General features: G+C 37.3%; 1 long non-coding RNA gene across 1 annotated transcript; it reads right to left on the reverse strand.

Annotated features, from left to right (window-relative positions):
• Nucleotides 1-17641: 17641 nt before the first annotated feature.
• On the reverse strand, nucleotides 17642-35290 carry LOC140712223 (uncharacterized). The gene is made up of 2 exons (XR_012093722.1): nucleotides 34088-35290; nucleotides 17642-17953 (listed from the first exon to the last, which is right to left on the reverse strand). It is a non-coding gene; the product is annotated as an uncharacterized lncRNA (long non-coding RNA).
• Between the last annotated feature and the right edge of the window lie 36799 nt (nucleotides 35291-72089).

Raw genomic sequence — 72089 nt, forward strand, 5'->3', positions numbered from 1 at the left:
TCTCTCCCAATCTGTTTTCTACTTATCTTCCTGGCAAGGTCCTGTTAAGATGTCAAGAGTCACAGGGCCACACCGTTGGCAGGGAATGCAGAGCTTGGAGAGCAGACACTTCATCTCCAGGTTCCAATGTGCACTGAGATTGTCCTTAGGATGGTTCCTCTTCATTCCACTGACCACATTCTCTGAATTTGTTCCTTTACCATGGTCTACCCTATCCAACCCACTAAGAATGCTAATAATGCAGATGCAAAATGCCATAGATACTATGATATATTTTTGTTTCCAATGGTTTTTTAATCTGCCTTCTGTCTGTACTAATACTGGAGATGGTCCTCTCCATTAAGGAGATCTTGATCTAATAAATGTTCAGATAGGAAAATAGGCAACCAGCACATAATCCAAGCACACACAGCTGATGACCCAGATGTCTATCTTTATGACGGTCTTGCATTTTTGTACTTACTCAACAAATACAAATTGAACCCAAACTCTGTGCATAGAGTTATTTATCTAAATGAGAGGTAGACAAAGAAAGTACTCAACTGTGACTTTTGTCAAAATAGTGTCTGATTTTAATTGGAACAAAGAGATACCAGTGAACTGTCAGTTGACAGTCTCAGGCAAATCTCACCATGGTTAATTGAAAGCAGAGAAACAAATTTCAGTCTCTGCCAAAAAGCCTTAGTGGTGTTTAAATAAGTTAACATGTGTAAAACGATCTAATGTTGAAAATATTCTGCTTCTGCTTCATAATCAAAGAAAATGAAAAAAACCCTCAGAGGAAATGGAAAATTATGAGCTTGTCTGCCAGCTTCACTAAGGCATAAATCTCTTAGTTTCCAACTAGACAATTGGCTATTTCATGTTATTACATAGCAACATGACTGTTCTCAACAGTGAATGACTAATCAGCAAGGGATAGGGAATAATGTCATTTGTTTTCAGGAAATCTCAGGAAAGTAAAGAAAATATGCTGTATCTAAGCTGCAATTAGCATGTATACTATGCTAAACTTTCTTCTCTCTCTTGTGTGATTCTCCCCTTGATGGAGAGTAATGTTTTATAAGGTGAAGGAAAGAAAATTAAGCCTCTGCAGCAGAGGTACCGTTTATTGAGAATCTGTTATTTCCATGTATTATCACAATAAATTCTCACAAGAACCCTGCAAGATAAATATTTTCATTTTACAAATGAGAACCCAGCTTCAAAGAGGTTACATAACATACCCAACACAGCTAGTAAGTAGTTGAGTAAGAATTTAGACTCAAGTCTTACTGCATTAAGTTATAGTCTGTGGTGCAATACAAGGTTTTTAGTTCCTCATATATAGACTCGGGCTTGTTTAGACTTTTCAAAAGGCCACTCTTGGGCTTAGAAACGATGTGAACAGAGTTGGCCACCACAGGTACCTGGCTGACTGTGATCACCATGGGGCATAGAGTATGCACTCTACACAGAGTTGGCCTCTATAATACTTCTGTTGGAAAGCAATGTCTAGAAGGGATGGCCTTGGAGATGTTAGTTGATTGCTTTGCACAATACGGGTGAATTTGGGAAGACTGGGCCTTTTTCCTTCTACATCTCAGATATCAACTAAAGAACTAACTCTTCGCCTAAAGTCATCACATAAATATGCCTAATACCATGCAAGAAATCTGCCTAGATAGATAAAATCCATTCAGTCCTTCATAGCATTAAAGGCATGTCCTTCCACGTTTCAATGTTTAGCTCTCTTTTGATCACAGGATAAATCCAAACTCTCAAGAATAGCAATTCTTTAAATAACTACTCCTTACCCTAACCCAGGTATCCTCTAACACATGTATCCTCTAACAACAATTCAATATTTTCCAACCTTCTTTGCACTTTCACATTTCTCTATGCCTTGGCTCACTTTATTCTATCTCCTGGAAATGCCTCCTGCACCTGCCTCTCTGGTAAAACTCTTTTGGTTCTCCAATATGTAGCTCAGTTAGTGTATTTCTGAAGAATCTCTTGACCCTTTCAAGCAAAATTAAGTTTTACAGCCTCTGAGCTCCTGAAATAATTTGTGTAGACCTTTATGAGGGCATTAATAATATTATAGCATGATTATATAACTGTCTACCTGTCTTAGTCTTCCACTGGATTACATTATTTCCTATTTCCTATTCATATCTCTAATTAGGTTCAATAAATAAATGGGTAATGTCCTCATTTATCAGGCTTCATTCTTTCTTCTATTTTATTTAAGTTAAAGTCTTATACTATATTTGTCTTCTTTTCTTTTTTGGTAGTATGAACTCAGAGCCTTTGATTCGAGGGAAATGTATAATTATATTCCAGAAGCCAAAAGAGAAGGAAGAAGGAACAGAAGTAGAAGGGGTGGTTATAGAACTAGTAAAAGGAGGCAGAGCTTGGGACATTTTTTACCAGGCTTTCTGCAATGAGAATAATCTGTTTTTGAACGAGCGCTTTTTTTCTTAGCCTCTCTGTTAGAATGCAGTTAGACATGTCACATTTGAAATGTTCCTAGGAGAGGATGAATACAAAGCATGACTAAAAGGTCTTTTTCTAAACTGTCCAATATTCTTTAGAGATACCTTAGTTCAACTGAGGTCATGGGTAAAGAGAGATTGATGTATTGCTCATTGAACTGAGTACAGCATGGTACAATTGAAAAAACATGCAGATTGCAGTTAGAAGTCCTGAGGATGCTCACCAGCTTTGCCATTTATTCAGTGTGTCCTTGGACAGGTTATATAACTTCTCCATGCCTCACCCCACTAGCCCCCAACATTAGAATTACAAAAGCTCCAAATAGCATAAAATATCTCAATGTCTGGTCCAGAGTAAGTGCTCATTAATGCTATTTCTCTTCCCTTGACAAAAGGCATATTTTTACAGTAAGAATTAAGTATGTTTAGCAATTTCCTAAAAATTACAATGGATATAATTGGAAATTTTTCTAATTCCTCCAGTCCTTAGTTTGAGAAATACTATAGAATGCTGGTTGTAACATAAGTGAGACAGAATTAGTTATCCCAGATGGGAAAGTAAGGACAGTACTGAGCTGGAATTCCTTTTAATGAACTCCCCTGCTCCAGAGAATGAAAAGGAAGTTCTATTTCTTGGATCTTGGAAAGAAACGTTTTTAGAGAGAAAATCATACTATTATTCATGCTGACAATATGGATATGCTCAACCTATGAACCCAAACAGTCTTAGTTAATGACAAGCTGTAATGTGCATTTTTGCTAAAATGTACCTAATTGGAAGCTTTCATAAATTGTGTGGTTTTCCCTTTTTCCTTTCAAAATAAATAAATACATACATAAATAAAATTGAGGTGTTTGTGGTAAAATGCCCCAGATTGTTAGTGAACAGGTTTATCCTGAACTTTTCTATTTCCATATAGTAAACATCACTGCTGAGTATCAATAATGTTAGAATTTACTTCGGAAAAATGCTACTAATGGTATAATTTGAGCACCATCTATATGTATATAGTATTTTATTCAGGTAACATGAGCACAGTATGACATTACTTGTGCAATTTTGAAAGGTTAATTGAATTGTTGAACAATATTTTAATTTATTCTAATTTGCTTCATTGGAATTCTTCCAATCGTTTTGAATATCTTTGCATGCATTAAAGTCTATTAAATTCTTCTCTTTTTTTTAACCCAAATATACATTTGTGGCCACATCTTAAATTTGAACCCCATTGTTAGCTAAATGTCAAACCCTTTAAAAATCTTTTCATTAAAGCTCCTTTTTTTTCCGTGAGAACCGAAGTCATCTTATTCACATTATTTCCTGAAAAAGAAAGGGCTTGGTTATCCAAAAGTCTTATTTCTATCTTTTAAATAGGGTATCGATAAAGATTATAGTGCTCTTATAAGTGTGGCAATGTTGCCAAATAAATTTCTAGAATTTCATTTTTATAAGTACAAGTCAGAATATTTGATGAATTGCAAGTGTGGAATCAGAGACCTGCATGTTAAAATAGATTGTTACTATACAAGCAAATGGCACACTGCTACCACCATAAGACATTTTCATTATTTCCCATTCACAACAGACACCACGATTTTCCCACCAGTCATAAAGATCATTTTAAGTAAAGAGATGGAGCAACATTTTCAGAATGAGCTGTTTTAAGAATATTTTATGAACTTATTCCAAAAATCAATGAATAAAAGTAGAGAAAATCAATTCACTCATGAGTCCTAGAGTCAAATCCACACCAACAGTCAGAGGGTGTCCTTTTTCTGTCTTTTAGAATTACAGATGTGAGAAAACTGCCACCAAAATATATTTTCAAAGTGTTAAAGTATACGTATCGGAAGATAAAAATCATGACTCTAAAAAACTTTATTTAACTCTTCAATTTATGAGGGAACCAGTAAGTGTTATGACTGGCTCAAAAATATTTAAAATGCTAGGATATTTATAGGAGATTTAGCAAATAAATGTTAGGATAAGATTGCTGATTTTGATTAAAAAGAAAAACAAAAGGGACGGGGCTTGGTGGCTCACTCCTGTAATCCCAGCACTTTGGGAGGCCAAGGTAGGTGGGTTGCAAGGTCAGGAGTTCGAGACCAGTCTGGCCAACGTGGTGAAACCCTGTCTCTACTAAAAATACAAAAATTAGCCAGGTGTGGTGGTGTGCACCTGTAATCCCAGCTACTCGAGAGGCTGAGGCAGGAGAATTGCTTGAAAGCAGGAGGTGGAGGTTGCAGTGAACTGAGATCATGCCACTGCACTCCAGTCTGGGCAAAAGAGCGAGACTCTGTCTCAGAAAAAAAAAAGGAAAAAAAGGCTCCATTATAGTCCAACAGATCATATGTCTTTGGCACCATTTATTTCACTACATGAAAATTATTTTCATTGTTACTAGACAAAAATCTATCAGTAAGGTAACTTCATTAAGTCTGGGACCTCTTGTCAATAACCAACAATAAGATGAACTGAGAACATTCTTCTAGCCAGTCCTTGGGTGGCCTTTCCCCCAATATTGTATGAAAAAAGCACACCACAATTTTCTGCCTTTTTTCAAGTTCTGATAATTTTACTGACAAAATAGTAAATTGTGCAGGCGATGCTTCTCAAAAGTTTTAAAGTACCACCAGTAAACATTTATATTTCACCAAAACATTGTTATGGGTATTGACTCTTTGGTTTGTTTTCTTGTATGTAAAGAATTGTAGAAAGCTCACTCAACACTATATTAGCAGATATGAAAATTGAGTTGCAAATGTATAGTGAGTATTAAGGTTACACTTGAAAGACACATTACACTGTTTCATATTTTAAAGCCATTACCTTTTTCTCATGACACATGAATTTCTATAGCTTTCAAAAGCAGAGTACACAGATACTCTCTATCATGGTTATCAGATAAAATGACCTTGCTTTGACCAATGCGGACCTACCAAGAATTACATTTCCACAAGGTCGATGAATTGTTTTTGTAACGTCCACGTCTATATGCCTCTGCATAAATGCCAAGGTCTTTCATGTTTCTCCCCAAATATTTCTCTGCAATTTCCCAACATGCAGGTTTGATTTGGGCACATATCAAGGTCACCTAGAGTCTACTTCATGAAGACAAAGGCCTTGAAGTCAGATTCATTGCTTTGAGTCCAGATTAAGAGGTTCCAGGCAAGTTGCTCAACCCCTCTAAGAACCTCTCCTCATTTTTAAAATGGGCCAAAAACATTACCCTCTATAGAGAGCTCCTGTGAAGATTAATGAATAAATTTTAGTCACTTAGGGCACTGATTGTGGCAGAGTGAGTGCACAATAATTGCATAATAAATACGTATGCTTTATGTAGATAAATATCATTGTATTTATAATAATAATAAAGTGTCAGCTTTTTTTGGTAACTTCAGCCTTCTCATTCTCTATTCTGTGTTTCTTTGTTTTTTTCTTTTCACTTTTGTCTCCCCTCCCACCTGGAAAATGCTCTCAATCTGTGCCATCTTTCCATGCTGTACCACAATCTCCAGTTTCTCTAACTCTTAATGATCTTTTCTTCTAAACAGCCATTGCATTTAATTATATATTACAACATTTGCTGCTATTTCATGTATGCAGCTATTTCTGCTGTTAAACATAAGCATCTTGAGGACAGTGTGACTTCAAGTGTGTACTAATTTTTATACGGGATCCTTCTATCTAGGAAAACAAGCTCCAGCCTAAATGTTCCAAGCTTAAAAGAAATTAGAGTAAGGATAATAAAAAGCAGGTACAGTTTGGCCATTAAGCCAAACCTCTCCTCCTACCTACTCTGCACCCACCAATCTGTGGGTGTGATGTCAGGTGGCTTCCACGGGAATCTATGCTTATGGGGCTGCTGTCTGCATTTGATTTTGCTGCTCTAGTGTCCTGGAGAGCAGTTTAAGAAAACACAGATGTATAGAAGCCTGGGAAGACATCATGAAACAGTTCCTATGTTGTTTCCATCTTCAGGAAAATCTTTGGACTGTCTGTTGTGTACCAAACTATACTGAGTACCAGTGGTCTACAAGACATTGTTCTTTCTCTCAAACTGCTTTTATTAATTTATATTTTTGTAGATCCATAATAATTTTAATAATCTGTATCAATTTTAAATATGAGACCAGAAAGATGTACAATCAGTCTCATATATGGATAATTTATTTGGTTTTCCACCTCTCCACCTATTTCTGCTCCGTAGATCTTTCTGTAGCATGGTAGAGCTCTAAGGTGAAAGAGAAGAGTTCACAAAAACTTTTTGCAGCCACTTTCAGCACAGCTCACACCGTCAACTACTTGAGCTCAAGCAGCACTTGTTCTGTGTACTGTGGCTCATCCCCAGATCAGTTCCATTGCTGCTGCTGCTGCTGCTGCTGCTGCTATCACAACTGAAGCTGTGTCTACCCCCTGCATTTTTGACATGATCCTCTGTGAAAAGTGTCATTGTGTGTAGGCTCACCAGCTGTCCTGGTTGCCTGTGACTGTCTGGGTTTGAAGCACTGAAAGTCCAGTGTCTCAGAAAATCCTGAACACCCAAACAAACTGGAATAGTTGGTCACTGGGACATTTATGTACAGCTGAACCTTCTTCCAGAAAGTGCGTTAGAGACTCTGCATCCCCCAACTCCTACGCCAGGCACTAAGTCTACTCCCTGATTCTTTCTTTAAAGCATTTTAGGTCAATTTCTCCTGCTAGAATTCTGTACCACTCAACACCACTCTGCTGAAGGGATGAAACAGGTTACCAACAAGCATCATGCAGTGTTTTTCTGTTCCTCCCCTCTATGACAGCATTGGATTCTATTATCCTTCCTCCCTCCTATTGCCCTCAGCAGCTTTAGCCCCTCTTTCCTTCTCCTCTCCCTCCCTCTACCCAATCCTCAGAGGTTCTGCCTTTTGAGAAGAATCAACCATTAGCTCTCCAAAAGGTTGCATATTTGTTTAATTACTTTTTGAGACAGAGTCTTGCTCTATCACCCAGGCTGGAGTACAGTGTCAAGATCGTGGCTTACTGCAACTTCGACCTCCCAGGCTTAAGTGATTCTCCTGCCCCAGCCACCCTAGGAACTGGGACTACAGGCATGCACCACCGTATCTGGGCTATTACTTTATTTTTTAATTTTTTGTGGAAACGGGGTCTCGCCATGTTGCCCAGCTGGTCTCAAACTCCTGGGCTCAAGCGATCCTTCCACCTTGGTCTCCCAAAATGCTGGGATTACAGGCATGAGCCACTGTGCCTAGCCAAGTTGCATATTTAAACATAACTCTTTAGTATTTCCTTATAATCTCTGAGCCAAGATTCTTACCTCAATGTCTACTTCTGTCTACAGAAGAAAAATACATCCACCAACGATGATTTATTTAAATATCTGAGACTGGAATCAAGGCCAATTTTCCTTTGGCCAGAGTATGTGTTCTGCATTTGCTTTTACCAAATGCTAAGTCCAAATGTAAAAAAAAAAAAAAAAAAAAAAAAAAAAAAACAACCACTTTAAGAGTCTTAGGAATAAAATGGTAAAAGAAGTTGAAGAGCATCTCTAGCTAAATAAGGGTTGTCATTTGATTAATGCAAGAAAAATCAAATAGTCACAAAGCTCTCCAAACATCTTTCTTTCAGAAATAGTGCCATAATATACATTTGATTCCCCAAAACACATTTCTGAAAGTTCTAAGCTAGTGAACATATGAATTGGTAATGAACCCTGCAGGATTCATAATTATAACTTTGCAATCATGACACAACAATATGCTCAAAAGCAATGTTTGGGTACTTTTTGAACGTAATTGATAGCTAAGCATATGCGTTTTATTGGTAGGTGATGAGAATCACACGTAAAAGTTTTTATCTTGGTATAGCCGGAGGGGGCTATGTGAAGAGGTAAAATGATTATTTTACAGGAGAAAGAAGATGTCCTTATCCTGTGTGCCATAGATCTGTCACATTCTCTCACAGGATTCTACTGAAATCCTTCAGGAATTTCCTAGTGCTCTGCCTATAAAGGCCCCCGATCTGTACATAGTCTAAAGAGTTCTACATGATCAAAAACAGTGACTCTTAACTGGGGGCGATGATTTCACCCTCACCCCCACCAGTGAACATTTGGCAATATCTGGAAATATTTTCAGTTGTTATAACTGAAGGGAAGGGATATGATTGGCATCTAGTGTGTAGAGGCCAGAGGTACTGCTAAAATTGTGCAAAGGGCTGCTCCCCACAACAGAGAATCATCCAGCCCCAAATGTTAATCAACAGTGCCAAGGTAGAAAACCTTGATATTAAGCCCTTTGTTTCTCTGGTTTCTTCTCATACCCCTCACTCCCTGTACTGTGTTCCTATTTTATTTTCCTTTCCATTCTTTGAATGGGCCCCTATCCTTCCCACAAATTGGACTTTGCCATTCTATTCCTGCTGCCAGAGGCTCCTCCTCCAGAATCCTCTCCCTTTCCTGATTAACTATTCTTTCTCCAGCTCTCAGCAATTAAAGCAATTTTTTTCAGAGCGTCTCACCCCATTAGACCAGATATCTCTGTTGCACAGTCTCCTGACACGTTGCAGTTTTCCTTCATAGCCTGTATCACAGTTTATAATTATGGGAATGCTCAATTACAGACATACCTCAGAGATATTGGAGGCTTAGTTCCAGATCACTGCAATAAATTGAATATCACAATAAAATACATGATATGAATTTTTTAGTTTCTCACTGCATATAAAAGTTGTGTTCACCCTATGCCATAGTCTATTGAGTATGTAATAGCATAACGTTTAAAACAGCAGTGTAAAAGCCTTAATTTAAAAATACATTAGAGCTGAAAAATACTAACAACCATTCAAGCCTTCATCGAGACCTAATCTTTCTCCTGGTGGGGGGATCTCCTCGATGTTGATGGCTCCTGGCTGATGGGGCAGCAGCTGCTGAAGGTTAAGGTGCTTTTGGCAATTTCTTAAAATAAGAAACCATGAAGTTTATCCCATCAATTGATTCTTTCTTTTATGAAATATTTCTCTGCACCATGTGATGCTCTTTGACATCATTTTACCCACTTTCAAAACTGGAGTCAGTCCTCTCAAACTCTGCCACTGCTTTGCCAACTAAGTTGATGTAATCTTCTGAATCCTTTGTTGCCATTTCAGCGATGTTCACCCCATCTTCACCAGAAGTAGAATCCATCTCAAAAACAAACAAACAAACAAAAAAAACCACTTTCTTTACTCATCCGTAAGCAGCAGCAACTCCTCATCCATTATAATTTAATTATGAGATTGAAGCAATTCAGTCATGTCTTCAGGCTCCACATCTAATTCTAATTATTTTGCTATTTCTACCATCTCTGCAGTAACTCCTCTACTGAAGTCTTAAACTCCTCAAAGTCATTCATGAGAACTAGAATCAATGTCTTCCAACCCCAATTAATGTGAATATTTTTACCTTTTCCCATAAATCACAAATGTTCACAAAGTCATCTAGATGGTGAATTCCTTCCAGAAGGCTTTCAATTTACTTTACCCAGATCCTTCAGAAAAATCGCTATCGATGGCAGCTATAGCCATATAAAAGGTAATTTTGAATAATAAGACATGCAGTCCAGATTACTCCTTGATTCATGGGCTGCAGAATAGATTTTGTGTTAGCAGACACGAAAACAATGTTAATCTCCTCGCACGTCTCTATCAGAGCTCTTGGGTGACCAGGTGCATTATCAATGAGCAGTAATATTTTTGAAAGGAATCTGTTTTTCTGAGCAGTAGGTACCACTAATGGGCTTAAAAATATTCACTAAACCATACTATAAACAGATGTACTGTCACTTATGCTTTGTTCCATTTATAGAGCACAGATTAGATTAAGCATAATTCTTAAGTACTCTAGGGATTTCGGAATGGGAAATTAACAATGGATGCAACTTAAAGTCACCAGCTGCATTAGTCTCTAATAAGAGAGTCAGCCTGTTCTTCAAAAGCTTTGAAGCCAGGCACTGACTTCTCCTCTTTAGCTATAAGAGTTCTAGATGGCATCTTCTTCCAATATAATATAAGGCTATTTTACCTGCTTTGAAAATCTGTTGTATCGTGCAGCCACCTTCATGAATCATCTTAGCCAGATCTTCCGGATAATTTGCTGCAACCTCTACATCAGCAATTGCTGCTTCACCTTGCACTTTTAGTTAAAGGAGAAAGATTCATACGATCTGAAGAGAAACCACCAGAGTATCATCTTGCACTTTTATATTATGGACATGACTTCTTAAATCTCATGAACCAACCTCTGCTAGTTTCAAACTTTTCTTCTGCAGCTTCCTCACTTCTCTCAGCCTTCATAGAATTGAAGAGAGTTAGGACATTGCTCTGGATTAGGCTTTGGCTTAAGATAATGTTGTAACTGGTTTTTCCTCTACTGAGACCAAAAACACTTTCTCCATATCAGTAATAAGGCTGTTTTGCTTTCTTATCATTTGTGTGTTCATTAGAGTAGAACTTCCAATTTCCTTCAAGAACCTTTCCTTTGCATTCACAACTTAACCAACTGTTTGATGCAAGATGCCTAGCTTTCATCCTATCTCAGCTTTCAACATGTCTTCTTCTTACTCAGCATAATCATTTCTAGCTTTTGATTAAAGGGAGAGATGTATGAAATTTCCTTTCACTTGAACACTTAGATGACATTTTAAGGTTATTTTTTTCTAATTTAACAGTGTTTACTTCAAAAAAGGGTAATTCAAGATTGGGCTGTCTCCCAGGCCAGAATGCTTTCAGAGACATTATGGCACTTCCATGTGGTTAGAGAAGATTTATGGGCAGAACAAGGAAAGTGGGTGCAAAAACAGAAGTGAGGTACAGAAACAGCTGGACTGGTTACAGCTTGGGGTGTTTGCCTTATTTGAACAGCTGGCTGACTGTGATTGACTGAAACTCCATGACTGGCATAAGAGTAGGTTACACTCTGTTTAGACATCCAGTTAGAATACAGTTTACTATGTATGAGAAACTTTTAGGCCAAAATTACATGGAGGCAGCTTTAGGCTAAACTTAATGTAACAACCATTGCAGGGTTATTAATTGGCCTGATTTCAATGTTGTTATTTCTCAGGGAACAGGGAGGCTTCAGGAGAGGGAGCAAGATGAGGGAAGGGCCAATAGGTGGAAGGGCCAGAACACAAACATTTAAGGATTAAGTTCCCCATCTTACGTGAGCATCGTTTTTGGTGTCCCAAAACAATTAAAAAACTAACAACTAAGTTCACTGATCACAGATTACAATAACAGATATAATCATAAGGAAATGTTTGAAATATTGTGAGAATTACCAAAATGTGACACAGAGACATGAAGTGAGCACATAGAGTTGGAAAAATGGCACGGGTAGACTTTGGATAGACTTGCTCGATGCAGGGTTCTGCAAACTTTCCACTTTTTTCTTTTCTTTTCTTTTTTTTTTTTTTTTTTTTTTTAACCAAAAGGCAGTATGTATGAACCGCAATAAAATGATATATGCCTGTAAATCACTGTCCTTCAGTTGAAATAATGAATGGTGCTCAGGGGACCTAAAAATAGTTTCTGGGCAAGAAATTTGGCTGAGATAGTAAGGAAAACCTGAAATAATATTTTAGAGTAAAGCAAGATCAATAAACAGAGTTAGAATTCAAATCTGGCACAATTCGATTTGGAACCAGGTCCTCCTTAGGGCACCCAGCCATCCCTCTTTCATGGTGCCTGTTTCAGCATGAGACACAATACGGATGTTCACTAAGGAAGGGACTACGACGTAGGCTCCTTATGTTTCCATTATATGAAGCAGTAACACGCAGAGTTGCTGGTACATTCTGTAGCTCTTTGCACTGAAAATTTTCACTACCCTTAAGATTTAAAATAGACCACTAGCAGAAGGTTTTCACCTGGACATAGTAACTCCTAATAATTACCCTGACAAATTTCAAAAGAAGATCATTCTCTAACATATAGGAGAGAAGAAAAGCTTGCATCAACCTGGGAAGTGTAGCAACCTCTTTCTTTACTTCTTCATTCCTTCAATGTGTATTTACCGAGCATCTATTATATACCTAATACTTTGGTAAACTGTAGGAATAAACCAGTAAATAAGTCAGATGTATTTCAACACATGAGGCTTACATCTGATAAAGAAGACAAAAACCAGTAGCAATATTGAAAGGAATATTAATAACTGATCCAACGGATCTATTCAAAAATGGCTGTGGGTTTTTCTAGAGTGTTTGTCCTCTGTAATAGGAAGACACAGCGACACAGCCACTCATTCTTTTAACAAAATTTATTCAGCATCTGCTGAGCACCAGGCAATGTTTTTTCCCAGATATTTGGACATCAGTGAAATGCAGTAGCCCTGCCTTTTCAAAAGTAAACAAAATGAATGCTAATCCTCCCTGAATTAGCCACGTGTTGTGTAACTGAAGACTATGTTGTCCTTCGATTTCAATAACAGCTGCAATGGGTCATTGCAGAGCATGACATTTCTCCCTATGAGATATTATCATAAAAACCATGATAGGAACATGAAATGCCAGTGGCCTTAATTTCTCTTGTGCACACTATATTCACACATAAACGCTTTGGGTAGAAGTCATACAGATGTGAACCCACAGAGATGATTTTGAAGTTTTCTGTGCAATGAAAAGAAAGGGAGATAATTGTTTTCCCATTTATGGGCAGTCCGTCTTTGGGTGGCCTCAAACCCAGCCTCTGAGCTACAGCTGGGCAGGGCAGGGCCACCCAATGTCCACTGCAGGAACAAAGCCCATTGTGTTGGCCTTCATGCATCCTTCATAATAAGGCTGGAAGTAGAAAAAATTTAGACACGGATACCCTGCAATCCAGAGAAACGATTTCTTTTGAAAGTGCCTTAGTCTAGTTCAAGCAGACAATGCAGGAATTGATTTTCCTGTCTCTCCAGTCCCTCTTGTCCTTCTGTTAGCTCCTGCTGAGCTAATGGCTCCTCTTCTGTGGTGCCTGTGAGCATCTTTCGTATTATGTTGACAGTTTCCGTTCAAGTGTTAGTCTCATGCACAAAACTGTAATATCCAAAATCTATATAATAGGTACCACCTGCCAGGCACTTTTGTAAGTGCTTTATGTCCTTTAATCTGACAAAAACTCTATGAGAAAAATATAATTTCTATCTTGATTTTATAGGTGTGGAAACTGAGGCATAAAGAGGTTAAATAGCTTGCCCAAGTGGCACATCTAGTAACAGAGCTAGGATTTGAAACCAGATGCGACTCCACAGCCTCTTAGTAGCATATAGAAGCCACACAATAAATATTTATTAGCACTCATTTGGTCACTTGACTCCTCCACTAGTTCCTGCAGGTTTTTACTCTCCAAGGGGTGATCTCAATAAGTAGTTTCCTTACGTGACCGTGTATCACAATGACCAGAGGAGACTTTTAAAACTATAGTTCTCTGAGAGTGGTGTTTGACATTTTATGTTTTTCTAATGTGTCTCAGAAGATGATGATTTGGCCACATGGGAAACAATGGTACTAGACAGTGATGTGAAAACAGTGGAGTTGGCACTGGCCCTCTCTACCTTCGCTTTCCAAATCTCTCTTATATTGACAATGCCCCTGTCCACTCCTAAATATCCCTGCTCAGGCTCACTCTCCTAGAACCTTAATCTTAGCCCAAATAATCTTTCCTAAAGTGTTGGAAGGTAAGCAACATACTTCCTAGGACTCCAGTCTAGGAATCAAGATGTTATCTTTCATTACTAGCCACACAATTTTAATGTATTTCAGAGCATTTCAGAGTTTGTCTCTTCATTTGTAAAATACAGTGAGATAAGACAATGATTTATATTGTCTAATATGATAGCTACTAGCCATGCGTGGCTATTTACATTTATATTTAAATTAATTAAAAATTAAATAAAATTTAAAATGTAATTCCTCTATTAAACTAGCCACATTTCAAGAACTTGATGGCTACATGAGGCTATAGGCTAACATACTGGATAGACATAGAACATTTTCATCAGGACACCAAGTTCTATTGAACAGCATGAATCCTATGCTCAAATGAGATCAGATATCTGAAGACCTTTTCATTTTCGCCACCCTCAGATGAAGGCGTGCAAGATATGTAGCCATCTTTATTTTTCTATTATTTAACTTAATTTTTCCTTTGTGCCATCATCAGCCTTTTGGCTGAAAATATAAACAGTTAATTTCGGCAAATAAAACCCTTTAAAGTTGGAACACAGGCACTTTGGAATTGTCCCCTTGAAATGCTTCTCCTTCAGATAGCACATAAGTTTTAGGCATCATAACAATTTGGGCTTGCACCCAGGCCTCAACACCTTCTAGGCTGGAGTCCCTCCAAGAACCAATCTGTGTTAGTGGTACCCTTTAGTTAAAGCTTGTGTATGTATTTATGTGCGTACATGCTTATGGGTTAATGGGATGGAATGAGAGAAAAGAGAGAGGGTATAAGAATCTGGAGAGAATTGTTTAATCTGCTTTGTACTTTTTGAATGGTACTCCATAGTCACCTACAAAGCATCAGGGAACGTGTATCTGGGTTCTATGGAAGTGAGTTCTCAAAGTCATAAAAAATGTCTCCCACCTATCAGTTTTCATTAATCAAAATGTCAGTGACCCTGAATAATTTTCATAAACCATTCATTCAAGGTATTTATTAGCAAGAAACAAATTACTGTCTTTTTATTTTTTGTAATCATTTATTCACATTGCTAGCCTTTGGTCAGACAATGGCTTCTTTTAAAACACAAATAATCAACATGTTCTGAATCCTGGACATATCATTCTGTTTAGGGAGTTGCTTCTTATGATTGGCACTATCACAGCCTTGCTTCAGTTTATTACACTGTTGGTAAGTGGAATCGCTAAAGCTGTCACATCAAAAGCCTTCTGGATTTTCAGAATCCTTCACTAGCATTCTTCTCTGGCAAGAAATGAATTGTTCTTTTGTTGTTGCATAATCTGATTGACAAGACTAACATGAATAGGGTCTATTGCATGGAGGAAATTAGGAACCATTTCTCTTGTCAAAATTTCTGTCTTTGCTTTTGTCTTTCCTGTCTAAGCACAGATATGGTCACAATAAGGAGTGGGCAGCCTAAGAAGGCAGTGGTGCAGCTTAAAGAGCACACGTCATCACCTTGTTTTCTTGGGGAACCATAACCTGCAAAAGAAGGGCAGGGTCCATGCTATAATTCTGAAGCTGCCAGGGACCCTTCGAGATAGCAATTTCTGTTTCTACCCTTCTTTTCTCACTTTCTATCATTTCATGTTAAATAACAAAGGAGTTTTTGTGGAGTGTTACATAAAATTCTGCATGTTAAAGATACAGATTATAAGCCTTTCATATTTTTCTCTCACCACTATTAGCAATAAGTTAGACATTTCTAGGAAATAGATTTAGGAATTGTACGTCACTAAGAAACAGTAACCCACACTATGGGCAAATCATGTAACCTCTTCAGGCAACAGTGTTTTCACTGGCAAAGGAGTTTAGAAACAGCTATCTTGCAGAGGTCTTATGAGTAATAAATGATAAAAATGGGAGTGAGGATTGCATAGTGGGAAGAGCTCAGAATCTGGATTCAAAGAGCACTGGATTTGAGTGCTAGCTGTACTGCTTACTAGTTTCATGATCTTGGAAAAATTACATGAACTCTGAGAATTTAATGAGGAAATGCCTACAAAGTATGAAGCACAGTGCCTGGAAAAAAACAAATTCCGTGTTTGGTAGCTGTTTGTTACAATTATTATTACAAAAAGTATGTGAAAATATCTGACACAACATATGTTACAAAAAAACACAAAAATAGTGTTTTCTTCCTTTTCTATTTTCCCCCCTTTTTTCCTAATATATATTAAGGTTTTGACATTGGAAAATGTGTCATGGCAAATGTTCTAACTAGTACCCTGAGTGTCTCCTGGTGCAGGAAGTAAAAATCAGATTATCAGTTATATTAGGACAAGGACAATATACTATTTTCTCATTAAAATCTTATAAGAACAGATAGACCAGCAAAATGTGTATTTCAAGTAATATTAGTTTGTTAATTCTTTCTCATTGGCTGGTCCTGGTTTTATTAACAAAATATATTTTCTATTTTTTTAATGGAAATATTTCAGGCCTTTTCAAATTGAGGATTTTTTCTCTGAAAATGGTTAATAAAAATAAATCAGTGAGGAGAGAAAATATTAACAGGACCTACTCAAAATATATGAAAACATATGTCTGCAAACAACCAACCAACAAACAAAAACTTGAAGAATAATAATCTTCGAAACATTCTTCTTCATAGTGGCCCCAAAATGGAAAAAATCCAAATGGCCATCAAAAGAAAAATGAGTAAGAAATTGTACTGTATTCATACAATGGACTACTACTCGGCACACAAAGGGAAATGAACTACTGATAAAGGCATTAACGTGGATGGACCTCAATATATTTATGTTGAGTAAAAAAAAAAAAACAACAGGAAGAAGGAAGTGCATATTATATGGTTCCATTTACAGAAAGTTCTAGAACAGGCAAAACCATCCATGGTGATAGAAATCAGGATGAGATTGCCTCTGGGAAGGGAGAGGGAAATAATTGACTTGAAAGGTCATAACCCAGAGAGTAACACAATAAAATATAACACAATAAAATATAAGTGCTCTCATAGGAGACACTGTGATATTTTAAATGATTGCTGAAAGAACTAATATTCTTAAGAATAAAATACTATGAAATCCAGGGTCCTCTGGGCTTTTAATGATGAAAAAATATTCTGTCATCTGGGGAAGCCAAAAACTAACTTTAGTCTACTAAGTGTCAACAAAGTTGTAAATATCAATTAATGAACTGTCAATCTTGACTCATAGCCTCAATATTCTTTTAGTTGTTCTTTGGGACAAGCATGGATCAAATGAAGAAGCAATTTCCCAATTCCTTCTCTTGAACTTTTATTCTCTCTGGTTTATTTTGTAATTGACTTTTATTTTATACACGTTAAACCACTCTTTTCCTTATAACTTAAAGACAAGAATATAAATTTGAATTATAATTTACTTTTTCTTGAGATGTTGGTTAGATAGACAGCTTTAATTTTTCTTTCATTAGTGAATACTTAAATTTAGTTTATACCTTTTACACAAAGACACAGGTATAATTTAGGAATGGATTTTATTCTACTTTCAAATATATTGACTTTGTCATTCTAATTCTGTATTTGTAAGCTTAGAAGCAGTTATATGACTTTTGAGTCACCTGGTACCACTGCTTTAGTTTGGGAGGAGTTGCAGAAATAGGATTCAGCATTTTCAGACCAATCATTCCTGATTCTGACTTTTAGTTCAATCTTAGACATCTGTCCTGTGAGTTTATAGTGAGAAGATGGCCATCTATGAACCAGGAAGTAGGGCCTCTCCAGACACCAAATCTGCTGGCACCTTGATCTTGGACTCCCCAGCCTCCAGAACTGTGAGAAATAAATTTATGTTGTTTATATACTCAGTTTATAGTATTTTGTTAGAGCAACCCAAATAGACAAAGACAGACATTCGTGTATAATTTCTGACATATTAAAATGGATGTAATATCAAAGACTAAATTTATTTACTCTAGAAGTAAGCCAGCTATGTATCCAAAAATTGCATGTGTTTCATCAAATGCTGAGTTTTAGAAGGAGCTATGGACCAAAAGCAAGACTTGTAACACAAGTCTGAATTTCACCCCTTGTTGGCTGTGTGAACTTACTTACACACTTCCTATAAATTCTCTAGACCAAGTTTCACAATCTTTCCTTCTCCCCAGTAAGTTAGGGTTGAGGCTGAAAATTTGGACATTAGGTCAGGTAGTCTGATTACGGGTAAGTTATGAAAGCTTAATAAGTGATAGTGGTGACACAATGTATTATGAAACACTTAGCATAGTGGTCAATAAAAAAGTGGCAGCTATAATTATAGTTCATAGCCATTTAATTATTATTCGTAACAAAACAATATAGAATTCCATAATTGGTACTTTATCATTATTGCAGAAATGTGTTGACCAGAATAATAAAATCACTAACAGCATGGATGTAAAGCTTGGCCAGACACCAGGCCTACAGTGACAACTAAAGAGAACTTGTCAAAAAGATACTCAAGAGGCTGCTATTCAGGGAACCCATAGCGGCACAGCAGGATTCGCTGTTGCAAGGATACCGCATTAAGTACAGGCAGGTATTATTTGCCAGCCCAATTTGCAGCAATCAGGACTCAGCGGTGGTCTCCTAGGGCCAGTCATCACTGAGATGTCTAGGCCCTGAGGCACTTGGTGCTGTTGCTACCACATGTAACAAGAAATAAAGATAACTGGTGGAGATTTTGCAACATATTGTACCAATATTTTAAATCTTTTATTTTGCAACATAAAATATATCACATTTTACCTATCTATATCAATAGAGAATGTTATTTGCTGTATCGTATATCACAGCCACCAACATTGGATGATGATCTAGAGCCAAGAATTCCTACCCAGGGTGGGAAATTGAACCAGCTGGAATGTAAAGATTTCCTCAGACTCAATATTCTGTGATTATATAATCATTGAAAGTTCAAAATTATTTTCATCTAAAGCAGTTAACATGAAACATGTCTCTAATTACTAAGTTCTACAGTCACTACATATATATATATGCATATATACTAATTAATTAAATATGTATATTTAATTCTGGAAAGAAAAAGGATGTGGCCAACTCTAATTGTGGCTGCTTGGATGGGAGTCACACATGAGTCAATAAACATGCATGGTTTGAAAAAGCAGATTAAGCTCTGTTAGAATTAAATGATTATTTTCTTGGAAAATATGTTAGTGACAGGTAAATCAAAATTAGACTGCTGAGTAAGGCCCCAGACTACATTAAAGGGCTTTGACAACACTAATCAATATTTATTATACTATATTGACTTTAAAACATTAATTTTTTTAAAAAGTTAACCACAAAGAAGTTAGGATACGTCTTAAAAGCAATGACAACTCAAAATTACCATCAGTCATGAGATAGATATGATACAGTGTGTGAAAACCTTTTGATAAGATAAAGAAAACTCCAGCATCAATATGTATTAAATTTGATGAAATACAGGTCAGTGCCCAGGGGTATAATGTGGCAGTAATGTGAGCACTATGCAGAATGTTCCAGTCAGCTTGTTCTTTCTTGAACTGGATTGGCTTTTTGGGCAGTAAAAGAGGTCATGAAAAGTTTGATGTAGACAAAAAAACACAGTCGAGCACAGGGGTAAAGTTGTGGACTTTGGATATAGACAGCTGGCTCCAAGTGCCTCTCCTGCCATTCACCAGCACTGTGTATTTGCCATGCTCTTTAATCTCTGCACATCAGTTTTTTTTTTTTAAAGTGGAAATGCTAAAAATAGTACTTAACTCATTGATATGTAAGAATTAAATAAGATTATTCATTTGAGAGTTTAGCTTAGTGGCACACAGTAAGAATTCAATAAATATAAGCTCATTGAGCTTTCTAATACCTTTGTGCAAAAGCCATATTTAGGAAACAAGTCTCAAGGATTGCATCAGCTCCTGCCTAGAGAGTTGACATTTGTTGACTCTGGACACAAGAATGGAAATGTGAAAGTACACTTTACGCAAAGATCTGATTGAGTTTGTGGGCCAGCAACCCATGACATAATTTTGATAGCTGATTATTGCTCAGTAAGTGATTTGACTCTTGAAAAAGAATGGTTTTATTAATCCACTGTTAAATTGCAATTATTAGCTAGTATTGAAATTTATATTCTTCCTGTTAAGTAACCCCAAAACCTAAAAATTTAAACCAGAACCAAATATTTCAATTTTTACAGCACACCGGTGTCATACTTTGTCTCATCTAGCTTTAGGTCAGAATAGCTACATATTGCTAAGGCAATGAATGATTGTTACCAAGTGTTTATAAAGTTCTTGTACAAGTTTAAAATCAAAAAACTTTGAATGCACACAATGGAGACAACTGTAAGCACCATATGGAAGTGTATGATTAACATGCTAATATTGTGAATGCTCATTTTAATGTTTTATTTTATTCACAAATCATACACAATGGCTGTGAATACTTTTTTGAGAGCACACCAGTTGGTGAATATTCTTTCATAATGTTGCAGTATTTCTTTATTATGAACCATGAAAATGGGCCCTTTCCAACAGCAACTTCCTCAAGCAGCAATGTGCTTACTTACAGGATGCTTCAAATATGCCGCAAAAGAATTTTAACGACTTTTTAAGAGGAGCGAATTTGTAGGAGGACAGAATTTCTTATCCATATAGTTTCACCCAAGCTTTCCCATTTGGATAATTTCTATTTCAAGGAGTTATCTTGACCCTATGAAATGCATCATAGGCATTAAAAAAAATCAAATGCTTATGATCAGTAACTCAAATTTAATTCAGAACATAGCATCAACTGGAGAGTACTTGAGCAAGTTGGAAAATCAGAATTCAAGGTATTTGATTACAGATCTCAGTTTTGCAGCTCTCGCTAGTTATTTACCTCCAGAAGGAAGTCCATCCTCTAGGAGGCTCTTCTAAACATGCACAGGCATAGTGTGGAAACCATCACACTCTAATACCAGACTATATATTTGAGGCTTTGATCAGATTTAAATAAAGGCAGTATTATAGAAAGAAAACCTTACTAGATTTTATTGTTTGTTACCCATCAGAAAGCAGAGCAATTATACACAAAGGTGCATATTTGAGCCATGGTCTTAAAAAAAATCTGTAAATTATATGTTCATATGAAATTCACAACTTTTTTTTATCAGGAGTACATAGGTGCTTCTGAAACTTGATTTCACATATTCAGTGCCCTACAACCCTGAAAGGACACAGATTTTTCTGCTTGAACATAGCAATGAAATTTCTTAGCTGAATCTTTTAGGCGCATGTTTTCCTTCTAATTATAGGTATTCTAACATGTACATTGTTATTTTGCTGCTAAAAAATTATTATTTGTTGAGTTATTACTATGGGTCAAATGCTGAGTTAAGTGCTTAATGCATATATTTGCTCAAATAATATCCACAATGTCTCTATGAGGTGGTTATTTCTTTTATCAGATGAAGAAGAGTAAAGACTGTTTAAGCAGTCTGTTAAAGGCCAGCCATGAGGCTATAGTTGACAGAATGGAGAGTAAAACCCAAGACTGAGATGGCCATGTATACTGTGAAAAGGAATCTGGATTTTTAAAAAATGCCGTGAATATTAAGCAGGTCACTGAAGGTGTTTGGCAAGGGAGAAAGAGAGGGGCTATATCTTGAATATACCCAAAACCCCATCTGCAGGAATGATAAACTCCTTGGGCAAGAAAAAACATGAAGCTCATCAGCATAAAATGTCACGATGTTCATCTTTCCAAGTCCCATGTCATTCTCTGCTACAGAATACTAGCAATATGTACTCCTTGCTTTCCTAGAAGAACATGATGATCAGATTTTTCTGCCTTCCTTTGCAGCATTGTCTGCAGCCACTCATCACTCCACTAGCTGCTCTCCAGCCAACTGAGTAGCTTTCTGTTCCACACACTTGCCAGTATCTTGTGTACGTATTGCAGGATCTGCATACACAGTTCCCTGTGCCTAGACTTCTTGGCCCCTCTTCATCCTTCAGATCTGGGTTGTCCTTCCCCAACATTCTATTCCGTCTCACAGGGTCTTAGTTTGAGTTCCCCTGAGTTCCTCACTAACCTATGAACCCTGAAACAATGAGAACTCAGATTTTTGTGTATCATTGTTTCCTTAGCAGCCTAAGCATGTTTCCTGGCCTGTAATCAGAACACAATAAATGTTCCTGACTGAAAAAATGTAATTGATTTAAGCTTCCCTACAAATCTTTCCTTTTATGTTAATTGTGAGAAGAAGCTCAGCATCTTCTCAAGGGCTTTTTCTCATTCCCACAGTGGAAGCCTCTTTAAGCAAGTCTCTCTTCTCTGCATATACAGGCTTTAGCTCTGGTGAACCTCAGCCTTCTCTGTCTTTAAGTTAGGGTGATCAACCCCATATAAGTACCTTGTGTTTTCTGTGAGAATCACATTCCTTTTCTGCTGGGATTCTCTTTACCAGCAGAGTTGTATTCACTCCCCAGTTATTGAGAATCACTTGTGCAGGAATCAGAATTGTCATTCTCAAAGTGGCATCTTTGATCATTCAATAGGTTACTCTTGGACCCATCATACAAAATTAGAAGGAAACAAATTCAAAAATCGTCATAGTTTACACTGTCTTCGAAGTTTCAAGCACAATAATTAGGCATGGGAAACTCGTGTGTTCATCAAATCTCACTAGACATTAGGCTCTTGGAATGCTAGGATGACTTGTCATTCTCGTCCTCCTCCTCATCTTCATCACTATCATCACCAAAAATAACGGTTATCATTTTTGTGCACCTACTATGTACAAAGGACTGTACTAGAGCCTTGTTCATTTCATCCTTACGACAGCTTTATAGAATGAGCATCAGTCCTCTTTGAAAATGAAGACATTTCTACTGAGAATGAATTATCTAGCCCAGGCCACTGAGCTAGTACATGAAAGGGCTGTACTGCCTTTCATCTTTGAATACCCAGCAGCTAGCACAATGCCTGGCATGTAGCAGGCGCTCACCGAGTAGAAACTGAGTACCAGGGTTTCACCACATGCTGGGATACAGTGAAACTCAAAGCAAATAACCCCAACCTCCACCTGTCATGGGCTACTTTACCTGTCACAGCCACCCTATGCTATGCTAGACCTTGTTAACCAGATAGAGAGATAACTTATAACCTATATGACGGCCACCATGGACATAGAGCCTATGACATTGGTGGAATAACACAGCCAGAAAGTATCAGAGGAAAGAAGAGATGCACAGAAAGAAATGATTGGAGACAGAGACACTTAACCTCTGTTCTCTCATGACTCTCCAGAAAGGCCTCCACACACTCACAGCACACAGGGAATACAGATCATTCACCTCCAATGTTACCAGAACCTTATGTCCCCCGAAACAGGGTTCAAGACTGAAGAGAACATATACAAAACAAGATGAAAAGCATAATGGAAGGCAATGGGAAATAGAGTTAGAAAAAGTCAGCCTTGCTTAGCACATTCTTTTGAAAGAAAGTTAAAAAGTGCAGAATGGGGCAATAGTACGCTTGATCATGTCCATTGTTGTTTTTAATTGGGTTTTTTGAAAACAAGTTCTAATTTCATAGAAATTTCTGACTGTTCTTGTGAGCTCTTCAATCTTTTCTCTTGGTCACTTCTTTTATGTGGTTTTTCAGATGATGTAGTTTTATGAAACAACTAGCTTCACAGTAGAGTTACGTCTTTTTTTTCTTTAAGAAATTGCCTTTGATCTTGATTTCATAATAGTTAGGTGAAGTGCTAAAAGAAGTTTAAAAGCTCATACAAATTGGAAATGAAAAAAATAATCAGAAGTTATAATCATTTTCTTCACCTTTGGAAAGACCCCAGAGAGCTCCCAGTATAAACTTAACTGGAGGCTATTATTATGAGCACTCTAGGAGAACGAGTTTTCACCCAAGTCTATCATTTTTCTGGCAGGTACTTTTTTTCCAAAGCCCTCCACAAAATGAAGTGGGTATTTTAAAGATAATCCTCAGTTCTATGAGTGTAGATAATAAATACTTGTTGAATGAATGGATCAATTATTAATATAAAGGGTAGAAGACAAGACAATAAAAAGAGGATAATTGAAAAAGCTTTATATTTGTTATTTCCTCATCCTTTAATTTTTACAACAGAGTTGTGTGCATCACCTTCTGTGAGTCAGACACTGGAAGTACTGCAGCCAGAATGACAGCTCACACTAATATAAGTATGAAGCATGTTCTGAGCATTTACATATGTTAATTTACTTGATCCTCACAATGCTATAAGGTAAATACTCTTATTATTCTCATTTTATCTATGAGGACACTGGGGCACAGAAGGGTTAGATAACTTTCACTGAGTCACACAGCTAAGAAGTGGTAGCACTGATATTTGAACCCAAGCACTCTGGCCGCAGTGTCTGTGCACATAGCTACTGGTCAGAACTGCCTCCAATAAAACCACATAGCTACTGGTCAGTACTGCCTCCAATAAAACCTAACAAGCTAGTCATGAAAACAGAAACTATATTATCCCTGCCCTTGAGGAAATTATATTTTATTAAAAGAGTAATACAAAATGTATAATGACAATAAAGCATGGTAGGTAGTATGAGTGTAGTGCACAGAGGATCTTACATAAATATCAAGGAGGATGTCAGATTCCATCATGAGAAGGGGGTGAACAGTGAGCAGGAGTTAAGTATGCAGAGAGGGGAGAAGAGTTGGGGTTTCAAGTGTGGGAGAAGCATTTGCAAAGGCATTGAAGTAATAAAGCTAGAAGACTAAGGTAAGAAAAATAATTCAGAAAAGCTTCAGTGAAGAGTCTGACAGTGCTGAGAGGTGGGAATGCAGAATTAAGCAGGTTCCACATCAGGAAAAGCCTTATAAACCGTGCTGTTAGGCAGGCTGCTGCTACCAGCACCAGCCTTTGAAGGATTTTATGCAAGGATGTATGATTCAGTCAGATTTTCATGGAGACTTTGTGAGATTCATCTAGAAAAGTGTGGAGAACAGGTTGGAACAGGGCTGGATGGGGAAATGTAGCAAGATATTAAGAGGATTTTGCAACAATTATCTGGAAAATGATGAGGGCATTTTATATGGTTTGGCTGTGTCCCCACCCAAATCTCATCTTTAATTGTAGTTCCCGTAATTCCCATGTGTTGTAGGAGGGGCCTAGTGGGAGATAATTTAATCATCAGGGCAGTTTCTGCCATACTGTTCTTGTGGTAGTGAAGACCAGATAGTTTTATAAGGGACAACCCCTTTCACTTGGTTCTCATTCTCTCTTGCCTGCTGCCATATAAGACGTGCCTTTCGCCTTCTGTCAATGATTATGAGGCCTCCCCATCCACATGGAACTGTGCGTCCATTAAACCGCTTTTCCTTTATAAATTACCCAGTCTCCAGTATGTCTTTGTCAGCGTGTAGTAAAAGCAGGCTAATATAACATTAAATCTTAAAAGTCCTATATACTTTTCAGTGAGGCTGTACACTGTAGAGAAGTGACCCCTTCATGGTAAAAGTCCATATTTCCCATGTATTCTTTCAATTACTTTTGATAAGAATTTTCTTAATAATGACATTTATTACACATCAGAGTTTTCTTACAAATAAGTCCGTGCTTATGCATAGATGGTAATATGAATACCCAAATATCTAGACTTTATTTGTATACTATAATACCACACTTTCCTTTAAATAAGGGGAAGCCTTCTTGGAGGTCTTTTGTCAAACTAGTATTTTAAAATTGTAATGGGAATTCAAAAGTAAAATGAAAGATATAAGGGCTGATAATATTAAGAAACAATGATCAAATTCCCAACTTTTGGAGATTGAAATGGAAAAAAAAAAAATCATGTTTGAGGGAAAGTGGATTATGTTAATACAATTTTAGGTTAATTTATCCATCCTTTCCTTTTGATTGCTCTGGGTTTATAATGTGCTTCCATCACTTTATACTTGTATCAAGGGCAGGAACCCACCCCTTTCTTGGCTACATTTAGCACATCCCAGGCAAGCAGTATGCATTATACCCCTCCTGCTGTGCTGCTCTCTGAGAAGTGGGAGAACAGTTATGACTATTACATGCAGAGAAAAATGTTTTAAACTTTCCAAAAAAGCAGTGTAAAAATGTGGAAATAGTTAACAGGAAAGAAAAAAGTTGTATTCTGACAGTAAGTGTAATTTGGAAAGAGGTATTTAAGTAATATCATCTATTTTTATAACAGAAATAAAATAACGATGGCTGTTTGCTGAAAGAGATACCGTGTCTTCAAGACAACAAATATATAACCCAAGCATACCTGGGTAGAATCTGTCTAGTTTTTGCTACTCTCCCTGTAACCTAGCCAATTAAGTCCTTGTTGCCATAGTGAGTATAGTCATTTGTTTTTCATAGTTATTCCGAAACAGTAGTATCTAAATTTTTCAATAGATATTACTAAAGGCCGTTTACCTAAAATAAACTTGTACTCTGAAATTATTTATAGCCCCAGATTGTAAATAAATAGATAGATGGATAGATATAAATATAGGTATATAGATATAGATATTGTCTGATATATATCCACTTTAAATACTTTCATTAATGGAAAATAAATTACCTAGGGAAAACTCCATGTGATGCTTTTTCTGTGTTAAGTCATTTGTTATCTGCTCCAATTTGATATTTCTAGTGTCATTAACATACCCATTTTAAAGGATGACTGGCTTTGACTTTTTTGGTGAAGTGTTTCATAATAGAGATTTCAGCCTTGCCCATCATCAGTACTAATTTAAGAGTTCTGATTCAGAGAAATATGTGTTCATTACAAATCTAGGCTAGAAATGCTTTCACTTCAGTTTTGTCATCACAGGAAACAAAGCGATGGTTTTCATCAACTTGTTTTCAATATATTTGAATACTTTCCTAATTTTCTAAGAAGACATATTCAAATAACTTGGCATTTGTGAATGAGACCCTTCACTACGTGTTCTAAATATACCATCGTTCCTTTTGTTCCAATCTTTTGGATCTTTTATGTTACTACAGAGCTGGCTATAAACACAAAACAAGGTCATTTCTTACAAAATCTGAGTTCAGTGGCCAGCCTGCCTATTAAGAAATCAGGTGAAGGTGATGGAGATTCTGATTGTTAGCATGTAAATAACAACTAAACCACCACAGAGAAATATTGGTACATTTCTTACAAAGAGTATCATGTAGGCCACTGAGAGGTGTAAGCTAAGCTCATATTCATCAGTGAGAGCACTGAGCTATCTCTATACTGATTAATACATTAAATTGAGTCATAATCGGAGGGTTTCATAAGACTTTCTCCTTGAAATCCTGAAAGAAATGCTGCTAGGACCCACATCGTGAACTTCTCCTTGTGTAAAAGAGCCAGAAGGTCGGTAATTAGTCAGACATGATACCTGCTTTTTACAAAACATGCATTTCCATTGACGTCAAACCAAGTGAGATTGCACAAGGGGCTTTCACCTCCTGTGCTTGTGAGCATGGGTTTCGGCGTGTGCTAACCACAGCTCCTAAGTACATGGCCCACACTGAGTTTCATCTGTGTCTAGACTCGAGTAGATTTTAGCAAGGGGGCAATTTGAGTCATCAATTAGCAAATCCATCCCATTCAAATCGCAGTGCCCATTGCTTCCACATATGTCCAGGGATCTCAGTGGGCAGTCAACTGTGCGTCTATGCTAGGGCTGTGGCACCTGATGCAGTCACACCTCAAAATGATTTCTCCCTGACACTTCACTGTGGCACCTTTCCAGAGTAATCTGAGACATGCTAAGGAAGGCACTGACCTCCTTTTGGAATCCCATAAAGGGCTAATTCACTTTTTTTTTCTCTCTCTCTCAGACCAATTTCTGAGCAGAAAGTATTCAGTGTAAACGGAGGTCTAGAAACAAAGCCCAATCCTAATTCTTTATGCTTAAAAATTCACTCACTCACTAATTTTTGCTGCTTCTTACCTTCAAAATATCTAGTCAAATTTTCAAGTTTTAGAGACAAACTCCAACTTTATATCATTTAAAAAAATTTAGTATAGCCTAGTTTTTTATCTTAATTAGGTTACCAGATCTCTACTCTTTGCTACATAAATCCCACCTCATATATTTAACAGTACTTTAAGCATAGTAACAATACCTTATATTTGTGCAACGTCTGATTTTTTTAAAAGTATCTTTATATACATTGCTTCAAATAATCCTTACTCCTTACCTCTCAAAACCAAAACATTAAGCATTAATTTAACTAATGAGACAACCCCTTTCACTTTGCAGACATGTATACAGACATGTAGAGAGGTACATGACATGCTACATAGCTGTAAATGGCAGAGCCAGGTGCAGATTTTAGTCACACATACTCTTCCCACTAATTTAAACATTGTACGTTTCAACATTTTCATCTTTGATGTGTTCTTAAATATGAATTGGGTGCAGAGATAGACCTATTTGTTGTAGCAGCATCTTTCTTCTGTTAAAAGATAAATTCTAGCAATGTTATTATTTATTTTGTTAGTGTCTTAAATCTGCAAACTTCTTGAGACATTTATGTGGAAATTCTGAGTACATGTTTAGATTTTCTTTTTATTTTCTATTGAAATTTCCTTAGTTTGCTATAAAGATCTCAGTACTTTTGATAAAATGTATTGGTGATTCAAGCCATAAAAACGAAGATAGAGTCATATAAGTTTCTTTTTATTTGTTTTTGTTTTTGAGACAAAGTCTCAATCTGTCACGCAGGCTGGAGTACAGTGGCGTGAGCCAAGATCATGCCAACAACCTCCAACTCCCCAGCTGAAGCAATCCTCCTGCCTCAATCTCCTGAGAAACTGAGACTACAAGTGCATGCCACCATGCCCCGCTAATTTTTTTTTTTTCTGTATTTTTTTGTAAAGATGGGCTTTCGCCATGTTGCCCAGGCTGCTCTCGAACTCCTGAACTCAAACAATCCACCCGTTTTGACCTCCCAAAGTGTTGGAATTACAGGTGTAAGCTACCGCATCTTGTCATGCTATGCTACTTGTACCAAGAGGTATTGGGACTACTAATCTTTGTTTAGAAATGTATGCTGGCTATTTAGTATCTAATGGCTATCACTCAGTTTCTATTTATTACATTTCTAAACTGAGTTTCCTTTCTTTGTTGCAATGGTTGACATGTCAAAGGCTCAAATTCTTCCTCTTTACCATTCTAAGGTATTTTCTTTAAGCATTTAAGCTGTTCCTATATTTGACCAGCTACTAACTTTGTACTTGTATTTACCTTTTTAATATTTGATAAGATACATTTTAATAGCATTAACTCAAGTTACCATAGGTTGCAGTATTCTTATCTATTCTGCTTAATGCATTTTTTATTGATAAAGTAAGATTTTTAACAGCTTGGCATGAGCTACAGAGCATGACTTTTAAGTCAACTTAACGGTTTAAGAAAAGTATGAAAAAAGAGGCTTAGAAATAAAGGTTAGTTTTGTTTTAAGCCAGAATTTTTCACCAATTTAATAGTAATGCAGTCTCATCCCAGTGGAAAGGGAGATTAGGAATCTAGTAGAAAGAAACGTAAATATACCATTTGGATTTTATAATGTTAATGTCATATTTAAAGGATCGCTATTCCAAAATGTTACATACCCTTATTCAAATATAGGAATAAATCTTCCTAAAAATAAAATAGTAACAACAGTATTCAGAAATTGGCAATAACTTTTGATAGCTTTACCTGTGATCCTTCCAATTGATGAATAACTTGACTCAGGTTTTTTATAATCTCTGCTGTCAATTTATCATAGTAACTTTTTTTTACTTTTTCCTAAAGCTGTAATAATTATTCTTTTTGAAGTTTCATTTATATTTACATGTATGTTTATGCATTACATTTAAAATTCAGAATTAGAATATTCTTGACATAAGTTATTTTATACATGGTGAAACTCTTTAAAAATAATTCTCAAGCCTTAGTATTTCATATTTTAATAGGGTTTTATATGGCCTGCAATTGAATGCTCATCTTTCAATTATTTGCTTATGAACTATGAACCTGATTTTTAATTCTCTACATCCAAGGGCTTGTTTATGTAGGAATGGCTATTTCAACTCAATACCACCTCTTTATTTTGAAACAAACATTAACCAATGCACAGTAAATTAGGAAATAAATATGATGGTAAAGCAATCATATGATGAAAGTCACATGGGATTCTCCAAACCATTTTTATTCCTCCTTTAGCTTAGAAGCCTTGAAGAAGGTTGATGATTCTTCTTAGAATGAAACTATCCTCTGATGGTTACATTTCTAGGATTCAATTTCTGCTCTTGTGAAAATAATGCATTCTTGAGTATGATGAACTGCATAAACTGACAGTGTCTTATCTACTTGTATTTATTAGTTTTTAATATGCAAGAGCTTTGCTGTGGTTTATTGTTATATGATCGGTTTTGTCATTTATATATCACCAAATACCTTTCCATTCAGAGACAACATGGAGAACAGTGGTGGGGAAGCCATATTTTATGATACCTTTATTCTTCTACAGTCTATATTAGTAATAGACTGCTTCTGCACTCAAATTAACAAAAAGTCCTTGCTCAAGCAAATTTTTAATTATCACTAAACTTATTAGTTTGTACTTTTCCTGAGGAAGACAGACCACTGTTCTGACTTACAGACCATAATGTCCTAGGTCTTGCAAACTAAATAAGGATTCTAATTTTATCATAAAATATTGACTCAAACTGACTGGGAGATATTATATATCACTTATAGAAACCTATGAATTCGCGATTTCAATTTAACAAAAATATTTCTTATCAATTAATGATAAAAAATCAATATAACTGTGGCAATATTTTTTAGATCCCAGTTCTCTTATTTTCTCATTGAGCAGAGATCCTCAGAGGCTATTTTTCTAAGACAGAGACCTGTGAGTGTGGAGGCCTACAACACCACAGGGATGATGCAGTGCTCAGGAGAGCACGATACACAGAGGAAAGACAGTATGTGTTGCTTTAGGTCATAATTTGAGTAAAGAGGTTCAATCATCGCTGTCTTTGGCCAGGAGAGCATATGCGTTTCTACTCACTCCATAAGGAAAGATCAAAGTCAAGGACAAGGACATTTTATTTAACTCCAGCTTTGGGAATAGTGCTTTCATTCTGATGAGCAAGTCAATCAGTTAGGTTCAGAGTGCATGTAGGGTATCTTGTGCTCTCTTTCTTTAGATTTTCTCTTTTATATGTAGCTGGAGTGGTGACAAGGTGCAGTGCTCTTCACACTTGTTTGCAAAAGGAGTGAACCAAAAGCTTTTATTCCCAGGATGTGTGTATGGTGCTTCTGTGCACATGCTCACACGTGTGCACATACACACACACACACACACACACATATCAAATGTAGGTGCAGGGAGTAGAGATTTGGGGAGCAAGTGAGAAAAGGAAAAGAGAGCTCTGCTCCTCCTTTGTTTTAGGTTCCTTAAATAGAACTCTAGTCTATGCACAAAAAGCCCTTTTCAAGGTCCAGCATGGTTGTAAATCTCCCCTCTCCTTGCTGTGCTCTCTTTTCACATCTCCTGGGACCCAGAGAAGCTTACATATCCTGAGGCTGACAAAACATCAGTTTCACCTCTCTGGAATCTTGTGTTCCACACTTCCTGTGATTCACTTTATTCTACAACGATGTAGTCAAGTTTACAGTGCTATATACAACACAGTGGAAACTCCTTGGTTAACAGCTCTCTTCCCTGTGACACTGTAAGTGCCATAAATGAGGAGCCATGTCTGTTTTGGCCTATGAGGGACCTTCCTGCACACAACACAGTGACTTACAGGTAGCAGATACCCAATGTAATATTCATTGAATTAATAAGAGGTTAAATAAAAGATGCAGGATTTAAACTCCACACTTCTCATTCTTTCACTTCCAACAGTCTGCCTATAGCATATAAACCCTTTGGATCCCTCTGAAATGTCACTTCTTCACATGGACTTTACCTGACCTCCTTATCTACAGTAGCCGTCTCTCCCACCTTCCACTGCCACTCATCATTCTGTACCTCAGCATCCTGTCTTCTTTCCTTCATGACACTTATCAACTTGTTTTCTCATCCACCCTTCCTCCCTTCCTTCCTTCCTTCCTCCCTCCCTCCCTCTCTTCCTTCCTCCCTCCCTTCCTTCCTTCTTTCCTTCCTTCCTTGTCTCTTTCTCCTTCCTTCCTTCCTTCCTTCCTTCCTTCCTTCCTTCCTTCCTTCCTTCCTTCCTTCCTTCCTTCCTCCCTCCCTCCCTCCCTCCCTCCCTCTCTACCTTCCTCCCTCCCTCCCTCTCTTCCTTCCTTCTTTCCTTCCTTCCTTGTCTCTTTCTCTTTCCTTTTGCGATTTATCTCATCCACTCCTGCTGTGGAAGCACCATCAGCATGAGGGCAGTGGCTTATTCCCTCCTGTTCATGATAGTGCACCCATCATCTAACTCAGTGCAGAAGCACAATTAGAATACTCCTAGTGCTTACTTTTAGGTTAAAATATTGAGATGAGAATGCAACATTTCTGGAAGCAAAACATACATCTGATTTTGGAAAATCCATGGTTCTTAGCCCCAGTGGAAAACAAATACATCACTCCTGCCCATAGATTAGGGCAGTTGTGAGAACGATCTCAACAATATCTCACTCTGTCTTTCCCTTTTCCTGGTCAGCCTGAAATCTACTAGCTAAAGGTAGCCATCTATCTGCCTTCAGGAAGAATGCAGTTATGTGAGACCATATGCTATTAAAGCACAAATAACTTTCTCCTACATGATTCACAAGCTTGGGAATCTTATGTAAAAATAATGTAAATCACCCTAGCGTTAATGAAAGAGTAAATTATTAGGTATTATAGGTATCAGTATGCCTAAGTGGGTTCATTTTATTTTCTGGAACACCAAACGTTATTTCTTTCCCTCCAACTAAGAATTTATATGTCTCAGATTAGAAATTACTGTTTTAGGAGCTCTCAGAGGATGAGCATTTGTTTACCAAATACACAACCACTCTCTTGCACATCCAACTAACATTGAATTGGGTGTTCTCTGTTTTTCTGCTTTTTGACATGACTTGACACATTAGAATGTGACAAAAGAATTTCTATTTGGCAGAATTTCCTGCTCCATATTTAATTATCCTGTCCATACTAATGCCACGTTTGAATAAACAACCAGTAGCCCAAACCCCTGGAGAAGATTTTAGCATAATGTATGAAGATTCTGTCAAGTCCACCTTTGAAGTTGTCTCCTCTGATTATTAGAAACTTACCACTGGTTTCAGGTATAATCACTATGGGAGATAGGATGTATTACACAGCAATTTCAGTTCGTGGTCAGTAGTCATGGCAACACAGGAGGATAAATCTTAAAATAAGAAATAATCTCCAAGGGCAAGAGTTTGCATCTTGCTTCCAGATGTTTGCAGTTTTATTTTTGGAAATAAATATGCTATTTGGGTTTTTAAAAGTCTTAAAAATCTATTTTGAAGGTACAATGTTTAAATGTTTTTCAAAGTGAAAAACTGCACCATGTTTTCTAAATAGCACCATATGCTAAATTTTCTTTATAGCTTTTTGGATGCTTTAAAAATTTTCTCATTTAAGAATTACACCAATTTTTTTCTAATTCATTCACAGTCAATAAATATTTATTGAGCACTTGATTTGTGCCAGACACCTTGCTAGAAATTGAGAATTCAGAGATGATTTTCTTTTGCTGACTTTGAATATGAACAAGGGATGGTTCTATGTATGCAGATACAGGAAACATTTATATTTGCTATATTTGTGACACAAATCCTCAAGAATCAGAAGTATTTAGTTGAAGAAAAAAATAGAATTATTCTTTATCTGTAATATGTATAGAATAGGAAATACTGTGTATAATTATATATTTAGTTTACAAGCAAATTTAAGTAACAAGTATAATTATTTATTACCTGGTACTATTCTCATCCACTGGTATCTTTGTCCTGGAAGGAAAAAATCCTGTGTCATGCTTACAGAATAACATCAAGCATTGTGAAGACATTGAGTCAGTAAAATGTGTGGGTACTTTTAGAAATACAGTGAAACTTTGGCGATTCTGCCCTTCTGCTCCTCTCCTTGTACCCTCTCTCAGGTATCCCAAGAATACCCAAGATGTTCCTGAACAAAACAAATCTATAACATTGTTAAACAACTCAAACAACTCGTTCTACATGCTCTCCAATGTTTTCTAATGTCCTGCTGAGTATGTCCATTTGAAATGTTACCAGCACCCCAAGCCCAATTTACTTGAATATAAAAATAACGGTCTTTCCTTCCTCCTCTGTTTCCTGAGAACGGCCATATTATTTGCTCATAGTATATTCAACTTCTTTCTCACTCATATTTGCAGTCACTCACCACTCCACACACTCTTCCCATTCATCTTTTCTCCTACATGAACTTGACAACCACAGTCCTATTAGACTTTTATGATCATTTTATTCCTACATTACAAACTTTCAAATGAATCCTCTTGCCTCCATGCTTATTTTTCTTTCCTCCATCTGCACACTACTGTCAGATCAATCTTTCTTAGCAGAATCTCTTAAATAAGCCAACTGGGAGATGGGTGTGTGGAACTTGTAGAACCACAACCCATTTCTCTGACTAGGAATATGTCTGTATAATGATGATTTTGTTTAAGGGCAGGGGTTGGCTGAAAAAAAGAGAGATAATGCTTGAGGCATGAGTGGATACCTGAAATGGAATGACAGTAGAAGGAGAGAAATCTACGGTGAGCAGGAGAGATGGAGAGTGCTCATTTCTTAGAGAGTATGAACCACCAGGTATGCCCCTTGTATAAGAAAGAGGGAAGCAAGAACCTGCTGGAATCTGTGGAATTTAGGCTCTTGAGTTGCTTCTCTCCAGTACTTTGTGAGCAGCAAACCTATACAAAAGGCTAGAGGAAAAGAATATGAACAAGTTTGTTGCTAAGCATATGCAGTTTACTCCCTGGGACCTCCACAATTAACTCGCCTTGGCGGGTGGTTCTTGAGTTCCTGAAGAAGTGATGGTAGAGACCATATACTAAAAAATCAGCTGTCAATGTACACATTTTGATCAAAGGCTGGTGATACCTGGGAGAATATGCTTACGAATAATCTTTAAGGCCACTTTTCAATTTAACAAAATAAAATTGATTAATTATCTATAGTAAAAAGTTCAAAAATTTTTATATTTCTGTTTTTAAAGTCTTTCTCAAACCCATTCCAATTTACTATTCCATACTTATTCCTATTTTCCCACAGAGTTCTGTTGGCTCATTTCAAGGTTAAGTTATTAAATGTGTCTTCAGTGTGCCAGGGACCAGGGAGGGACTAGAAATACAAAGGTAGATCAGAATTCCTGTTTTCAGGGAATACTCAGTGCAGTAGGGGGAAATAACTGTCTAATCAGTAATTACGTTGCAACGTGATACACACAACAAAATGTGAATGTGCAAAAGACATAGATGGACCAGAAGTGAGAATGGCTTGTGGAAGCCTTCACAGAGGAGGGGACTTCTGGCCTAGCATTTACACACCTGTTTGTTTTTTCTCATGCTTCCTTCTGCCCATGACCTCCTGCCTCCTGATTAACTATGCAAAGCCCTACCAAAGTTCAGTACCAACTTTAATTGCACCTCTCCCATACATCGTTTCTGTCCCCAGCTGAGGTGAGCATTTCCTTAGTGTCTGAAGGATATATTCAGCAATCAATAATCTGCTTGTGGAGCTTCACGGTCTTGAAATGTGATTTAAATATTTTATTTGTTTATATTACTTCACCAAGAAGCTTCTAAATTACTTTAGAGCTGGAATCAGTTCATAATGCCTTCTTTGTAGTAACTGCAGTGCCTTAAGAAATATGTACATTATATTATATAATTATATTATATATAAATATATATATATACACACACATATATATAAAATCTAGTGAAGTGTTGGTTTCTTGATATTAGTGGAAGTTAACTTTTTAGGACCTAGTTCTATTCATGACTTACAGTTTTCATCAATTATTTTATAAATTAATTTGACATTCAAATTACTCTTTTCCTCTCACACCACATTATTTATTCCTTTCTTTGAATTAGAGCCTATCTTTCATAGTGGATTTTTATATGCTTTTTTCTCTCAGTGGACTCTGAACATCTCATGGTCGATATAAAAGTTTTATTTACATTTTATTTCCTATCATATCTTGTCAAGTGTTTTCTATGCTAGTCAGGTGAACAACATTTGTTTAATTAAGTGATATATATTCCGAATAAAAATTTTATATCCAAGAACAGTATTATTGAATGCAGAGTTAAAATTCCATAATCATGTAACAAACTTGATGAAGACTGTAAGTTTTTATAATCAATAACATATTTTTCATTCATTCCTGTTTGTCTCTGCCACACCTCTAGCTGATGTGTGCTTCAGATTTGAAAATTAATTTGAGAAGTCAAACTGTTTCATGCTTTTCAAAGTTATAAGTATAGTTACATATGTTTATATTTATATGTACACACAAATGTAAAGCAATGATGCCTGTATTACAATGATGGTCAGTTAATATTGTTTGTGAGAATTGTAAATTATCTCACTATCCTTTATTTCTACTTTGCACTAGATACACCTATGAGTTTGTGACACGTGTCTTGTAAGTACCTCTCATCTCAGCTGAGGGGTTTCAAGGGAAAAGTAAGCCACAGACACCAAATGTTCCCATCCTCAAGTTAGAAAGTTAGCAAGAATGGGACATTAGACATATACTTAAAGGGAAATGGTTACAGAAAAGAGGAAAAATATAATATTAAAAAAGGATGTGAGATTGAAGACAAATTTTACCTACTGTATATTTGTGTATGATGCACTTAGCTGAATGCAATGTTCATGTAGAATATATTTCAGTAGGAACTTCATTTTCATCACAGCTAGCTCATACTTACATACGCCTAACAGTTTGTGAAGCACTTTCAAGTACATCAGCTCTTTTGACGTTTACAACAGTTTCTAAATGAGAAAGGAAAGCCGTTTGTATATCTGTGCCTTGTCCAATGTCAGGCAGTTATTGCCAGAGTCAAGAACTTCTGATAGTTTTCAAGTCAACAAAGACTATCAATTTCCCAAAGAATGATGAAAAATCAACTTTCTCACTATTATACATCCTGAATTAGTTTTCTAATTAACATGGAAAGTATATGAAATCACTTTATAAAAGCAATCTCCCAATTTTTAGTGGGATTTGTGCAAAAGGACTTCCCTTTGCTTGGGTCCTTGGTGCTTTTCTTTCTTCTGTTTTAACATGCACTGATTATATTAGACCCCCAAATCTCTTCCTTTTGGGAGAGATTAAAAGACTAACAGTATTTTTAATCCAAATATGCAAAGTACTAACCTTTAAAGATCCACTCCATAAAATGCTTGTTTTTCTGTATGACTTTTTACGCTTCCACACTAAGTCACCTTATAGAGCAAGACATTCAACTTGTTAATGTTGCAAATCTCTGCTCTTCCAAAAGAATGCTAGTATTTAAGGGAACACCACTGAAAAACCCTTTCCATGCTGGCCATTCAGAGTGGTCTGAGCAGCTTGGGCATTTTTACATCATGCAGACATACTCTCTGAGTACCATGAACACTTTACAGGCTTGCCATTAAATTTCATTCAACATATAACATTTATTTTTGCTTTAATTGAGCTTACCTATTGTTTCAGTAGCATTCTATCAAGTGAAGTGTTGACTCCACTGCATATTGCAAGCAGTAGAATTAGGCTCACTATGAGTTAAGAGACATAGCAAAATGTCAAGTCAAGGCCAAAATAAGCTCTAGGGTATAATGAAACACATAAGGAAGAACAGCTCAGGATGGGAATAATTAGATTCAATATAACACAGTGCTGAAGGGCCAACCCAGGAATTGTCATTATTGTGCAGCTTTTATATTCACTGGAAGACACGGCAACTCTTAATAGTGATTTCATCACCATTATTGCTGACTTGTTCAGTGTTATTATGAGCGCTATATTCCTTCTTATGAGCCATTGAAATGCTAATATTTAAATGTGTAGTGTATGGCTACAATGTCCAATATTTGGATGACGGGTATGCTAGAAGCTTAAATCCCACTATTACTTATGTAATACCCATTTAATAAACAAGCACATATGCCCCTTGAATCTAAAATAAATAAATACATAAATAGATGGGTAGTGTATACAAAAAAGTTTAAAGACTTGTTTAAGGGGAGTGCTAACATGGCTAGAGGAATGGGGCACTGGAATCTTTATAATTTTAGAATCCAATAACACGGTATTTCATTTATAAGGCTAAAACTACAGAACTGGAATACTGGATAAGCTTTGAAATTTCTCTTCAATGACAATACTGCTTCAATCCATTTATTAATTGCCATCAATTCATCAATGATAGCACTAACGCTATGGTTTTTGTGGCATGGCTTTCTGAATACAAGTTGTGCCAAAAACTGTGAATTATACCCCAATGTTTGTTTTCTCGTATTTCTTTCCTATAGTAGACCTCCTTGAGTTTTAGCTGGGAAATGGATGCCCAAGCTAGACATCACATTTTCCAACCTCGCTTGCAGCTTAGAGTGGATATATGAAAAAGTTAAGCCAATAGGATGTAAGTGGTGATATGTGCAACTTCTGCTTACTCTGACTTCCTCACTTCCCACTGGCTAGGGAATTGCAATGACTGAAGAAAACCCAAAAGCCACATGGTAAGGTTCAAAGATCCTCTGTACTGGCCTTGAAGCACTCACTTCTGAACTATCTATGAAAGAAAAATAAACATATTTAAAGTCAACAAATAGCTGTTGCAGCAGGTTTGTTTGTAGCCTAAATAATGCAGAAATGCAAAGCCTCTGTTGATGAGACTGAATTTCATTAGTCTAGAGAAATTTAAAATCTATGACATTGTCCTCACTGACATTATGTACTAACCAACAAACTCCCAACAGAATAGATTCCGAAGGCTAAAAGAAACTCAATGAAATGCTGTAATTCACAAACTAGAATTTCTTTGAGGAGAAGTAACTTTTCTGAGAGTGCCAATCTTCTACTAAAATAACTGATCCTTTGTTTTGAATAGGTCTGTAAAGCAAAAGTGAAACTTTTTTAGGGTAAAAAAAAATCCAAGTAAGTCATTATGACATGTGCCATTCTTTGCTAAGTTTGAGTTTTTAAGAAACTATTGACTCATAATAAAGCTTAGATTAGGCTACTCCCAACTACTCACAGCTGAATATTGAAATCTGGATTGTGGCCTGCCTTTCTAAACAATTAGACTCACTGTAGATCAGCTTAATAGGAATGCATGAAGTAACATGTTTTTCATTCAATTATTCTTCTCCTTACAATTCAAATTCTTATATTAAAGTATCCAGTGATGTACTCACCAAAAGCAAAATAGTTGAGCACAATACTTAAAATACAAGTACTTTTTAAAAGGCAAAATCCTACATACTGTTATACATGAACCTTAAGAATTATGGGGCATTGTCCATGTCTTCTTTTCTCTTTGTAGTGTTAGTAAGAAGGATTTCTAATTTCCCTCCTTTGATAACAGAAGTGTCGATGACCCCTGGCTCTTAGAGTTGATCTTTCTTTTGGAGTTTATAAACCTTATGGTTTTCCAGGAGATAAAATAGGTTTTGAGTGTGACTCACAGTTCCACCACTTATTTACCATGTGTCTTTCTGGAGGTTAATTTACTAAGCCTTGCTTTTTCCCCATATTTCACTTCTCTTTTCAATTGATACATAGTATTTGTAAGTATTTGGGGGGTAAATATGATATTTTGACACATGCATACAATGTGTAATAATCAAATTAGAGTAATTGGGACATCCATCACCTCAAACGCTTATCATTTCTTTGTTTTAGGGAAAGTCCAAATCTTCTTTTATGGCTGTTTTGAAATATAAAACAAATTATTGTTAACTATAGTCCTCCAACCATATTTTTGTGCTCATTACCAAGCTCTCTTCATCCCATCCTGTCCCATACCCTTTCTAGCCCCCGGCAACCATTCCATTCTCCGTCTGTTTGAGACGAACTCTTTCTAGCTCCCACATGTGAGAGAGTACATGTGATATTTGTCTTTCTGTGCCTGGCTTGTTTCACTTTTGTTCTCCAGACATCCATTTTGCTGCAAATGACAAGATTTAATTCTTGTGTATGACTGAATAATACCCTTTTGTGTATATATACCACATTTTCTTTATTCATTCATGCATTGTTGGACATTTAGGTTGATTCTGTATCTTTGCTATTGTGATTATGCTGTGATAAAAATGGGAGTACAAATATCCCCTCAAGCATATCTCATACTGCTTTTCTTTCTTTTGCATATATATCCAGCAGTGGGATTGCTGATCATATGGAAGTTCTATTTTTAGTTTTTTGAGGAAACTCCATTCCGTTTTTCATAGTGGCTTCACTAGTTTACATTCCCCCAATAGTATAGGAGAGTTCCCCTTTCTCTGCATCCTTGCCAGCAATTATTACCTTTTTGTCTTTTTTATGATAGCCATTGTAACTGGAGTGAGATTACATCTTATTGTGGTTTTGATTTGCATTTCCCTCCTGGTTAGTGATGCTGAGTATTTTTTCATACACCTGTTGGACATTTGTATGTCTTTTGGTCTCGTCAATAAATGGTGCTGGAAAAACTGAGTATCCACATGCAGCAGAATGAACCTAGACCTCCATCTCTCACCATATACAAAAATCAAATCAAATTGATTTAAAGATGCAAATATAAGACCTTAAACTATGAAACTACTAAAAGAAAATATGCTGACCTTAAACTACGAAACTACTAAAGAAAAGAAAAACACTTTGGGACATTGGTGTGAACAAAGTTTTTTTGAGGTAAGACCCCAAAAATGCAGCCAAGAAACAGATCTTATGTCAGACGGTGATAAAAGTTATAGAGAGGAATAAAGAAAGGTAAAGGAAACAGTACTAATGGGCATGGGTAGGGTATTGCTGTTTTTTAAGACAGTCATGGAAAAGCTCTTTGAAACATTGACAATGGAGGAGAGACCCAAAAGCTTGACTGAGCATCTTTCAGTGAAAGAGCATTTCTGGTGGGGAAGTAGCAAGTATAAAAATTTTGAAGCAAGAATATTCTTGACATATTCAAAGAAAAGCAAAGTGGTCACGATGGCAGAAGTGGGTCAGGCAAGAGAGAGGGTGGTAGAAAATGGGATAGGACAGGGAGACTAAAGCTCCTCCAGGACCTTTAATGCTATTGTTAGGAAAGTTTCTTACTCTGAATGAGACAAGAAGCCAGTAAAAGCATTTGTGCAAAGAGACCATCTGATTTAATGTTTAGAAGGAACTCTCTGTAGTGGATAGAACAGTGGAGCAAGACTAGAGACCCCACGTCTGCTCAACCCCTACCACTTGTTTGGTTTACTGTTATATCTCCAGCATTTAGAACAATATCTGCAGCGTTGTAAGCACATAATAAACATTTGTTGAACGAAGGTGTTGATTAAATGAAAGCATATAAATTACTTATTTAAGACATGGAACAATCAAAGGGCTCAATAAATGGTAGCCGGTATTTTTTTTATCTCTATCAAAATAACAGCCACTCATTTCCCTGGATTCTTCCTTGCTTAACTCTTAGAATAATTTCACAAAGATTTAAAATTATTTTCTACAGCTCAATTTTCTCCTATAAGTAAATTAGTAATAAAAAATGCATAACATAAATACAATTACACTGCAATATATCTTTACGATTATTTTTTCCAAACAGAAAAGAATATTTTTAAATTTCAAGGTTAACATCCTGCCCACAAGCTCAAGAAAGAATATATACATATGATATTTTAATTTTCTGATTCAAGACTAAGTGTTCTAACTTCCCTACACTAGTAATACAAATATCATGCAAAATCCTTGTCACTTAAAGCTACTGTTAAATATTAGAGCATAAGTAGTCATATGTAGAGAATGAAACTGGACAAGCAATTGTCATCATATACAAAAATTAACTTGAGATGGATTAAAGACTTAAATGAAAGGCCTCCAACTATAAAAATTCTAGAAGAAACCTAGGAAATACCCTTCTAGACATCATCCTTGGCAAAGAATTTATTACTAAGTCCTCAAAAGTAATCGCAATAAAAACAAAAATTGACAAGTGGGACCTAATTAAACTAAAGATCTTCTGCACAACAAAAGCAACTATCAACAGAAGAAACAGACAACCTACAGAATGGGAGAAAATATTCGCAAACTATGTATTCAAGAATTGTCTAATATCTAGAATCTATAATGAACTTAAATCAATGAGAAAAAAACAAGTAATCCCATTAAAAAGTAGTCAAAGAGGCCAGGTACAATGGCTCACACCTGTAATCTCCGCACTTTGGGAAGCTAAGAGAGGTGGATCACTTCAACCCGGGAGTTCAAGACCAGCCTGTGCAACATGGCAAAACCTCGTCTCTACAAAAAAATTTAAAAATTAGCCAGACATGGTGGTGTGCACCTGTAGACGCAGCTACTCAGGAGGCTCAAGTGGGAGAATCATCTGAGCCCAGGGTGACTAAGGCTGTAGTGAGCCATGATTGTGCCACTACACTCCAGGCTGGGTGACAGAGTGGTGAGACCCTGTCTCAAAAAAAAGAAAAAAAGAAAAAGAAAAAGAAAAGGACATGAACAGACACATCTCAAAAGAAGACATACAAGTGGCCAACAAACATGAAAAAATGCTCACCATGACTAACTATCAGATAAATGCTAAGCAAAACCACAATAAGATATCATCTCATCAACTTGTCATCTACATTAGGTATTTCTCCTAATGCTATCCATCCCCCAACCCCCCAGCCCCCAAAAGGCCCCAGTGTGTGATCTTCCCCTCCCTGTGTCCATGTGATCTTATTGTTCAGCTCCCACTTGTGAGTGAGAACATGCAGTGTTTGGTTTAATGTTCCTGTGTTAGTCTGCTGAGACAAGAACTCATGTTTAATGTTCCTGTGTTAGTTTGCTGCAAAAGACATTAACTCATCCTTTTATATGGCTGCATAGTATTCCATGTTGTATATGTGCCACATTTTCTTAATCCAGTCTATCATGGATGGATATTTGAGTTGGTTCCAAGTCTTTATTATTGTGAACAGTGCTGCAATCAACATACATGCGCATATGTCTTTATAGTAGAATGATTTATAATCCTTTGGGTATATACCCAGTAATGGGATTGCTGGGTCAAAGGGTATTTCTGGTTCTAGATCCTTGAGGAATTGCCACATTGTCTTCCACATTGGTCGAACTAATTTACGCTCCCCACAACAGTGTAAGAGTGTTCCTATTTCTCCACATACTCTACAGCATCGGTTGTTTCCTGACTTTTTAACAATCCCCATTCTAACTGGCATGAGATGATATCTCATTGTGTTTTTGATTTGCATTTCTCTAATGGCCAGTGATGATTAGCTTTTTTTCACGTTTGTTGGTCACATAAATGTTTTCTTTTCAAAAGTGTCTGTTCATATCCTTTGTCTACTTTTTATGGGGTTCTTAGTTTTATTCTTGTAAATTTGTTTAAGTTCCTTGTAGATTCTGGAGATTAGCCCGTTGTCAGATGGATAGATTGCAAAAATTTTCTACCATTCTGTAGGTTGACTGTTCACTCTGATGATAGCCTCTTTTGCTGTGCAGAAGCTCTTTAGTTTAATTAGATCCCATTTGTCAATTTTGGCTTTTGTTGCCATTGCTTTTGGTGTTTTAGTCATGAAGTCTTTGCCCTTGCCTATGTCCTGAATGGTATTGCCTAGGTTTTCTTCTAGGGTTTTTATGGTTTTAGGTCTTACATTTAAGTGTGTAATCCATCTTGAGTTAATTTTTGTATAAGGTGTAAGGAAGGGGTCCAGTTCCAGTTTTCTGCAGCTGGCTAGCCAATTTTCCCAACACCACTTATTAAATAGGGAATCCTTTCCCCATTGCTTATTTTTGTCAGGTTTGTCAAAGATCAGATGGTGCTAGATGTGTGGCATTATTTCTGAGGCCTCTGTTCTGTTCCATTGGTCTATATATCTGTTTTGGTACCAGAACCAGGCTGTTTTGGTTACTGTAGCCTTGTAGTATAGTTTGAAGTCAGGCAGCGTGACGCCTCCAACTGTGTTCTTTTAATTTAGGATTGTCTTGGCTATACGGGCTTTTTTTTTTTTTTTTTTTTTTTTTTTTTTTTTTTAGCTCCATATGAAATTTAAAGCTGTCTTTTCTAATTCTGTGAAAAAAGTCAATAATAGCTTAATAGGATAGCATTGAATCTATAAATTTCTTTGGGCAGTATGGCCATTTTCATGATACTGATTCTTCCTTTCCATGAGCATGGAATGCTTTTCCACTTGTTTGTGTCTTCTCTGATTTCCATGAACAGTGGTTTGTAGTTCTCTTTGAAAAGGTCCTTCACATCCCTTGTAAGTTGAATTCCTAGGTATTTTATTCTTTTTGTAGCAATTGTGAATGGGAATTCACTCACGATTTGGCTCTCTGTCTATAATTGGTGTATAAGAACGCTTGTGATTTTTGCACATTGATTCTGTATCCTGAGACTTTGCTGAATTTGCTTACCAGCTTAAGGAGATTTTGGGCTGAGACAATGGGGCTTTCTAAAAATACAATCATGTCATCTGCAAAGAGAGACAATTTGACTTCCTCTCTTCCTATTTGAATACCCTTTATTTCTTTCTCTTGCCTGATTGCCCTGCCAAAACTTCCAATACTATGTTGAATAGGAGTGGTGAGAGAGGGCATGCTTGTCTTGTGCCAGTTTTCAAAGGGAATGCTTCCAGCTTGTACACATTCAGTATGATATTGGCTGTGGGTTTGTCATAAATAGTTCTTGTTATTTTGAGATATGGTCCATCAATACCTAGTTTATTGAGAGTTTTTAGCATGAAGGGGTATTGAATTTTATCAAAGGCCTTTTCAGCATCTATTGAGATAATCATGTGGTTTTTGTCATTAGTTCTGTTTACGTGTGATTTGCATATGTTGAACCAGCCTTGCATCCCAGGGATGAAGCTGACTTGATCCTGGTGGATAAGCTGGGTTTTTTGTTGTTGTTGTTTTTGTTTTCTTCATTCAGAGATAGAGATTCTCTCTGTCATCCAGCCTGGAGTGAAGTGGTGCGATCTCGGCTCACTACAACCTCTGCCTCCCAGGTTGAAGCAATTCTCCTGCCTCAGCCTCCTGTGTAGCTGGGACTACAGGCGCATGCTGCTACACTTGGCTCATTTCTTTTCCATTTTAGTAGAGATGGGGTTTCACCACGTTGCCCAGGCTGGTCAGGAACTCCTGAGCTCAGGCAATCCGCCTGTCTTGGCCTCCCAAAATGCTAGGATTGCAGATGTAAGCCACCGTGCCTGGCCGGATAAACTTTTTGATGAGTTGCTGGATTCAGTTTGCCAGTATTTTATTGAAAATTTTTGCATCAATGTTCATCAGGGATATTGGCCTGAAATTTCCTTTTTTTGTTGCGTCTCTGCCAGGTTTTGGTATTAGGATGATGCCATAAAATGAGTTAGGGAGAAGCCCTTCTTTTTCCATTGTTTGGAATAATTTCAGAAGGAATGGTACCAGCTTCTCTTTGTACCTCTGGTAGAATTCGGCTGTGAATCCATCTGATTCTGGGCTTTTTTTTGGTTGGTAGACTATTACTTACTGCCTCAATTTCAGGACTTGTTATTGGTCTATTCAGTGATTCATCTTCTTCCTGATTTAGCCTTGGGAGGGTGTAGGTGTCTAGGAATTTTTCCATTTATTCTAGATTTTCTAGTTTATTTGCATAGAGGTATTTATAGTAGTCTTTGATAATAGTTTGTATTTCTGTGGGATCAGTGGTGATATCCCCGTTATCATTTTTTAATTGTGTCTATTTGATTCTTCTCTCTTTTCTTCCTTGTTAGTCTGGCTAGCCATCTATCTATTTTGTTAATCTTTTAAAAAACCAGCTCCTGAGTTTATTGATTTTTTTGAAGAGTTTTTCATGTCTCTATCTCCTTCAGTTCTGCTCTGATCTTAGTTATTTCTTGTCTTCTGTTAGCTTTTGAATTTGTTTGTTCTTGCTTCTCTAGTTATTTTAATTGTGATATTAGGATGTCAATTTTAAATCTTTCCCACTTTCTCCTGTGGGCATTTAGAGCTATACATTTTCCCCTAAACACTATTTTAGCTGTGTCCCAGAGATTCTGATATGTTGTGTCTTTGTCCTCATTGGTTTCAAAAAACTTATTTATTTCTGCTTTAATTTCATTATTTACCCAGTAGTCATTCAGGAGCAGATTGTTCAGTTTCCATGTAGTTGTGCAGTTTTGAGTGAGTTTCTTAATCCTGAGTTCTTATTTGATTGTACTGTCTGAGAGACTGTTTGTCACTGGTTTGGCAGACTATTTGTATATCTATGTAACAAACCTGCACATTCTGCACATGTATCCCAGAGCTTAAAGTAAAAAACAAACAAACAAACAAAAAAACCAAACCATCTCACACCAGTCAGAATCGTTAGTATTAAATAGTCAAAAAATAACATATGCTGTTGAGGCTGCAGCATAAGTTCTACATTATTTTGTGAAAATGTAAATTAGTTCAGTCACTGTGGAAAGCAGTTTGGAGATTTCTCAAAAATTAAAAATATAGCTACCACTTAGCCCAGCAATGTCAATTGGGTTGATACGCAAAAGACAATAAATCATTGTACCAAAACCACATATGCACTCGTATGTTCATTGCAGCACTATTCACAAGAGCAAAGACATGGAATCAACCTAAGGGCCCATCAACAATGGACTGGATAAAGAAAATATGGTACATATAAACCATGGAATACTATGCACCCAGGAGAAAGAATAAAGTAATGTCCTTTGCAGCAGCGTAGATGCAGCTGGGTGGCATTATCCTAAGCGAATGACACAGAAATAGAAAACCAAATACTGCATATTTTCACTTATAAGTGGAATTTAAACATCGAGTACACATGGAGATAAAGATGGGAAATGGACAATGGGGACTACAGGGGGAGAGAGAGAGAAGGATGGGGAAAAAGGACTAAAAAAGTGTCTATTGGGTATCATGCTGACTACTTGGATGACGCATTCAATTATACCCCAAACAGCACCACGCAGTATACCCTGGTAGCAAACCAGCATATGTACCCCCTGAATCTAAAGTAAAAAGTTGAAATTTTAAAAAATAAAGCAAAATATTTTCAGAAATATCTAAATTACCTTATTTATATATCCATGAAATAAATACCAATTACAACTTTTAAGTAGGTTATATACTCTAATTTGAATTTGGAGAAAGGTACTCAGACTTAAGGGGATGGGGAAAGATCACAGGGGGAAGGAAAAGAGGAGATATTCAATGAACCAATTCATTGAATAAACAACTCTAATTGAGTGATTTTTAACTGGAGAAATTTTGCCCCCGCAGGGTATGTTTGGCAATGTCTAGAGGCATTTGGTAGTCATAGGTCACTCTGTCTCTCTCCGTGAATGTATGTGTGTGTGTGTGTGTGTGTGTGTGTGTGTGAGAGAGAGAGAGAGAGAGAGAGACAGAGAGACTGACATCTAGTAAGTAGAGGCCAAGAGATGTGATATGTGATTAAACATCCTATTATGCACAGGATAACCCTCACAATGAAGTATTATCCTACCCAAAATGTCAATAATGCTTAGATCGAGAAACCCTGATAATCCAAACCTTTCCAGGTCCATAAGCAGACTTGACATTCAATTTTGCACTATTACAGCACAGAAGCCAACATTTGTTCTGATTAGCTTGAGACCTACCAGTTGTTAAATATTTTGAGTATCAATCACTTAATGGCAAAACTGAGACTGAGACCTATACCTTAAGATTCCAATAATCATTTTTCTTACTATGACGCTACTTCATGTAATGTGTCTGGAGGTCGGTAGTGTTTATTCTGTATCTGTTTTGTAGGAAGGTAATAGCTTGTCGTTTACTTCATATGAGGAAGGTAAAGATTTTGAGAAAGAAATTCATTTTTTTAGGAATGAATTTTTCTCTGATCTTCTGCTCTATTGCTGTGTGCTGCACACTAGAAGAATGAAAGCAAATGAGTAGTCACTTCTCTGAGCTCCAGCAAAATCAGAAGGAGGTCTGTTCCTTGAGAGTTCTAGCTACTCTGCTTAAACAGCTTTTTGTGCTCTTATCATGCTAAGTATATTTCAGCACTGCAATATGTATTCTTGTCTTGATTTTGACAAGCTATGGAAATGGGATTTTATGTCCTTGTATGCTTTCATTTGCTGGGTAACTCTTTTCTTTCTTTTCTTTCTTTCTTTCTTTCTTTCTTTCTTTCTTTCTTTCTTTCTTTTCTTTCTTTCTTTCTTTCTTTCTTTCTTTCTTTCTTTCTTTCTTTCTTTCTTTCTTTCTTTCTTTCTTTCTTTCTTTCTTTCTTTCTTTCTTTCTTTCTTTCTTTCTTTCTTTCTTTCTTTCTTTTCTTTCTTTCTTTCTTTCTTTCTTTCGACGGAGTCTCACTCTGTTGCCAGGCTGGAGTGCAGTGGCGCGATCTCGGCTCACTGCAAGCTCTGCTTCCCAGGTTCACGCCATTCTCCTGCCTCAGCTTCCCAAGTAGCTGGGACTACAGGCACCCACCACCAAGCCCGGCTAATTTTTTTTTTTTTTTTTTTTTTTTTTGTATTTTTAGTAGAGACAAGATTTCACCATGTTAGCCAGGATGGTAGCCAGGTAACTCTTAATAATAGAATTATATTTTACACCTATTAAGAAGTGAATAAGAACCCACTTGTGAATTAGACCCCCAAATCTGTCAATAACACTTTGGTTCCATCAGCAACAATTCACTGGGTTTGAGTGAGGATATCACTCTTTCCAATTCTTAAAAAGCAAATCCTTCTCTAAATTAAAACTGAAAATAAAATTTCAGTATCCAGCTCTGTTTTGCCTCTTCAAATTTCCTTGAAATTTGTTGTTATTGCTATCCTTCTCCCAAACAATCTCACCAGTAATAGCAAAATATTAAAAGATTTCAAAGAAAGAGTGGCAGAGAGAGATTGAGATGTAGGTTATCGGGGGAAAATATGGTAGAGTATCTGGTTCTGGCTGCATTCCCTAAATTAATTCATTTGGTTAAATGAGTAATTTAGTGAATAGTAAGATTTATTAAACACAAGGATTTTTTTTTTTTTTTTCCAGTGGGGTTTCAACCAACAGTTTCTGAACTGAAGACTAAATCCAACTCTCACTAAAATTTGAACTACCAAGCGCCCTTACTAATTGCATTTATTTTTTATTTTTAACTGCCAATGCCACTGCCTAGTTGAGCCTTCTATTACTCTTCAATTACACTTTATTTTTTTTTTGATGGAGTCTTGTTCTGTCGCTCAGGCTGGAGTGCAGTGGCACGATCTTGGCTCACTGCAATCCCCACCTCTTGGGTTCAAGCAGTTCTCCCTGCCTCAGCTCCCTGAGTAGCTGGGATTACAGGGGCCCACCACCATGCCTGGATAATTTTTGTATTTTTTAGTAGAGGCGGGGTTTCACTATGTTGGTCAGGCTGGTCTTGAACTCCTGACCTCAGGTGATCCACCTGCCTTGGCCTGCCAAAGTGCTGGCATTACAGGTGTAAGCCACTGTGCCAGGCTTACAATAGCTTCTTAACATTCCATTTCCCCAGCCTGGAATTTAAGTCTTCCAGCTTTAAACTCCAGTCTAACCTCCAAAATTATGTGTTACATTGGTAACACCAACCTCGTGGAAGACATAGTATTGGTGTTAACTGTTGTCCTTCTCCCCATATATAATATCTAAGAGGCCCTACCATCAGTGGACACACATTTTTCCAGACTTTCATCTCTTCATAGTCCATGTAGCAGCAGCAATGTTTCAAAGTCAATTAAAAATACTCCTTTGGGAGGCCGAGGCGGGCAGATCACCTGAGGTCTGGAGTTGGAGACCAGCCTGACCAACGTAGAGAAACCCTGTCTCTATTAAAAATACAAAATTAGCCAGGCATTGTGGCACATGCCTGTAGTCTTTGGGAGGCTGAGGCAGGAGAATTGCTTGAACCTGGGAGGTGGAGGTTGCAGTGAGCTGAGATCAGGCCATTGCACTCCAGCCTGGGCAACAAGAACAAAACTGCATCTCAAAAAAAAAAAAAAAAAAAAAAAAAAAAAAAAAAAAATTCCCCGGAATATCTGAGGGAAAATGGCAGAGAGGAGGCAGGACTAACTTGCAGTTCCCACTTGGATGGACAGAGCGGCATGTAGAGACCCACATCATGAACTTTTGCTCCATGAACTACTGCAGGAACATGCCAGCAAAGCTAAGGGAATCTACAGACCCTTTGAAGGAGGTGTATTGCAGCTGCAGGCTCCATGGGACAGCTGAAGAACTGTGAGTTGGCTTTCTTTTTCAGGTGGGAGGCTTGTAATCTGGGGCAAGTTCTCAGCCATGCTCATCAGCTGCCTGGAAATAAACCTGGCGCTCTTGGGAAGCACTGTGGGAATAAGACTGGACTTTCAGGCTGTGGGCTGCATGGGAGATGGGTGAAGCCTGTGGCTGTGGCTTTCCCCCACTTCCCTGGAGACCCACATATGTAATGCAGCAGGCAAAATCCTCCTCAGAACATAACTCCACTGGCCTGGGAACCACAACTCCAAACCCCCACCCAAGGAGAATCTGAGCTCAGGCTTGCCCTCAACCCTGCCCCAATCTGATGGTCTTTATCTACCTGTTCTGGTAGCCGAAGACAAAGAACATAATCTCTTGGGAGCTCTAGGGCCCCACCCACTGCCTGACCTTCTCTATACTGCCACAGTTGATTCACTTTTGAAAGGGCCACCTCCTGCGTGGAGGCCAACCAATACAAAACCAGTGCACTTAACAAAAACAACCAAAGACCTCTAGAGTCCACTTTACTCCCCTGCTACCTTCACTACAGCAGGTGCTAGTGTCCACAGCTGAGAGACCTGAAGATGGACCACATAACGGGACTCTTTCCAGATACTTCCTGGTACTAGCAGAGCCCGGTAGCTCTGCTGGGTGCCTAGATCCAGAAGAGATGTAACAATCACTTCCTGAGAGTTGGCTCTCAGGAAGCCCCATCCCTAGGGGAAAGAAGAAAGCACCACATCAAGGGAGCACCCCATGGGATAAAAGAATCTGAACAGCAGCCCTGAGTCCCAGATCTTCCCTCTGACATAGTCTAACCAAATGAGAAGGAACCAGAGAAACAATTCTGGTAATATGACAAAACAAGGTTTTGTACCAACCCCAAAAGATCACACAAGCTCACCAGCAATGGATCCAAACCAAGATAAAATCTCTGAATTGCCAGAAAAAGAATTCAGAAGGTCAACTATTAAGCCAATCAAGGAGGCACCAGAGAAAGGTGAAGTCCAACTTAAAGAAATCAATAAAATGATACAAGATATGAATGGAAAAATCTCTAGTGACATAGATAGCATAAATAAAAAACAAACACAATTTCTAGAAATGAAGAACACACTTAGAGAATTGCAAAATGCCCTGGAAAATCTCAGCAATAGAATCAAACAAGTAGAATAAAGAATTTCAGAGCTCAAAGACAAAGCTTTCAAATTAACCCAATCCAACAAAGACAACTAAAAAAGAATTTTAAAAAATGAACAAAGCCTCGAAGAAGTTTGGAATTATGTTAAATGACCAAACCTAAGAATAATTGGTGTTCCCAAGGAAGAAGATAAATCTAAAAGTTTGGGAAACATATTTGAGGGAATAATTGAGGAAAATATACCTCGCTTTGCTAGTGATCTAGACATCCAAATATAAGAAGCTCAAAGAACACCTAGAAAATTTATTGCAAAAAGTGCCTTTTACTCCAAAAAGGCACATAGTCATCAGGTTATCTGAAGTACAAAGGAAAGAATCTTAAGAGCTCTGAGGCAAAAGAATCAGGTAACCTATAAAGGAAAACCTTTAACAGCAGATTTCTCAGCAGAAGCCCTGCAAGCAAGAAGGGATTGGGGTCCTATCTTCAGCTTCCTTAAAACAATTATCAGTCAAGAATTTTGTATCCTGCAAAACTAGGCTTCACAAATGAAGGAAAGACAGTCTTTTTCTGATCAACAAATGCTGAGAGAATTTGCCACTACCAAGTCAGCACCAGAAGTACTGCTGAAAGGAACTCTAAATCTTGAAACAAATCTTTGAAATATAACAAAATAGAATCTCCCTAGAGCATAAATCGCACAGGTCCTATAAAACAACAACACAATGAAAAAAAAAGCCAAGGTATTCAGGCAATAAATAGTATGATTAATAAACTAGTACCTCACATCTCAATACTAACATTGAATATAAATGGTCTAAATGTTCCATTTAAAAGATACAGAATGGCAGAATGGATAAGAATTAACCAACCAAGTATATGCTGTCTTCAAGAGATTCACCTAATACATAAGGACTCACATAAGATTAAGGTAAAGTGGTGGAAAAGATATTTCATGTAAATGGACACCAAAAGTGGCAGGAGTCAATATTCTTATATCAGACGAAATAAACTTTAAGACAAAAGCAGTTTAAAAAGACAAAGAGGAACATTATATAATGATAAAAGGACTAGTCCAAAAGGAAAATTCCACAGTTCTAAATACAGATGTACCTAACACTGGAGCTCACAAATTTATAAAACAATTACTACTAGACCTAAGAAATGACATAGATAGCAACACAATAATAGTGGGGAACTTCAATACTCCACTGAGAGCACCAGACAGGTCATCAAGAAAGAAAAAGTCAACAAGAAAACAATGGACTTAAAGTATACCCTACAATAAATGGACTTAACAGATATAAACAGAACTTTCTACCCAACAACTGCAGAATATGGATTCTATTCAACAGCACATGAAACATTTTCCAAGATAGACCATGTGATAGGCTACAAAACAAGTCTTAACAAATTTAAGAAAATCAAAATTATAGCAAGTACTCTTAGACCTCAGTGGAATAAAATTGGAAATCAACTCCAAAAGGAACCCTCAAAACCAAGCAAATATGTGGAAATTAAATAACTTGCTCCTGAACGATCACTGGGTCAACAATGAAATCAAAATGAAAATTAAAAAATTCTTTGAGCTGAATGATAATAGTGACACAACCTATCAGAACCTCTGGGATACAGCAAGGCAGTGCTAATGAGGAAAGTTCATAGTATATTTCATGCCTACATCAAAAGTCTGAAAGATCACAAATAGACAATCTAATGTCACACCTCAAGGAACTAGAGAAACAAGAACAAACCAAACCCAAGCACAGCAGAAGAAAAGAAATAACCAAGATCAGAGCAGAAATAAATGAAATTGAAACAAAAAAAAATACAAAAGATAAATGAAACAAAAATGCTGGTCCTTTGAAAAGATAAATAAAACGGATAGACCACTAGCTAAATTAACCAAGAAAAGAAGACAAAAGATCCAAATAAGCTCAATTAGAAGAAAATGGGAGATATTACAACTGATACAACAGAAATACCAAAGATCATTCAAAGCTACTATGAACACCTTTAAGTGTATAAACTGGAAAACCTAGAGAAGACGGATAAGTTCCTGGAAACGTACAACTCTCCTAAATTAAACCAGGAAGAAATAGACACGCTGAACAGACCAATAACAAGCAGTGAGACTGAAATGGTAATTAAAAAGTTACCAACTGAAGAAAGTCCAGGACCAGATGGATTCACAGCTAAATTCCATGAGACATTCAAAGAAGAATTGGTACCAATCCTACTGACACTATTCCAAAAGATATAGAAAGAGGGAATCCTCCCTAAATTATTTGATGAAGCTAGTATCACCCTAATACCAAAATCAGGAAAGGACATAAAAGAAAAGAAAACTACAGACAAGTATCCCTGGTGAACGTAGGTACAAAAATCCTCAACAAATTACTAGTTAAGTGAATCTAACAGCATATCAAAAAGATAATCCATCATGATCAAGAAGGTTTCACACCAGGGATGCTGGGATGGTTTAACATATGCTAGTCAATAAGATACACCACATAAACAGAATTATAAACAAAAATCAGATGATCATCTTAATAGATGCAGAAAAAGCATTTGACAAAATCCAGCATCCCTTTACGATTAAAACCATCAGCAGAATCAGCATAGAAAGGACATACCGTAAGGTAATAAAAGCCATATATGACAAACCCACAGCCAACATTATACTAAATGGGGAAAAGATGAAAGCATTCCCTTTGAGAGCTGTAACAAGACAAAGATGCCCACTTTCTTTTTTTAAATTATTATTATACTTTAAGTTCTAGGGTACATGTGCACAACATGCAGGTTTGATATATAGGTATACATGTGCCATGTTTGTTTGCTGCAACCATCAACTGGTCATTTACATTAGGTATTTCTCCTAATGCTATCCCTCCCCCAGACCCCCAACCCCCAACAGGCCCTGATGTTCCCTGCCCTGTGTCCAAGTGTTCTCATTGTTCAATTCCCACCTATGAGTGAGAATATGCGGTGTTTAGTTTTCAGTCCTTGTGACAGTTTGCTGAGAGTGATGGTTTCCAGCTTCAACCACATCCCTGCAAAGGACATGAACGCATCCTTTCTTATGGCTGCATAGTATTCCATGGTGCATATGTGCCACATCTTCTTACTCTGGTCTATCATTGATGGACATTTGGGTTGGTTCCAAGTCTTTGCTATTGTGAATAGTGCTGCAATAAACATATGTGTGCATGTGTCTTTATAGTAGCATGATCTATAATCCTTTGGGTATATATCCAGTAATGGAGTTGCTGAGCCAAATGGTATTTCTAGTTCTAGATCCTTGAGGAATCGCCACACTGTCGTCCACAATGGTTGAACTAATTTACACTCCCACCAACAGTGTAAAAGTGTTCCTATTTCTCCACATCCTCTCCAGTATCTATTGTTTCCTGACTTTTTAATGATTGCCATTCTAACTGGCATGAGATGGTATCTCATAGTGGTTTTGATGTGCATTTCTCTGATGACCAGTAATGATGAGCATTTTTTCACATGTCTGTTGGCTGCACAAATGTCTTCTTTTGAGAAGTGTTTGTTCATATCCTTTGCCCACTTTTTGATGGGGTTGTTTTTTTCTTGTAAATTTGTTTGTGCTCTTTGCAGATTCTGGATATTAGCCCTTTGTCAGATGGATAGATTGCAAAAATTTTCTCCCATTTTTTAGGTTGCCTGTTCACTGTGGTGGTAGTTTCTTTTGCTGCGCAGAAGCTGTTTAGTTTAATTGTATCCCATTTGTCAATTTTGGCTTCTGTTGCCATTGTTTTTGGTGTTTTAGTCATGAAGTCCTTGCCCATGCCTATGTTCTGAATGGTATTGTTGATGTTTTCTTCTAGGGTTTTTATGATTTTTAGGTCTAACATTTAAATCTTTAATCCATCTTGAATTAATTTTTTTTATAAGGTGTGAGGAGGGGATCCAGATTCAGCTTGTTCAGCTTTCTACATGTGGCTAGTGAGTTTTTCCAGCACCATTTATTAAATAGGAAATCCTTTCCCCATTTCTTGTTTTTGTCAGGTCTGTGAAAGATCAGATGGTTGTAGATGTGTGGTGTTATTTCTGAGGCCACTGATCTGTTCCCTTGGTCTATATATCTGTTTTGCTACCAGTACCATGCTGTTTTGGTTACTGTAGCCTTGTAGTATAGTTTGAAGTCAGGTAGAATGATGCTTCCAGCTTTGTTCTTTTTGCTTAGGATTGTCTTGGCAATGCAGGCTCTTTTTTGGTTCCATATGAAATTTAAAGTAGTTTTTTCCAATTCTGTGAAGAAAGTCACTGGTAGCTTGATGGGGATGGCATTGAATCTATAAATTACTTTGGGCAGTATGGCCATTTTGATGATATTGATTCTTCCTATCCATGAGCATGGAATGTTCTTCCATTTGTTTATGTCCTCTTTTATTTTGTTGAGCAGTGGTTTGTAGCTCTCCTTGAATAGGTCCTTCACATCCCTTGTAAGTTGGATTCCTAAGTATTTTATTCTCTTTGTAGCAATTGTAAATGGGAGTTTACTCATGATTTGGCTCTCTGTTGGTTTGTTATTGGTGTATAAGAATATGTGTTATTTTTGCACATTGAATTTGTATCCTGAGACTGCTGAAGTTGCTTATCAGCTTAAGGAGATTTTGGGCTGAGATGATGGGGTTTTCTTAATACATAATCATGTCATCTGCAAACAGGGACAATTTGACTTCCTCTTTTCCTAATTGAATATCCTTTATTTCTTTCTCTTGCCTGATTGTCCTGGACAGAAGTTCCAACACTATGTTCAATAGGAGTGATGAGAGAGGGCATCCTTGCTTTGTGCCAGTTTTCAAAGGGAGTGCTTTCAGCTTGTACCCATTCTGTATGATATTGGCTATGGGTTTGTCATAAATAGCTCTTATTATTTTGAGATACGTTCCATCAATACCTAGTTTATTGAGAGGTTTTAGAATGAAGTGCTGTTGAATTTTATTGAAAGCCTTTTCTGCATCTATTGAGATAATCATCTGGCTTTTGTCTTTGGTTCTGTTTATGTGATGGATTATGTTTATTGATTTGCATATGTTGAACGAGCTTTGAATCCCAGGCATGAAGTCAACTTGATCTTGGTGGATAAGCTTTTTGGTGTGCTGCTGGATTCAGTTTGCCAGTATTTTATTGAGGATTTTTGCATCAATGTCCATCAGAGATATTGGTCTAAAATTATCTTTTTGTGTTGTGTCTCTGTCAGGCTTTGGTATCAGGATGATGCTGGCCTTGTAAAATGAGTTAGGGAGGATTTCCTCTTTTTCCATTGATTGGAATAGTTTCAGAAGGAATGGTAGCAGATCCTCTTTGTACCTCTGGTAGAATTTGGCTGTGAATCCTACTGGTCCTGGACTCTTTTTGGTTGATAGGCTACTAATTATTGCCTCAATTTCATGGCGTGTTATTGGTCTATTCAGAGATTCAACTTCTTCCTGGTTTAGTCTTGGGAGAGTGTATGTGTCCAGGAATTTATCCATTTCTTCTAGATTTTCTAGTTTATTTTCATAGAGGTGTTTATAGTATTCTCTGATGGTAGTTTATATTTCTGTGGAATTGGTGGTGATATCCACTTTTCATTTTTTATTTCATCTGTTTGATTCTTCTCTCTTTTCTTCTTTATTAGTCTTGCTAGCGGTCTATCAATTTTGATGATCTTTTCAAAAAAAAACAGCTCCTGGATTCATTGATTTTTGAAGGGTTTTTGTGTCTCTATCTCCTTCAGTTCTGCTCTGATCTTAGTTATTTCTTGCCTTCTGCTAGATTTTGAATTTGTTTGCTCTTGCTTCTCTAGTTCTTTTAACTGTGATGTTAGCGTGTCGACTTTAGATCTTTCCTGCTTTCTCTTGTGGGCATTTAAGTGCTATAAATTTCTCTCTACACACTGCTTTAAATATGTTCCAGAGATTCTGGTATGTTATGTCATTGTTCTTATTGGTTTCAAAGAACATCTTTATTTCTGCCTTCATTTTGTTATTTACCCAGTAGTCATTCAGGAGCAGATTGTTCAGTTTCCATGCAGTTGTGTGGTTTTGAGTGAGTTTCTTAAACCTGAGTTCTAATTTGATTGCACTGTGGTCTGAGAGACAGTTTGTTCTGATTTCTGTTCTTTTACATTTGCTGAGGAGTGTTTTACTTCCAATTATGTGGTAAATTTTAGAATAAGTTCAATGTGGTGCCGAGAAGAATGTATATTCTGTTGACTTCGGGTGGAGAGTTCTGTAGATGTCTATTAGGTCTGCTTGGTGCAGAGCTGAGTTCAAGTCCTGGATATCCTTGTTAACCTTCTGTCTCATTGATATGTCTAATATTAACAGTGGGGAGTTAAAATCTCCCATTATTATTGTGTGGGAGTCTAAGTCTCTTTGTAAGTCTCTAAGGACTTGCTTTATGAGTCTGAGTGCTCCTGTATTGGGTGCATATATTGTTAGGATAGTTAGCTCTTCTTGTTGAATTGATCCCTTTACTATTATGTAATGGCCTTCTTTGTCTCTTTTGATTTTCGTTGGTTTAAAGTCTGTTTTATCATAGACTAGGATTTCAACCTCTGCTTTTTTTTTTTTTTTTTCTCTCTTTGCATTTGCTTGGTAGATCTTCCTCCATCCCTTTATTTTGAGCCTCTGTGTGTCTCTGCTCATGAGATGGGTCTCCTGAATACAGCACACTGAGGGGTCTTGACTCTTTATCCAATTTGCTGGTCTGTGTCTTTTAATTGGGGCATTTAACCCATTTACATTTAAGGTTAATATATTATATGTGAATTTGATCCTGTCATTATGATGTTATCTGGCTATTTTGCCCATTAATTGATGCAGTTTCTTCATAGCATCAATGATCTTTACAATTTGGCATGTTTTTGCAGTGGCTGGTACCAGTTGTTTCTTTCCATGTTTACTGCTTCCTTCAGGAGCTCTTGTAGGCCTGGTGGTGGCAAAATCTCTTGGCATTTGCTTGTCTGTAAAGGATTTTACTTCTCCTTCACTTACGAAGCTTAGTCTGACTGGATATGAAATTCTGGGTTGAAAATTCTTTTCTTTAAAAATGTTGAATATTGGCCCTTAGTCTCTTTTGGCTTTGTAGGGTTTCTGCTGAGAGATCCACTGTTAGTCTGATGGGCTTCCCTTTGTGGGTAACCTGACCTTTCTCTCTGGCTGCCTTTAACATTTTTTCCTTCATTTCAACCTTAGTGAATCTGACAATTATGTGTCTTAGGGTTGCTCTTCTTAAGAAGTATCTTTGTGGTGTTCTCCGTGTTTCTTTAATTTGAATGTTGGCCTGTCTTGCTAGGTTGGGGAAGTTCTCCTGGATAATATCCTGAAGAGTGTTTTCCAATGTGTTTCCATTCTCTCCATCACTTTCAGGTACACCAATCAAACGTAGATTTGGTTTTTCCACATAGTCCCATATTTCTTGGAGGCTTTGTTCATTTCTTTTTACCCTTTTCTCTAACCTTGTCTTCTCACTTTATTTCATTAATTTTATCTTCAATCACTGATACCCTTTCTTTCACTTGATCAAATTGGCTAGTGAAGCTTGTGCATGTGTCACAAAGTTCTCATGACATGGTTTTCAGCTCCATCAGGTCATTTAAGGTCTTCTCTACACTGTTTATTCTAGTTAGCCATTCATCTAATATTTTTTCAAGGTTTTCAGCTTTCTTGTGATGAGTTCAAGCATGCTCCTTTAGCTCAGAGAAGTTTGTTATTAACCAACTTTCTGTAGCCTACTTCTGTCAACTTGTCAAAGTCATTCTCCATCCAGCTTTGTTCCATTGCTGGCAATGAGCTGCAATCCTTTGGAGGAGAAGAGGCACTCCAGTTTTGAGAATTTTCAGCTTTTCTGCTCTGGTTTCTTCCCATCTTTATGGTTTTTATCTACCTTTGATCTTTGATGATTGTGACCTACAGATGGGGTTTTGGTGTAGATGTCCTTTTTGTTGATGTCGATGCTATTCCTTTCTGTTTGTTAGTTTTCCTTCTAACAGTCAAGTCTCTCAGCTGCAGGTCTGTTGGAGTTGGCTGGAGGTCCACTCCTGTTTGTCTGGTATCACCAGCAGAGGCTGCAGAACAGTAAATATTGCAGAACAGCAAATACTGCTTCCTGATCCTTCCTCTGGAAGCTTCGTCCCAGAGGAGCACCCACCCATATGAGGTGTCTGTCAGCCTCTACTGGGAGGTGTCTCCCAGTTAGGCTACTTGGGGGTCAGGGACCCACTTGAGGAGGCTGTCTATTTCTTCTCAGAGCTCAAACACCACGCTGGGAGAACCACTGCTCTCTTCAGAGCTGTCAGACAGGGACATTTAAGTCTGCAGAAGTTGTCTGTTGTCTGCTGCCTTTTGTTTAGCTATGCCCTGCCCACATAGGTGGAGTCTATAGAGGCAGTAGGCCTTGCTGAGCTGTGGTGGGCTCCACCAAGTTTGAGCTTCCTGGCCACTTTGTTTACCTAGTCAAGCCTCAGCTATGGTGGACAGTGCTCCCCCAGCCAGTCTGCCACCTTTGATCTCAGACTGCTGCACTAGCAGTGAGCAAGGCTCCGTGGGTGTGGGACCCACCGAGCCAGGCACAGGAGAGCACCTCCTTGTCTTCCAGTTTCTAAGACCTTGGGAAAAGTACAGTATTTGGGCAAAAGTGTCCCGTTTTTCCAGGTACAGTCTGTCATGGCTTCCCTTGGCTAGGAAAAGGAAATCCCTCAACCCCTTGCACTTCTTGGGTGAGGTAACTCCATGCCCTGCTTCAGCTCAACCTCCATGGGCTGCACCCACTGTCCAACCTGTCCCCATGAAATGAACTGGGTACCTCAGTTGCAAATTCAGGAATCACCTGTCTTCCGCACTGATCATACTGGGAGCTACAGACCAGAGCTGTTTCTATTTGGCCACCTTGGAACAGAGCCAAAGATGCCCATTTTCACCACTTCGATGCAACACAGTACTAGAAATCCTAGCCAGAGCAATTGGACAAGAAAAAGAAATCAAGAGCATCCAGATCTGTAAAGAGGAAGTCAAACTGTTGCTATTTGCTGATGATATAATTGTATAAGCCTAAAGACTCATTCGAAAAGCTCCTAGAACTGATAAATGAATTCAGCACAGTTTCAGGATACAAAATTAATGTGCACAAATCAGTAGCACTGCTATACACCAACAGTGACCAAGCTGAGAATCAAATCAAGAACTCAACCTGTTTTACAACAGCTGCAGAAAACCAAACCAAAACAAAACAAAACTTAGAAATATACCTAACCAGGGTGGGTGAATGACCTCTACAGGGAAAACTACAAAACACTGCTGAAAGAAATTACAGATGACACAAATGAAAACACATCCCATGCTCAGGGATGGGTAGGATGAATATTGTAAAAATGACCACATTTCCAAAAGCAGTCTACAAATTCAATGCAATTCTCATCAAAATACCACCATCTTTTTGATGGGGTTGTTTGTTTTTTTCTTGTAAATTTGTTTGAGTTCTTTGTAGGTTCTGGATATTAGCCCTTTGTCAGATGAGCAGATTGCAAAAATTTTCTCCCGTTCTGTAGGTTGCCTGTTCACTCTGATGGTAGTTTCTTTTGCTGTGCAGAAGCTCTTTAGTTTAGTTAGATCCTATTTGTCAATTTTGGCTTTTGCTGCCATTGCTTTTGGTGTTTTAGACATGAAGTCTTTGCCCATGCCTGTGTCCTGAATGGTACTACCTAGGTTTTCTTCTAGGGTTTTTATGGGCAAAGGATATGAACAGACATTTCTCAAAAGAAGACATTCATACAGCCAACAGACACATGAAAAAATGCTCATCATCACTGGCCATCAGAGAAATGCAAATCAAAACCACAATGAGATACCATCTCACACCAGTTAGAATGGCAATCATTAAAAAGTCAGGAAACAACAGGTGCTGGAGAGAATGTGGAGAAATAGGAACACTTTTACACTGTTGGTGGGATTGTAAACTAGTTCAACCATTATGGAAAACAGTATGGCGATTCCTCAAGGATCTAGAACTAGATGTACCATATGACCCAGCCATCCCATTACTGGGTATATACCCAAAGGATTATAAATCATGCTGCTATAAAGACACATGCACACGTATGTTTATTGCGGCACTATTCACAATAGCAAAGACTTGGAATCAACCCATATGTCCATCAGTGGCAGACTGGATTAAGAAAATGTGGCACATATACACCATGGAATACTATGCAGCCATAAAAAAGGATGAGTTCGTGTCCTTTGTAGGGACATGGATGCAGCTGGAAACCATCATTCTTAGCAAACTATCACAAGAACAGAAAACCAAACACCGCATGTTCTCACTCATAGGTGGGAACTGAACAATGAGATCACTTGGACTTGGGAAGGGGAACATCACACATCGGGGCCTATCATGGGGAGGGGGGAGGGGGGAGGGATTGCATTGGGAGTTATACCTGATGTAAATGACGAGTTGATGGGTGCTGACGAGTTGATGGGTGCAGCACACCAACATGGCACAAGTATACATATGTAACAAACCTGCACGTTATGCACATGTACCCTAGAACTTAAAGTATTAAAAAAAAAAAAAATACCACCATCATTGTTCACAAAAGTAGAAAAAACATCCTAAAATTCATATGAAACCAAAAAAGTTCCTGCATAGCCAAAGTAAGCCTAAGCAAAAAGAACGAATCTGGAGGCATATTACCCAACTTTAACTATTCTACAAGGTCATAGTGATAAAAACAGCATGATACTGGTATAAAAACAGACATATAGACCAATGAAACAGGATAGAGAACACAGAAATAAAGCCAAATACTTATAGTAAACTGATCTTCGACAAAGCAAACAGAAACATAAAGTGGGGAAAGAACACCCTATTCAACAAATGGTGCTGGGATAATTGGCAAGCCACATGTAGAAGAATGTAACTGAATCCTCATCTCTCACCTTATTCAAAAATCAACTCAAGATCGATCAAAAAATTATATCTAAGAAATGAAACCATAACAATTTTAGAAAATAACATTGGGAAAAACCCTTCTAGATACTGGCTTAGGCAAAGACTTCGTGACCAAGAATCCAGAAGCAAAAGCAACAAAACCAAAGATAAATTGATGGAACCTAATTAAACTTAAAAGCTTTTGTACAGCCAAAGAAATAATCAGCAGAGTAAACAGACAACCCACTGAGTGGGAGAAGATCTTCGCAATCTACACATCCAACAAAGGACTAATATCCAGAATCTACAAGGAACACAAACAAATGAGCAAGATAAAACCAAACAATCCCATCAAAAAGTGGGCTAAGGACCTGAATGATAATTCTCAGAAGAAGATATACAAATGGCCAGCAAACCTGGAAACAATGCTCAACATCATTAATTATCAGGGAAATCTAAATCAAAACCACATTGCAATACTACCTTAATCCTGCAAGAATGGCCATAATAAAAAAAAAAAAATAGATGTTGGCATGGATGTGGTGAAAAAGGAACAGTTTTACACTGCAGGTGGGAATATACACTAGTATAACCACTATGGAAAACAGTGTGGAGGTTCCTTAAAGAACTAAAAGTAGATCTACCATTTCATCTACTTTTCCCAATCCCACTCCTGGGTATCTACCCAGAGGAAAAGGGGTCATTATATGAAAAAGATACCTGTACACACATGTTTATAGCAGCAAAATTTGCAATTGCAAAATATAGAACCAGCCCAAATGCCTATCAGTCAACAAGTGGATAAAGAAAATGTGGTATATATGCATACCATGGAATACTTCTCATCCATAAAAAGGAGGGAAATAATGGCATTAGTCAGGAATGGAAAACCAAAAATCATATGTTCTCACTAATAAGTGGGAGCTAAGCTGTGAGGATGGAAAGGCAAACAAATGATACAGTGAACTTGGGGACTTGGGGAAAGGGTAGGAGGGGAGTGAGGGATAAAAGACTACACATTGGGTACAGTGTATACTGGTCAGGTGATGGTGCACCAAAATCTCAGAAATCACCTCTAAAGAATTTATTTATGTAACCAAACACCACCTGATCCTCAGAAACCTATTGAAATGTTCTGGGGTAAAAATATCCCAGAAAACTCCAGCATTCTCTAGGCAAGGAAATACTTGTCCTTCCAGTTAACCAATTGTCCTGGTATGAAGGTCATTGCCCTCTCCATTGTGACCTCTCCAACAGGAACATATCTTTCTTTCTGGAGCCTTGACCAAATTTCCCAGGCATCTTAGTGTACAGACAATAATGTCTTTTATGCCTTGCACATAGTTTCACACCGATTAAGAACAAATTCTTAATATAAATCATTATCATTCTTTTTTCCTCAGCTTTATTAAAGTATAATTGACAAATCAAATTGTATATATTTAAGGTATAAAATGTAATATTGTGGGGAAAAGAAAGAAAGGTCAGACTGTTACTGTGTCTATACAGAAAGAAGCAGACATAAAAGACTCCATTTTGTTCTGTATTTCAGATGCTGTTAATCTGTGACCCTACCCCCAACCTTGTCCTTGCAAGAGACATGTGCTGTGGTGACTCAAAGTTTAATGGATTTTGGGCTGTGCAGGATGTGCTTTGTTAAACAAGTGCCTGAAGGCAGCTTGCTGGTTAAAAGTCATCACCATTCTCTTAATCTCAGATACCCAGGGACACATACACTGCCAAAGGTCGCAGGGACCTCTGCCTAGGAAAGCTAGGTATTGTCCAAGGTTTCCCCCCATGTGATAGTCTGAAATATGGCCTCGTGGGATGGGAAAGACCTGATCGTCCCCCAGCCTGACACCCGTGAAGGGTTTGTGCTGAGGAGGACCAGTACAAGAGGAAAGAAGGCCTCTTGGCAGTTGAGATAGAGAAAAGCATCTGTCTCCTGCCCGTCCCTGGGCAATGGAACATCTCGGTGTAAAACCCTATTGTGTTCTGTTTACTGAGAAAGGAGAAAACCACCTTAGGGCGAAAGGTGGGATTTGCTAGCAGCAATGCTGCTCTTTATGCACTAAAAAGGTTTATGGAGATGTTTGTATAGCATATCAAGGCACAGCACTTTTCCTTAAACTTATTCATGTCACAGAGATCTTTATTCATGTCTTGCTGCTGACCTTCTCCCTACAATGATCCTATTATCCTGCCACTTCCCTTTTTCTAAGATGGTAAAGATAATGATCAATAAATACTGAGGGAACTCGGGGACGGTGCCGGTGTGGGTCCTCTGTATGCTGAGCGCCTGTCCCCTGGGTCCACTTTTTCTTTCTCTATACTTTGTCTCTGTGTCTCATTTCTTTTCTTAAGTCTCTCGTTCCACTTAATGAGAAATGCCCACAGGTGTGGAGGGGCAGGCCACCCCTTCGTAATGTTTTGATATACCTATATATGATTAAATGAGTACCATAATTGACATATTGATCACCTCATTTCGTTACCATATGTGGTGTGTGTGTGTGTGTGTGTGTGTGTGTGGTGAGAATATTTAAGATCTACTGTCTTAGAAGAATAAAACTGGATACCTGTCTCTAATCATATAGAAAAATTAACTCCAGATGGATTAAAGACTTACATTTAAGATGTGAAACCACCAAATTGTAGAAGAAAACCTAGGAAAAACTCTTCTGGACACTGGCTTAGGCAAAGAATTTATGAGTTAGACCCTAAAGGCAAATGCAAGAAAAACAAAAATAAAGAACTAGTTCTTAATCAAACTAAAAAGCTCCTCCCAGCAAAAGAAATAATCAACAGAGTAAATAAACTACCTGCAGAATGGGAACAATTATTCCCAAACTATGCATCTGACAAAGAACTAACATCCAGAATCTACAAGGTACTCAAACAAATCAGCAAGAAAAAAAAAATAATAATCCCATTAAGAAGTGGGCAATGACATGAAGAGATATTTTTCAAAAGAAGATATACAAATGGCCAATAAACATATGAAAAAAATTCAACATCACTAATCACCAGGGGAATGCAAATTAAAAATACAATGAGGTCGGGTGCGGTGGCTCACACCTGTAATCTGCGGCACTTAGGGAGGCTGAGATGGGTGGATTGCTAGAGATCAGGAGTTTGAGACCAGTCTGATCAACATGGTGAAACCCCATCTCTACTAAAAACATAAAAAATTAGCTGGGAATGGTGGCACATGCCTATAATCCCAGCTACTTGGGAGGCTGAGGGAGGAGAATTGCTTGAACATTGCTTGGACCTGATTCAAGCAATTCTCCATAGCCCCACTGCACTCCAGCTTGGGCAACAAAGTGAGACTCCATCTCAAAAAACAAACAAGCAAATAAAAAAACACAATGAGGTACCACCTTACCCCAGTCAGAATAGTGATTATTAAAAGGTCAAAAAACAATAGATGGTGCAAATGTGGTAAAATGAGAACACTTACACACTGTTGGTAAGAATGTATATTAATACAACCTCTGTGGAAAAGAGGAGATGTCTCAAATAACTAATAGTAGATATACCATTTGATCCAGCAATCCTACTAGTGGGTATCTACCCAAAGGAAAATGAGTCATTATATCAAAAAGACTGGAAAATTCATACATGTAACCAAAAAACACTTGTAACCCTAAAGCTTTGAAATTAAAAAAATTATTTTGCTACAAACTAGCATTTAATCTCCAAAATTAAAATAAAAAATACTATTTAAAAGTCTACTTAACAAATTTCAAGTATATAATACAGTATTATTAACTGTCATCACCATGCTGTATGTTAGATCTGCAGAATGTATTCATCCTGTATAACTTAAACTTTGTACCCTCTCCCAACATCACTCCAACAGCCCACCTGCAGCCCCCAGCAACCACCATTCTACTTTCTGCTTCTGTGAGTTCATCTTTTTTAGATTTTACATAAAAGTGAGATCACGCAGTATTTGTCTTTTCATGCTTGGCTTATTTCACTAAATGTTCCTCAGGTTCCTCCATGTAGTCACAAATGACAGGATTTCCTTTTTTAAGGCTGAGCAATGTTCTATCATAGATATATACACACACACCACATTTTCCTTTTCCATTTATTCATCAGTGGACACCTGGGTTATTTCCATATCTTGGCTATTGTGAATACAACAAAATTCCCAGAACTGAAGTCTAAAACTGGAAGAAAACATAGGGAAAAAGCCTATTGACATTATCTGGGCAACGATTTCTTGGCTATAATACCTAAAGCACGGGCAACAAAAGCAAACAGACAAATGAGACTGCATCAAACTAAAAAGCTTCTCAAGGCAAAGGAAACAATCAACAAAAGGCAAAGACAATCTACAGAACGGGAGAAATATATCTGCAAACAATGTATCTAATAAAGGGTCAATATCCCAAATATATAAGGAAAGCAAACAACTCAATAGCAACAAAGCGAATCACCTGATTCAAAAATCAAAGGAAAAGAATAGACATTTCCCAAAAGAAGTACAAATGGCCAGCAGGCATATGAAAAAAACGTTGTATCATTTATGTCAGAGAAATGTAAATCAAAACCACAGTGAGATATCACTTCACACCTATTAGAATGGCTAATATAAAAAAGACAAAAGGTAACAACTGTTGGCAAGGATATGGAAAAAAGAGAACCCTTGTACGCTGTTGGTGGAAATGTTTATTTGTAAAGCCATTAGAGAAAACTGGGTAGAGATTCCTCAAAAATAAAAAAATATATATATACCTACCATATAATTTAGCAATCCCACTTCTGGGTATATACCCAAAGGAATTGAAATCAGCATGTTGAAAAGATACCTGTATTTTCATTCTCATTATTTAAGTTGTAAGGCTTACAATATTAAGATAATGATCATGCAAATTGTACAAATAATTGGATGAAAAAATGTTTCACTGCAATTATTCGTTTAATACAATTACCTATTTCTAAAGCATTTGGTTGGATTATAGATGTTTACTCTCATGATTTTTTTAAATCATTAGAGAACCAACAGAATAAAATAGACCTTTTATTTATAAAATAAAATGGTAAAAACAGGCTTTATGGAGAAACCTAAAGGGACAGAATTTCCTTCCCACTTACATTATCTCACATGCATTCAAACTAAACACCCCTTCATCTACAAATAGATTGTTTTCATGGGACTAATGTGATCAATAGGTTTTCTTTAAAAATATTTTCATTCTTTGAAGCTAGAAAATTAGGATAAAACTAAGCATAAAATGCAAATTAAGAGAATTATATTTCCCATCATCCTATTTAAGATTTATCTATTAAAAAAAAAATGAGAATGTGGCTGGGTGCGGTGGCTCACACCTGTAATCCCTGGACTTGGGGAGGCTGAAGCAGGTAGATCACCTGAGGTCAGGAGTTCGAGACCAGCCTGGCCAACATGATGAAACCCCATCTCTACTAAAAATACAAAAAATTAGCTGAGTGTGGTGGCAGGCATGCCTATAATCCCAGCTACTCAGGAAGCTGAGGCAGGAGAATCGCTTGAACCCAGGAGGCGGAGATTGCAGTGAGCCAAAATCGCACCACTGTACTCCAGCCTGGGCAACAAGAGCAAAATTCCATCATAAAAAAAAAAAAAAAAAAAAAAAATTGAGAATGTATAGAGAAAATTGTCTCTCTTTTCTGCTTCCCGAGGGCATGTTTCCTCAGGAGTTTTGGAAAAGAGAGTCAAGCCGTGAGTTTGTGTTTGCAATGGTATGCTTGAAAAGAAAGGAAAGGCGTGGTGGCTCATGCCTGTAATCCCAACACTTTGGGAGGCCAAGGTGGGTGGATCACCTGAGGTCAGGAGATCGAGACCAGCCTGGCCAACATGGTGAAACCCCCTCTCTACTAAAAATACAAAAATTAGCTGGGCATGGTGGCGCAGGACTGTAATCCCAGCTACTCAAGAGGCTGGGGAAGGAGAATCGCTTGAACCCAGGAGGTGGAGGTTGCAGTGAGCCAGGATAGCACTACTGCACTCCAGCCTGGGTGACACAGCCAGACTCTATCTCAAAAAAATAATAATAATAATAAAAGAAAGGAAAGCATAAAAGATGAAGAAAGATTAGTGTAATAGTAAATTAATATAATAATTCTTGTTTCCTTTGAATGAAGAAAATATAATTTAATATGTAAGGAAGTACATAATGGAATCAAATGATTTGGGGGAAAAGTGCGTGTGTGTGTGTACATGTGTGTGTGTATGTGTGTGTGTGCGTGTGTGTGTGTATCTAATACCTGACATTTAACAATCAGCAAATATTAAAGAGGCAGCTGGCAGAATTCTCTCTACACTAGTACCAGCACACATCTAAATAACTGCCTTGTAGTCTGTTGGCTAGCTCCCAGCCTTCTCTGTGTAGCCAGCTGGGTTTTCTTGAAGAAAATCTTTCCTTGCTTTTTTCAGATGACTTACCTCCTTATGTGGGTCCTCCAATTAGACAGGAAAAAAAATGTAAGCCTTCATGTATCATTGCCAAAAAAGTAGAATCTTTAGTAAAGCTTCTGTGTTCTAAATTTTGATGAAACATAAATTGTGTAACTCAGTGTAGGAGATGATTTTTAACAGACAGGTTTGAAGAAATAGTGTAAGCAACAGCATGAATATTTAAATGCATGAATATTTTGTTGTTGTGGTTACTTTTATTTTTTTTACAGTGAAACATTCCAAGAAGTTTCAAGAAACCACCACATCAAATTTTCAGACAGCAATTTTTCTTAGCTGCTAAGAGTTTCACCTATTTATAACCTCTTTTCAAGTTTTTTGTCAATAATATTTATTTCAAGATTATTTGCATAGTCTTTTCAACCTTTCCTTAGCTGTATGAACCTTTTTAAACCTGCTCATAAGTATGTTTCGGTTTCCTTCTGTAATTAATGAGACATTTATTGTGTTATTCCCTGACTGACTCTGTTGAAAATAGCTGATATCTGTTATCTGATCTTGGGAGAGATTCATTTTTTTGTTTTTAAATATCAGCATTGTCTGCAAGCACTGCAAAACCAGCCCTGTTTATTCATTATTCTATTTAATGGAAATGTCTATTTCATAGAAGAGAAGTGACCATGGCAACATGCAGTTGTAAAAACAATCCCCAGGAGGTGGCAGCAATTTTCAGCATTTTAGTACATTTCCATCCATTAAAATACACTTTATATATGCCCTGTCTACTATTTAACCAGCTCATCAGTTTAATATTTCTCTAATGTATCTTTTACCACCTGCCAATTCCCATTTTTCCCTTCTTATTTTCACGGGAGGCAAAGAAACCCACTAGAGTCCCCTTGTGGGGCTCATGATCATCTCCTCAACTCATAGGTAGCTCCCAGTCCAAACGCTCACTGTGGGGGTTTGCTGGATCTTTCGGCTATTTGTTCTCATTTTTACTTATTTCCTCTCCAGCCCTGTGACAAATGATTTTGATTTTTACTCTATTGAGTGGTCAACATTCTTTTTACAGTGGAAACTTTAGTAATCCTAAGGGTTTTTTTTTCTTAGCTGTTGCTGTTTTTCTTCAGAACTAACAATTTCTATTATTGTTTTTTTTTATCTTTTGTTGCATGAACACTATTACTACTTTCTGCTATATAAATATACATATATTTATACATATAATCAACCAGTGTTAATACTTTCTGGTGTGTGTGTGTGTATGTGTGTGTGTGTGTGTGTATCTATCCACAGATAGATACAGATTTATTTTTTTCTTCCAGAAGATATTAGTGGCCATGTTTCTAATAAAGAAAAGGCTTAGACAATTATTTGCTAGCATACTTACACCAAAGAAGTGTTTCTCCTTTTCCTATCTACCACTAGCTCAAGAATTAGTATGTTAAATATTTGAGTCTTTGAAGAGACAAGTAAATGTCAACTATTGAAGAGCATGACTTTATTGACCTATTACAATTATTCTAAAAACGTATGTGTTAGTCAGTTCAGGCTGCTATAAGAAATCACAATAGAGTTGGTGACTTAAATAACGAGCATTTATTTCTCACAGTTCTGGAGGCTGGGAAGTCCAAGGTAAAGGTGCTTATGGACCTGGTGTCTGGTGAGGACCCACTTCCTGGTTTTCAGATAGCCATCTCCTCACTGTATCTTCACATAGCAGAGAAGAGAAAGAAAGAGGGAAAGAGAGCTCCTCTCTCTTCTATGATGCACTAATCCCATTTACATGACCTCTACCCTCATAACCTAATCACCTCCCAAAGGCATCATTTCCTAATATTATCACATTGGAGGTTGGAATTTCAATATAAGGATTTTAGTGGTACACAAACATTTGGTATGTAACGCCACGCTTTTTAAATATTTTCTACAGTTTCAAGGTCTCCTTTTTTCCAAAGGAAAGAATCTATCTACCTACCTACCTACTTACCTACCTACCTACCTACCTACCTACCTACCTACCTACCTATCACACATAAACACATGCAAGAGTATAGAGCCCAACTGCTCTGGTTGAAGTGGAGAGGACCCACAGACTTCCTGCTAGACTTCTACCTATCCTACCCAATCCCTAAAATGATCCCTGAGACACCACCAGGAGTTCCAGGGTTCCACAGAACACAGTTTTAAAACTCCCATTGTAAGGTAATTTTTAAGAATGCTAAAGTAAATTGAAATTGTATGACTATCAGACAAAAGTTGGGAAAATGATTAATGGATCAATTCAAATGGTTTCAAAATACAATCATGGCAAGATAACCTCTTTATTTCCTATCAGACAGGCATCATGCTAGTCCTGGTATCTTTTTAACCCCAGGAGCATCAGACTCTAAGGAGCAGCCTTCCCATATGTCACCTCATGCTTGAGAGACAGGGTGTGGGGGAGCTAACTGCTCAGTGGAAAGCAGAATTGTCACTTCCTCCAGCTTCGTAATTCTCAACCCTTGCTGCACATTAAGTAATTGATTAACTTTAAAAAGATATATATGCATATACAGGTCACACCCATGAACAAATGATTCAGTCAGACTCTGGGGACTGAGCCTGCATGGTCCTGTTTCGAGAACCCATCCTCAGGTGATATTTATGTGAAACCAGAGTACAGAGCCACCAAGAACTCCTAATTTCCTTTTTTCTTTTTTCAAAAGAACATATATCTAGTTAAATTTTGACTCCTCAAAGTTGTTTTCCTCTAACCATGCATTACACAGGGACCCACAGCCTATCAGATATTATGCCACACCTAAAATGAATTAACTCTTATAAAGTAAAAACATGGATATCAAAAATAGAAATTATTTGCTAAAGCCACCCACACTATACTTCTTTAAGTTGTGGAGGATTCGTTGCCTCAAAAAATGCAGCTTTAGTGCTAGAACAGAGAAGAAAAGATATTCTAGGTAGTTAAATATGTTCTGTAATATGTTTTAAGGGGCCAAATTGAATTATT

This window comes from Chlorocebus sabaeus, chromosome 8, assembly GCF_047675955.1.
Source record: "Chlorocebus sabaeus isolate Y175 chromosome 8, mChlSab1.0.hap1, whole genome shotgun sequence".
Classification (NCBI taxonomy): domain Eukaryota; kingdom Metazoa; phylum Chordata; class Mammalia; order Primates; family Cercopithecidae; genus Chlorocebus; species Chlorocebus sabaeus.